Genomic DNA, 69,648 nt, shown 5'->3' on the forward strand with positions numbered 1-69,648 from the left:
TAATTTAAATAAAAAAATATTTATTATATTTTTTTGTTACCAACTAATATTTATTAAAAGTTTAATGCATATATACGAACACTTTACAGACTAACAAATTTATCATATACCGTAGATTTGTTTAGATAAAGAAAATAAAAAACAAAATAGCAAAGTGATTAGACATGGTAATGGAACGGAGGGAGGACTCCTATTGTCTCTTCAATTTCTTACTCTTGACCATGTTCATACCCGTATTCGATACCCAACAAATTAAAATTTATTATTTCATCTCGCCCATTGGGTATTCCCAACCTTATCTCATACTTGATTCAAATTAAAAAAAAATATTTTTTAAAGAAAATATTAAAAATTTGATTTTAGGAAAAATAAATTGATTGTTAAACATTTATTTTTAATTACTTATATGTCAATTTATTTTTAACTACTTATATGTCAATAAATTTATCATAATATACATGTTTACAAAAATCATTAAAAAAAGAATATTAAATTATGTAAAAATTTTAAAATAAAATTAATAAGTAATAAAAATTCTAGGTCTTTTGTGCAAAAAATTTAAGTGGCGAGATGAGTTCGAAGTTGGGTTCAGGATAAGGGCAGATGTAATAATCCCGCATATCTAACTTTTGATTATTAAAAACAAAAATCCTATCCATATCCAATTAACTCAAATATTATCTATCAAAATCAGAACGGATTCAGAATACCCACTTATATGAGTTATTTTTGTCTAAACTATGGTTCAATTGCAGGCTTGCTTGCTGCACGCTACTGAAAAAGAAAGAAAGAAAATCCGTTTGGATGAATGCGCGAGAGGAATCAACCCAATCAAGAGAAACTCTCTCTCCCTTCTACACTTTTAAGAAGAAAAAGTGTGTCTGATTTCCAATTTTGCCCTCACCTTTTCGTGATTTCTCATTTATATCCTGCTCCTTTTCGTTTCCATTTCTTTGCTGCTACTTCCAACTCCTTCCATTCTGAACTTTGAATCTCTAGGGTTTAATTCCCCACTCATCGAATGGAACCTCGGGTTGCCAACAAGTTCCGTCTTGGCCGCAAGATTGGTAGCGGATCCTTCGGCGAGATCTATCTCGGTTTGCTCTGTTTCTTCCACGCTTTTTAATTTATGCTTTTTTACTCTGAATTTCTTAATAATTCAATCTTATTTTCAGGTACGAATACCCAGACAAATGAAGAGGTTGCAATTAAGCTCGTGAGTACTATGACTTACTCTAATTCGGAATTTGTTCACCTCTACTTTTCCTGTTTGCATGAATTGGTCGAAGTTATTCTAGTTCTTTTTAGGCGCGATTTGTTGTTATATCATCTTTTGTTGGTAAATTGTAAATGAGTGCATGTATACAGTACAGTATAGGGTGTAGAGTTGTGTTGTTCAATTCTAAAGAATGTGCAAAATTGAAGCAGTGAAGGTGTGAATCATGGAATGTGTGATAGACAGTTCAGTGTAGAACACTTTTTTTTTAAAAAGAAAAAAACTTGTAGAGGAATTAATGCGGCCAGAAGTGCCAAAAGGTGTGTCTAAGGCTGATTCGTGACTAATTCGTCCCTTGTGCCTCAGTTTCACAACTCCAAAGGGTGTTTGGCAGTATCTACTGCAGCTTATCCTCTGTAATTAATGGCATTGATGATAGTTGACTTTTGAAGAACTGTGTTGACTACCGAGGCTTAGAGATATGTTTAATGAAATGTTGTTTGTTTACTATTTCTCTTTGCCTTTTGATTCAGGAAAATGTCAAAACCAAGCATCCTCAATTGTTGTACGAATCAAAGTTGTATAAAATACTGCAAGGAGGAAGTAATTTCTATCTTTCTGATCTCGTTGCTTACTATGTAGTATCTGTATTACATTACTCAGCTTAAATGTTTTTGGTTGGCTATATTTATTTGGCAGCTGGGATCCCAAATGTGAGATGGTTTGGCATTGAAGGAGATTACAATGTCCTTGTGATGGATTTACTGGGACCTAGTCTTGAGGATTTATTCAATTTCTGTACCCGGAAATTGTCTCTCAAAACTGTTCTCATGCTTGCTGATCAGATGGTGGGATGTCCTGCATTATGTAGATACTCTTCTAATTTACATTTACTGATTTTGTTTTAAATGGGGCAATCTCAAACCGTTTGCAGATAAATCGAGTTGAGTTTATTCATTCCAAATCATTTTTACATAGGGACATCAAGCCAGACAACTTCCTAATGGGTTTGGGGAGGCGTGCAAATCAAGTATTAGTTTAATGCTTGTCTTTTTAATTCTTTTTTTTTTGTCCCTTTCTGTCATCTCTTAGATCCATCCTTTTAAGTTTTACCTCTTTTGTAGGTTTATGCCATTGACTTTGGTCTTGCTAAGAAGTACAGAGACACCTCTACCCATCAACATATTCCTTACAGGTATTTTGTTTCACTTTTTATTTTCCTGATTTTATTTGTGATGGTTGCAAAGTTAACACATGTTTTAAATTTTAATAATTAAACTGAATATGGCAAATCCAATTTCTGAAGTTATATTATTGTAAAGTGTTATATAGTTGTTTAGTTATTTGTGTGACACTGACTTTTTAGTGGGAGAGTTCCCTAATAAAAGAGCTGTAGCTTTTTATTAGGCCACACACGAATTATGTGGTGGGAGAAGTAGGTGGTGCCTCTGGTTTGGTACCTTATACAGCTGTGAAGTTTATTCTATTTGTGGCAAGATATGAGACTAATTTATCTTCGCTGGAACTTTGAGTTGTAGAATATTATTGATGAATCTATTAACTACCAAATGTGGATGTGTGATATGGAATTGCTGGAAAATTTTAATGTCCCTGCTGTTCAAAGTTCTATATGATTATCTGAACAAGCTAACTGATAGGTACTGTATTGTAAGTTATATGAAAATTAATAGGTGCAAGTGAAGTGCTAATAGTATAGAGTTTACATGGACAGTCAATCCGATTTAAATTCTTTCATTTCCAATTGTTGGTTATATTTTCTATTTTTTTTTATTTGTGAGAATATGTTTTTCTAATCAGTGCATAAAATTGCTGTTGTTACTTACAAAATATCTTTAAGTAGTTTCTCTGGGATGATTTTGTATTATTCTTTGTTTTATTTTTATTTTTTATATATATGAATGACTTTAAAATACTTCCAAGTTATTAATTTAAAATAATACTTGAATATTGTGGAGTTTCTCTAAATTTCACCTGCTTGTAATTTGTTTCAGAGAGAATAAGAATTTGACTGGAACTGCTAGATATGCTAGTATGAATACTCATCTTGGAATTGGTATGCTCTCAATGTATCTCTTCATCAAATTCCCTTGTCATTGTATTTATTTTTAATTGATTCTGAAGTTTGGTATTACCTTTTTATTCTTTAATAGAGCAAAGCCGTAGGGACGACTTAGAATCACTTGGATTTGTTCTTATGTATTTTTTGAGAGGAAGGTAGTTATCCTTGCTCCTTTGTTGTTTTGTCTTTCTTTATCACCTACTTTTAATTTAATTTTTTACTTAGTATTTCTACAGTCTCCCGTGGCAGGGATTGAAAGCAGGTACTAAGAAGCAGAAGTATGAGAAAATCAGTGAGAAGAAAGTTTCTACTTCTATCGAGGTGAGAAAAACTGTGCATAAAATATTGTTTTGGACTTCTGGTACATATTATCTATTTCTCCCCCTTGGTCATGACAAAATGGCTTGCTTCTTTGTTAGTCTCTGTGCCGTGGCTACCCCTCAGAGTTCGCTTCATACTTCCATTACTGTCGGTCACTGCGATTTGATGATAAACCAGATTATGCTTATCTGAAAAGGCTTTTCCGTGACCTTTTCATTCGTGAAGGTTTGAACCATTCTGTTTTGCTAGTGATATTTCACTTTTGAATGTGATGTAGTCTTTGATAGCTAGATGGTAAAGTTTTACATTTAATGTCATTTATGTGTTTTGGTTGGTGTTCTCTTCTTGTTCCAGGATTCCAGTTTGATTATGTCTTTGATTGGACCATTTTGAAATATCAGCAATCTCAAATTGCCACACCTGTTCGTGTTATTGTAAGTGATGGTGTTCCAAACAGTGGCATTAGATTTGATGTTTGCTTGTTGATATCTGATTATCTTAAAGTAACATTTTCAGGTTCCTGCTGCTGGACAAAGTTCTGGGCTGCCACCAGCTGTTGTAAATGCTGATAGACAGACAGGTACAATTTTCTTTCCTTTTTACTTTGAATTCCCTGATCTATTATTTTATTAGTAATATGTGGTTTTTTTTACTTAGCTCAAAAATCTTAGTTGTTCTATGTAGATATTTCTATTTTTCCTTTTTATTTTGTCTACCTTGGTTTTTCCATGTTTTTATGGTTTGTTACTTTTGTGTTTTTGGCTTTTAATGCGGGAAATTTCTGTGTAGGTGGGGTGAACAGTAGGCATACTGGTTGGTCTTCATCTGATCCTGCTCGAAGAAGAAACTCTGGACCTATTGCAAATGATGGAATGTCGTCAAGACAAAAAGCCCCAGTTCCAAGTGATTCAACTGGATCTAAAGATGTTATGGTGAGTATATATATTTATTTATGGGATGGCTTATGACTGTGAGCTCAGCATATTTCTTGCAGAAAGCTGAAGGGTGATGCTGTATTTATGCATTAATATTCAATTTTCTTCCTCATTATTTTGTTTTAAAAAATAATAAATGTTCATTCAGAGTGTTTATCATTTATCTAGAATGTAAATGTAAGTACGAGGCTATGCTTGGTTGCATTGTTTCTTTTGGTTATAACTAGAATTATAAAATATTGTTCGCATTGTTTGTGTTTATGTGCTCAATCAAAATACAAGTAAGCAATTGATGTAAACATTCTGCAGAAGTCAGCTTTGTGTTAGACAAGTTATATATCATTATTTTGACGTCTCTTCTTCAGACCTGCTGCATTTAAGAGTTCTGTGCTGTGAATGTACTCTTGTGGTTTTTGTTTTCTGGCAAAAGAAAATGAATATAGGTCCTGTTTAGATAAAGTTCTCCATAAATACTTCTAAAAGAAGAAAATAAAAAGGTAAAATGAATTAAACTTTGATATGCATTTCAACTTTTATAGAAGCTTTTCTTTTTTATATCTAACTTCTCGCAAAAGTTGAAGTGTATAATTTGATTTTTACTTAGAGGAGAAGTTTAATTCATTTTACTTTCGTTTTTTATTTTATAAGTATTTATGAAAAAAAAATTTCAAACAAGGCAATAGTCTATACATTGTGTGTTCCACATATACTACGAGTGATTGTGTTACCAGGTTTGTTAGTTTGTGGCTTTTATTATATTTGAAATTGCTTGTTGGTTACAGTTACACCAATCTCATTATACCATGGTTATTTTTCATGGTATTTTTAATTTGCTTGTGATACATGCAGTTGTCTAGTTCTAATTTCCGGTCAAGTGGATCCACAAGGCGAGGTGCTGTATCGAGCAGTCGTGATGCAGCTGTTGGCAATGAGACTGAGCCCTCTCATCCTCTCACCATGGATGCTAGTCCAGGAGCACTCCGTAAAATCTCCAATGCTCAAAGAAGTTCACCTATCATGTCATTTGAGCACAACAGAACATCCTCTGGAAGAAACACATCAAACATGAAGAATTACGAGTCAACTCTCCGGGGTATTGAGACCCTAAATTTCAATGACGAGAGGTTACAGTATTAGCAGCTTCCATTCTCGACCATATCTATCTTAGTGTGTTGTGTTGTCTGTGCATTTTGTTGGAGGAAAGCTGCAACAAGATGGTAATTGTCACTATAAAGTATACAAGAAAGATATGCTCAAGTGGTCTCCTGACAAATCTGGCCTTGAAAAGGCTTTTGTTAATACAGTTGACCGTGTTGGTTCTACATCTACCATCGTTCCCTCTTTTATATTATTTAGTGAAGTCTCATGCTTTCTTGGCTCTTTCTTTTATGGATATATATATATCATATATCATGTTTGTTGAAATTTCATCAGCCACCAACTGGTAAAACGACCACTGCTACAATACTACAAATTTCAGGGGCTCTTTCACGTGCAAAGAAGGAACTACAAATTCGTAAGCAAGATGTGAACTGCGTTGGTTTTTATAAATTATAAACATTTTAAGTGTCAAGTGTCTTGTATGGCAGTGGAATTCCGAGTTTTATTTGAAAAAGAACTGGTTGTCATATCCGTTATTAACATGAAAGGATAAAAATGTCTTACAATAACACAAGTGCTCAAAAGGTGAAAATTGAAGTCCGTATGACCGTATCAATATATATGGCGTGTTTGAAGGATGGAATTGAAAAGTCAACATTAGTGAATTAAGTCATTAACACTTCAAATATAATATATATATATATATATTTGTTAAATCTCTCGAGCATCTCTCAAGTCTTTTAACAAATATTTTAACATCAATATAATGATGAATCTATCAATAATTTTAAATGGATTTTGGGTCCAATCAGACAGCACGTCCCCATAATAGTAAAGGGGGCATAAAATATTAGTCATAAAACATTTGTAATTCTTTTTAAATTAAATTATCCTGACTGAAATAACAATATATTTATCCTTAGAGCATTTACGGTATATGTTTACTTAAATGAGTTATATATACTTAAATTTATGGACTTACAATGTCACATAAATACAAGAATTTTACATAAAAATTTATTCAAATACTAAGATTGTTGTTGTTTAACTTTTTTTTTGTTTTACTACTGATTATTGACTCAGAAAATAACTTATTATAATATTGATAAAAAAATATAGTTAAACAACGATGTATAAGAAATGTCACGTCAAAAATGTTCTAACGATAATTTTAGTTAAGTGTCATATTTTAAAGTAATTTGCTCAAGCAATTGCATTATAGATGCTCTTAAATTTTAAAAAATTAATAACATTATATTATAAATTAAATATACCATAAAAGAAGTTCACTTTTAAAAGATCCTTTTGCCAAATTTCACGGAACAATCAACAATGTCTTATATATTCTCTCTCTAATAATACAGCTGATACATCATATATTATGTGGTGAAAAGCAGGGCTGTGAAGTGTGACCAAACACAATTTCCGGGACATTATACTCTTTATTATTCGTTTTATCATCATTATTTTTTTTGGCCATACCATCTTTTGTTTAAGTGTGCAGCACCGTATGATCAACCGTAAGCTATTTTATTTGTATCTTGCGCTTCCAGTGAGGGAATTTCACTTGTTTAGAATAACAAACCTGATTTAATTTGGTTAAAAAACAGAATGAGTTTTAACCTCTATCAAGAAATAAGATGTAAAATCGTTATGTTTTATTACCGAATGACTGAATTCATTTTGGAACGTTTTTTTGACATTTTCCAAACTAGAATTCAACCCACAAGGCCACTGAGGTTTGCAGGATTCTCAATGCACTTTGAAAAGTTCAGTGACATCTGAATATTTCATCACTATTAACAGTGACAAAGGAGAAGACTTCCTTTTCCGCCACCATTTTCTTCATTACCCTCTTTTGGTTGGTTTGAATCCAGCTATGATACATATATTGCTAAAAGAATGCTGAATTATTCCATAACATAAGGAACCCAAATCATTATCAATATAACTGGCTGAAACAGAACAGAAACAGGGCGATTCTCCCATCACGCATTTATTTATTTTCCTTTTGACATTTATAATTAAAATGAAAATAAACCAATCAAATTCTAATTCAAACCCAGTAATATTCATCTTAAATTTGAAGTGATAATTAAGAAACTCAGCAGTAGTAACCAAACTACACACCCATAAGCCATGGAATCTCATACAAAAAGGAATTGAACTTTTGAAAGGATGTGGGACTTTTGGTAAAAGACTCAATGGAGACAATCCTGCTCCAACCAGATAAGACTACTACGGCAGATGGAGGATTTAATTTAAACACTTACTGAGAAACAAACAAATAAGTAACTCTCATTACAGAAAAAGAAAAAAAAATATGAAGAAAAAGAGAATAAGACATGATTCACCACCATCCATAGAGAGCTTGCGTTTATGCATTCTTGATCCACCTGAAACTCTTTCTTAGAGAGCCTTTCATTTTGCCCTCAGCAGCATATATTTTATAGCCAGCAACTCTCTTCTTCCTCTGCAACTCAGGGTCACTGAAGCTCCAACTTTTTGATGGTTTAGTTACTGTGCTTTTCCCTTTCTTCTCCTTCACCTCCTTACTACCTATCTGGTTTGCATAAGCAGCATTATTAGCACTGTAACACCTCAGATCTTGCATGCTTGTTGGGGCCACCTTGCCTCCACAGTACCTTTCAATCTGCAGCCTTTCATCTCTGCATGACTTGGATCTGAATTCCATAATGAAAGAGTAGTGTGTGTGTGTCTTAAGGTTACCAAGAAGGAATAAGTTCAAAGAAAAGGGTTGATGGGTTTGCTTTTTTGTAGTTGTATGTTAACAACATTGTTTATTGCTTCTTTTACTAAATTTATAATAATGTTGGTCTTTAATTTTTTGAAAATTACACTTCACATTAACTTTTGTTTCTTTTAGAGAAAAAAAAAATGTGATACCACCTCTTGTCGTTTTTATAAAAAAAGTTATATAACTTAATTTTTTTAAAAAGGATTGGATATTATAATTTGTTTCTTATAAAAAAAACTAGAAATAATCATAAATAATTTTAAAAAAAAAAAATAGTGACATTGAGATAAATCTTCCGTTAATGTATATAATAAATATTTTTGAGTTGGAGGCAGTTGAAGATGACGATGATACGTTGTTTTCTTTGATGAAAGACAGTGGGGTAGCAACAGATGCAACTTTCTTCACACAGCAGACTTGCATGAGGCTTTTGGGTTGACTAGCTTTCACACGTGGAAGTGTTAAATAAAATTAACAGTGGAAAGGAGCAAAGAAAAGAGTAACTGTAATGGTTACCTCTTTCTATATATACATATATTTTGGTACAGTGGAAAGAGTAAAAGAGGGCAAGAAACAAAAACAAAACTAGATTAAACAGCCCTAAAGTATGAATTAGATTTCAATAAAATGAATGGCATCGAGAAGAATGATAGAGGTGCGTCCCCGCTTCTCTTGTGTTAAAATTTTTACAAAAATCTAAGACCAATCTCTCTGTTCATAAAAAGGCAAAACGTTCTGATTTTCAATTGACTATTGTGGTCCACCTCTTGAATGGTACCCCGATGGTTCCCCACATGTTAGTGATCAATTAGTTTCTGCAAGCCAGAACGTGAAAACCTTGACTCCTTTTCCCTTAAAAATACTCACAAATATGGCTAAAACAACAGTGAATATTTTCAGCTTAATGCAGGTTAAGAAAAATAATTCAACATGAAATTATTATATCTACCCAACGAAATTATTACAGACCTCCCAAATAATTCAACATGAAATTATTATATCTACCCAACGAAATTATTACAGACCTCCCAAGATGTTGTTCTCTTTCATAGCAACAAGCATTTGGAAAGTTGCTCTCAGAATTTTCTACAAACTTTGCTTTCAAGTTTTGGCCGAAAGTGCAAAGCCTAAATTCATTATTATTAGCAAGATAAGTGTTAGTACCATTAAAGTAATCCTGTTCAATCCAATTGCAACCGTCCCACCAAAAGAACTACTTGATAAGGAAGTTAGCATGTGTCTTCCACTCTCAACCTCACTTTAATGATGCATCATTGAAAATGATTTTTACACTGTTATCTTTGAATAATGCATTCTAATGTAGCAAGAGCTTAATCTTTTTACGGTGGGTACTCCAACGAAATTACGTTCATAGCACTCTATAAATGTGCTTGTGTCTCTAATTTCCCCCTAGTTTTTGTTGTGGGGGAGGGGGAACATATGATATTATACATGCAGCACTTTGCGTGTAATTTAAACTTTAAATTAACAGGCAAGTGCGATGAAAAAGTGCGGTGCCGTTTCATTTGGTTGGACTTAATAATTCTAGACAACACGTTTAACTTTAACTAATATATAAATATCACTCATGCCTTGGATGGTCAAATTAAATTGAAAAAATAAAACATATAAATATGTTAATTTCTTTTTAAAAAATTAAAAAATATAATAAAACAAAATAGAAGTATTTGTCGTAATAAAAACAATTTATTTATATCATCTTTAACATTTATAACTTGATCTTCAAACTCTGTTGTAAATAAAATTCAAGTGATTTTTTTTTCTATTGTAGATAAAATATTTATTAACAAAGTTTTATCTTATATATCAAGTGATATCAATAAAAACATAATTAGGTTAGGTAAATAAAAAAACATTTTTTATTGTATTTAAGTTAGTAGAATTTTTGCATGAAATCCTTTATAGATAATCTATGCGTCAAGATAATCTTTAAAGATATACTTAATGTTATATATAAATTTTTCTTAAAAAAACTGTTATCTATAAATTTATTATCTATCATCCATGTAACAATATATTGGTTAGGGTGAAATATAATATATTACCATTAGTAGAATTTCTTAATTCATCGAGATCCTTAATTGGGTGTGCCGGATATGACAGGCAGTCGTAGATTCAAGAGTGACTGAGGCGTTGTTCAAATATAAAATACGTGACACAAAATTACAAACAAAAAGGCTTTGAGCAACATGCTAATTAAGCAAATAAACAAATTTTATAGAATCCATTATAAATAAAGTCAGGTGTCTCAGAACTCTAATGGTAAAATTTGAAAATGAAAATAAAGAGCACAAAATAATAATTGTCAAAAAGTAATAGCCCTGATGACTTAACAAAGAATGAAAATTAACCCATCAGAGCAGATCAGCCACATTTGATGGCAACTCCTCTACAGTCACATTGTAGAACTTCTGAATATCAGACAGCATTCTTGCATCATCCAAAGTCACAAAGTTTATGGCAACACCTTTTCTTCCAAAACGCCCACTTCGTCCTATGCGATGAAGATAATTTTCAGGTTGGGTAGGAAGATCATAGTTTATAACCAAAGACACTTGCTGTACATCTATACCACGAGCCAAGAGGTCAGTGGTAATTAGAACTCGAGAAGAGCCAGAGCGAAATTCACGCATGATGATATCGCGAGTGTTTTGGTCCATGTCTCCATGGGTGGCTGAGACTGTATGGTCATTGCTTCGCATCTTGTCAGTGAGCCAGTCCACCTTGCGCCTGGTGTTCACAAAGATGACACTCTGAGTGATAGCCAAAGTCTCATAAAGGTCGCATAATGTCTCCAGTTTCCAATCTTCCTTATCAACATTCACATAAAACTGCTTGATACCCTCAAGCGTCAATTCATCACGCTTTACCAGGATTCTCACTGGCTTATTCATGAACTTCCTTGTAATCTCCAGGGCCTCAGGTGGCATTGTAGCAGAGAACACTCCAACCTGAATTTGACCTGGCAGTAGCTGGAAGATGTCATAGATCTGCATTTCATGCACGAAAAATATAAACTGTTAGCTATCTATCTAACACAAGATGACTTCATCTAGCACACAGGTTTTAAATAAAGAATTATTTCAACATGCATGAAAGAATGTTTAGATGACACTCAAGGAAAAGAAAAACAATTCAAAGTTTTAGACAAAACATGGAAAACCATCAAACCTGGTCCTTGAAACCACGTGAAAGCATTTCATCAGCCTCATCCAAAACAAACATTTTTATGTGATCTGGGCGAAGAGATTGTCTTCGTAGCATGTCAAACACACGTCCAGGAGTGCCAACAACAGTATGGACACCAGCTTGGAGAATGCGCTGATCCTCACGAACACTGGTCCCACCAACACAAGCATGAACCTTGACACCAAGGTAATCACCTAGAGCTCGCATAACCTTCTCAATCTGTTGTGCAAGCTCCCTTGTTGGTGCCAAAACCAAAGCCTGACACTGTACCAATCCATAGTCAAGCTGTTGCAAAATCCCCGAACAGAATGTTGCTGTCTTTCCAGTTCCAGACTGAGCCTGCTGAATCACATCCAGACCCTTGCAGAAAGGAACAATTCCCCTTTGCTGTATTGCAGAAGGCCTCTCAAAACCTATAGAACAAGAATAAAAAAATCACACATTGTCTTGTGGTAGAGTTAACTTTATATAACATTTGTTTTCTTCTTCTAAAATCTGAAGCTCCTCATCAAAGATAGATTCAAAATAATAAAAACAGTTAGAAACCATATTGGTTGTTACCCCACGGATCCACTATGTAATCTTCTAGAAATTAATTTGAAATGGAAATCAATGTAAATTCAGAAAACAATAATTCCAGACATATGTGATTAAAAGAAAGAAAGAAAAAAAATGTGATTAAAAGAAAGAAAGAAAAAAAAGTCAATGCCCTTTTAATAGTACATTACTTGATGATATAAATTTTCCACCATCAAGGGGTCCATGCAGCTAGTAGGCAGTCTTACTTTGCAAAAGTCATTTTCATAACTTGGTCTATGACTCCAGGTTAATGGTGACAACCCCAATTGTTGCACCAAGGCTTCCCTTTTTAAAATAATTCTTAATGATTTTTAAACTTCAAAGAAAAACTTCAGTACATTCAGTTATCCCAGCATTAAATAATAATTTAAAATTGCTGGAACTATCATTAAAATTGCAAAAAGAGCCTGATATGGTGATTGCACAGATAAAAAATGGAATAATATAACTCCAACAGGGTAAACATTAAAAGGAAAATGTCTAAATGCATTAATCAAATTTTCAAAGCAGGGAGTCCACAAAATTACTGAATAATTGACACTGCCACACTGACATAAGTATGAAGAGAATGCTGGGAACACATTCTTTTAAACATACACTTTATTGTTGTTTATTCTCTAAAAGGTCAATTCAGTTGCCTTGAAACTTGAAAGCAAATGCCTTTTAAGAATGTGTCGATCTTTAGATGGTGAACCCGTTGTCAAGAGTGTGTTTAAAAGAGCATATTCCTAGTATTCCTCAATAATTAAATAAGCAACTGAAGAAACAAAGGAAACATCACTTGTCATACCATAAGCATATATGCCTCTGAGAAGATTTTCTTGAAGGCCCATTGCATCAAAACTATCATAGACTTCATCATATGAAGTGAAAAATTCTTGTCCATCAGCGGAAAGCCTGTTTTTCAATTTCAAGGCATTATAATAACAAAAAAAAATATAATATAGAATTCAAGCATCACACAAAGTGGATAATGCGTAGTATAAGAATAAGAGCTTACAATTCATTCATCTTAGAGTCATATTGCCGAGCATCAAACTGCGATCCTTCTGGAGCCAAACCTGCCATCACTGCAGAACAAAACTTCGTTAAAATTAAACAGACAAGTGTACTTCGAAAAGCCTAACAAAAGAAAGTCCAAAAAATATCGGGAGACATCGCAAGTAAAAGAAGGAAAAGGGGCTCTTGCTTTCATAAGTCCTTTTCCTTTTCACAATATGTCAGAAAAGAAAAATAAAGCTTAAGAACAATCCAGGAACACCAACAAATCAAAACAAAAAAAATAAAAAAATCGAACTGATCGAAATTCGGAACATCACTCTAATCTGTGTCAAATACAAAAAATAAAAAAAGAACACCAAATATTTAAAAAAAAAAAAAAATTCCTCCACGGGACCTATGCAACAGGATAGCAAAAAATTCAGTGCGCTGAGTGAATAAATGGCTTCCAAAAGGCGTAAAATTCGAGGGGTAACGAAACAAAAAATGATTCATAATCTGAAAAAAAAAACAGAACACCAAATATCCAATGAAAAGCTTTGCGAAAAAAAGCCATTAGATCAAGCGCATAATCAAAAACATAGAGGCATCGATATACAATTAAAACAGAATGAAAAACGGCGGATTTATTATTATACAATATAAGTAAATTATGAAGTTGGGGAGTAACGAGCGAACAGAGAGAAAGAGAGAGGGGGGGGGGGGTTACCTGGTGTTAGGGTAATAGAGATAGAAGCAAAGAGGAATGAATTAGGGTTTCCCAAACTCCTCGGATCTGCGCCGTGGAGTCGAAGGGAAGGGAGGCGGAAGAGAATCGTAGGAGTGAATGAGTGAATTTAGGTTTTTGTTATGTTTGTTTTATGTTGTTGTCGTATTGTATTGCAGTTCGTTACGCACCCAAAACAAGAATAAATGCAATAAACTAGTAGATTAGATTAGATTAGATTACATCTGAAAAGTATATTATTTTTATCATTAAGTAATCTTTTTTTAAACAGGATAAAAAGTATATAATTTTTTGAGAGGGATAAAATTATATATAATTTGCATTTAAATTAATTGATTGTTTAGAATTAAATGAAGAACACAAATTTAGTGAAAAGCAAAATAAGTTGTTAATTTTTAATTATAATCTTTAAAATTTGATTTATTGTACATATCCTATTGCTTTTATTAAGATTAAGATTACAAAGATGATTTGGTTGTCTTAATAAAATAAGATAAGATATGGCATGATATGATATAACGGTTGAATAAATATAAGATGAGATAAAATTATAATAAAACCTTATTTAATTCAAGGTTTAATATGCACTAAATTATATTTTAAATAATATATAAGTCGTCCTATTTTCTGGCTTGCAAGTTATGGCCGTGATTTGCCCATAGGTGCATTTGATTCAATAACCTTTTAACTAATATAACACGCTTAACGCTCAGTGCATACTTGAATTAAGTTTGACTAAAATTTACAAAATTTAACTTGTTAAATACTCTAAGCCTTACATATTTAAAATTGAGTTTTTAATTAAATTTTGCTCTCAAACATACCGATAACCAAACATATCATAAATTAACTTTACTATCTAACATACTACTAATCCATTGGAGCACTCCCATCAAAAATTCAAATATAATATTTAGTGTGATTTCATGGGAAATTGCTTTCTCTCGTTCTTTTGGTCTCTTAAATAATTTTATTTATAGCATGTTACTCCAAAAATAATATTTTTTATAGTTGTTTTAGATGAATACGTTATGAAAATTTACTTAAAGGAACATTTTATAATTTGTAATAAACAAAGGGACCATCTTATAACTTTAAAAAAATGAAAAACTAAATTGTAATTTAAAATTAAGATAAAGAAGTATGTGAACAATTTAGCAAATATATTAACATATATCAGTTTATCAATTTAATTCTTCCCAGATTTGGATCTCATGCAATTAGAAAAAAGTTATTGGGAGTGCAGTTTAACATGACACCACAATTTTTTTTATTTTTTTTATTAATATTTTATTTAATTAATAATGAAAATTATGTGATGAAATTTTAAATTGCAATTTTTTTCAACTCCAGGGAATCCAAGTCCGGTTATGCCCCAACAATTTATATGTATTCGGGTGCTAAATTTTTTAGGGTCTTGTTATTGTCCCTACAATAATTGTAAAATTACCTTCCTACCCTTCTCACTTTCCAACACCCACAACCCCTCCCCTTTCTCTCTCAAGATACCGTGAACCCACAACGAAATTATGATATTATATAAGTGACGTAACGAAATCATAATTTCCCCATGTCAATGACACAATAAAATCATATTTCATTTTTTTTGGGGTTTTTTTTGTAAACAACAATAAATTTTTAATTAATTATTATTTGATTTGCAGCATATAAATAAATCATGATTATGTTATTATTTGGATTTTGATACATAATGAAATCATATTTTCATTATTATATTTGATAAAAAAATCATTATTTTGGCATGAGACTTGGAAAGTTCAAAGTTAATTTTTTTAGAAGAAAAGGTTTTTTGACAAAAATGTTGGAGCAAGTTATCACACATTCCTCTCAAAAAATTATATGAAATTGACATATTATATGTGACCGAAATCAGATATATAAGTCAAAAGTTGTCATTTTAAAGTGGTAGGATTCAAAACTTTAAAATTCAACACAAATATTCAATAAAATCATATTTTCATTATATTATTTTTTTTCGCTTCATTTATTGCAACAGAAATATGATTTCGTTGTATATTATTCAATGAACTCATACTTTTGTGGGAAAGAATATTTTTAAAAAATCTAAAAATTTTACACATGTTGTAGGGACTAATAACAATAGTGTAGGGGTCAATAACAATGCTAAAATTTATATGAATGTTGTTTTGTCAACCCCCAACTCTATAAAGTAATTGATCCAAACTAGGAATGAAAATGGATAGAGACTACTCGCTATCCGCCTATTGGATAAAACACGTGGTCATTGCCCGTTGATTACCCGTTTAAAAAATATTTGCAAGTATTCATGGATACTAATCCATGCATGCATATTCAGGGATACTTCAAATTTTTTTAAAAATGAATATTTTTTAAAAGGTAATTTTTAACATTGAGTAAATTATAAATCAAAAGTAAAAAAGAAACAATACAATAGAATTAAACATAAAATAAGTATCTTATTTAAGGATAAACATAAATCTAAAATACAAATAAAATTACAATATATCAAAAGCATAAGTTGAAAGAAAAACATAAGTTCAAATAAATTAAAAATGTATAATTCAATAAATTCACAAGTTTAAATTGTGGAAGTCTTTAATTGTTAATGGTTCTCTCATCAATAACTTTCACTATTGCCACTTGTTTCCTAAAATAATGACTCTCACCTTAATAATACACATATATATGAGGGTATTTTTGTAACTTTAGACATAGCGAGTATATGCAGGTATGAATATTATAATACATGCATAGGCGGTTTCAAGGCCCGGCTACCCTGGGCAATTGCCCAGGCTCTGGCCCAAATTCATTTGGTAAAAAAAAAAAAAAGGTAAAAATTAAAAGAAAAATATTAAAGAAAGGGCAAGAAATTGAAAGGGCAAAACAATTGTAAGAGTTAAAAATTAAAAGGGCAAAAATATAGGTAACAGAAACAAAAGAAGTAAAGCTTGGTCACCGCAGCAACACTGTAGAAACCTTAAAGCTTCCGCCATCGACACCTACTGGTTCTTTTCCGACTACCGCCTTCCCCTTTTTTTTCGGTTAGTAATTGTTTAATTTCAACTGATTGTGGTTTTAAATTGAAACAATTAACACAAAGGTAGCAGAGAAGAAGAAGAAAAATTTGGGTTTATTTGCACCGCCTAGTAGTAGCAGACACAGAGAAGAAGAAAAATTTGGGTTTGTCTTTGAAAGGTTAAATATTTTATGTTATATAGAAGTACTAACATTGTGAAAATGGGTCCCATATTTTTCAAGTTTATCTAATATCTCATATGGTGAAATTATAATATTGTATCATACTGATAACTTCAATAAATTTCATTATAAAAAATATTTACTTTATAATATATTTTGTCATTTTGTGTGCTGCTAAGTGTCAGATTAAGCTACTACACAGCAAGATTCATTGGTTATAAAAGTTTTATTGATAAGTCAAACTAAAGTGTGTATCTAGTAATATTATAAGCATATAGTATTATTTATAATAGCAGTAAAAAGATCTTTTACAGTGGAATCATACCACTTGTAAATTTGTTTATTGATAGATAAATTATCTACAATAAAGGTTTCTTTTGGTTATCTAATTTTATTAGTTTCTATAATGGTGTTTAATTGAATATAATATAATGTTTGTTCCTACTCTTTATAAATCATAAGAGATTACTTTTATTTTGAAAAACTATTCTTATTTAAATTTTGATTCTTATGATTTTAATTGTTAATTGAGTATTAACTTAAGATCATTTAATTTCAGAGATGAGGAGATTTTTGGTTGATAGAGCAAGTATTGAGAATGTGAATGTTGTACAACAAGAAGCCGAATTAGAACCGCCACCTAATGTGGTTAATGAGTTTAACCCAAATGAGATTGTGCGTGATCCAGGTCATAGGAAACAAATTAATGAGTATGCTCCGGATATTCAAGATCAAGTGAGGAGGGCATATATATTGAAGGGTCCAATGCAACCACATTTGCCAAGCTTTCCTCGTACTCCATTTGGAAGTGTTTCTAGAGCATTTAGTAAATCATGGTATAAGAATTACACATGGTTAGAATACAGTGAGATCAAGGATGCAGCTTATTGTTTTTATTGCTTTCTCTTTAAGCAACCCGGGAGGGCCGAACACTTTGGTTTTGAAGTCTTCACTAAAAGCGGATATAGAGATTGGAAGCATGCATCTCAAGGCTTGAAAGATCATGTTGGTAGTCATAATAGTTTGCACAACTCATGTGTCAAGCACTACGATGATTATAATAATCAAAGACAAAGTGTGACAAGTAAGTTTGCTAAAGCAACCAAGGAATCAGAAGAATTGTATAAGATTCGTTTGACTTGTTCTTTAGATTGTTCAAGATATCTCATAGCACAAGGCATGGCTTTCCGTGGCCATGATGAATCCTCTACTTCGCTAAATAAGGGCAATTTTAGAGAGATGGTAGATTGGGTAAAATCTCAGAATGAACAAGTGAGGGATGCTTTTGACCGTGGTGGAAAAAATTGCACAATGACTTGCGGTGACATTCAAAAGGAGCTTGCAACGTGTTGTGCACATGAAGTTACCAAGGTGATTATGGAAGAGCTTGGTGATAGACAATTCTCCGTGCTTATTGACGAGTCACGTGATATATCCGTCAAAGAGCAAATGGCGGTGATGTTGAGGTTAGTAGTTGTATTTTCCAATTTCCAATTTTCATTACCTATTATTCTCTATGCCGCCAAGTAAACTGGTTGAATTTGTTTTAGGTTTTTGAATGACAAAGGGAATGTTGTGGAACGATTTATTGCTCTACATCATGTCACAGATACTTCATCTAAGTCATTAAAGGATGCTCTTTATGGTATTCTTGATAAGTACACATTATCTATTTCAAGGATACGAGGGCAAGGATATGATGGAGCTTCAAATATGAGAGGTGAATTTAATGGTTTGCAAAGAAAAATTCTAGATGAAAATCCTTATGCTTTCTATGTCCATTGTTATGCTCACCGTTTGCAATTGGTTGTTGTGTCTGTTACTAGTAGTTGCTCATCTATTCATGATTTCTTTGAGTACATCACCTTGATTGTGAATACAACAAGTGCATCTTGTAAGAGGAGGGATGCTTTGACAGAGGCACAACACAAAGATATTTTAAATAAACTTGAGAGTGGTGAGATATCTAGAGGAAGGGGCTTACACCAATCATCTAGTCTCACTAGACCCGGGGATACTAGATGGGGTTCACATCATACTACATTGCTTCGTTTGGATCAAATGTGGTCCTCCGTGTTAAAGGTGCTTAGTATGGTTGATGAAGATGGACGTGGACCATCTCAAGCAGCAGGTTTGATAGAAAAAATGGAGAGCTTTAAATTTGCTTTTATTTTGAGGTTAATGTTAAAGTTGTTTGGTATCACAAACGAGCTTTCAAATATATTGCAAAGAAAAGATCTTAATATTGTGAATGCCATGGAATTAGTTGATGTTGTCAAAGCTCGGTTGGGCACAATGAGAGAGAGTGGCTGGAATAATTTTTTTGCCGATGTCCAAGGATTTTGTGTTGCTAAAAGTATTCTGGTACCAAATATGGATGACGAAATACCAGTTCGGGGTCGTTCAAGAGCAGAAGGGAGGACTATCACTAATCTTCATCATTACCGTGCAGAGATTTTTTATGTTGCTATTGATAAAATATGTGTGGAGATGGATCACCGCTTTAGTGAAGGAAGTAACATTATACTTGATTGCTTCTCATGTCTTGACCCCAAGAACTTTTTCTCCAAGTTTGATGTTGATAAGCTTGCTCGTCTTGCTGATATTTATCATGCAGACTTTTCTGATGATGACCGAGGAACAATTAGGGATCAACTTGAAACTTATGTGCTTCAAGTGAGAAGAAATGCTTCTTTTTCCACTTGTGAAGATGTTCAAAGTTTGGCTATGAAGATGGTTCAAACTGAGAAACATTTGGTATTTCCATTGGTTTATAAACTTATTGAGCTAGCTTTGATATTGCCGGTGTCGACAGCATCCGTTGAAAGAGCTTTTTCAGCAATGAAGATTATCAAGTCTAAATTGCGCAATAAGATCAACGATGTGTGGTTCAATGACTTGATGGTATGTTACACCGAGCGGGAGATATTCAAGTCACTTGATGATGTTGATATTATTCGAACATTTACCGCAAAGAAGTCTCGGAAAGGACACTTGCCTCGTAATTTTATTTAACCCGCTATTGTAAGATTATGTTTATCTCTTTTATTTTAAACTATATTTTTGTTGACAAAATGACGAGTCTCTTTTATTTTGATTGATTACTATTTACATATTATATACAATGTGAATTTGCTATCTTTAAATTTTTGCCCAGGCTTTATAATTTTTCTGGCTCCGCCACTGAATACATGTATCCTATTTATTTAGGAGCGGGTAAAAAATTACTTGCAATCGTAGATAAGAAATATTTATTTAAAGTATTCATTATCTATCTAGATGAATTTTATCTAGGAAAATATCTATGGATACAATTTATTTTTTTCATCCCTAACTCAAACCAGGGAAAAAGTAGGGTGGTTCCTTTTGCGTTTTTTTCCTTCTTGCATCCTCTGATCTTTTTTTCCTTTGCAAAGTATTATTCTAAAACATTCTTCATTCCATCCATCTCCCACCAAAAGTTCTCAGTCATCGCATTCCCTTTCTATCTCTATCTGCATCCTCTCACTCTCAGTCATCGCACTTCCTTTCTAGTTTTGCAGGTTTGTTGAGAACTAGTTTTTGAAGTACACCTTTACAGAAATTATATATTTAAAAAAAAACAATTTTCAGAATATATAACAACACTCCAATGTATTCCTAAAAGTTTTAACACATAATACATCAATCTAACTTTCTTTTTCTTGCACACATAAAAACTGAACAACAAAATAAAAAGATTTAATTAGTTTAACATTTAAAATAACAATGAAATAAATAAATAATGGATGATAGACTTGGAGGGATGTCCCGTACAGTCCAGACTCTAGAGAGAGTGAACATCTCCGATACGTTAAAATAAGTAACATGTTTAGTTTCGATTTTTCCTATATCTTAATTCTTACATGCGTCCACTCAGAAGCAGCAGGAAATCAGGATTTTGATTCTTATGCACGCACCTCAAACGTGAGCCAAAAAGAAACTATTAATTTCTTTTGGTATATTTTTAACGTCAAAATTTGATAAAACATAGATCACCAATAAGAATCCAGACTCACTAGCTTCTGAGTATTTATTTCAAAGTGACTAAACTTTTATATTAATTTTTTTTATCACCATCATATTAGTGTAAAATATCTATTAATTTCATTGATGATTAAATTTTGCAGAAGAACTCGATCGATCACCTTTATTTGAGTCTTCTCTTCTTTTAATTATATTTTTTCATCCACAACTAACATTACTCAAACTCAAACTTATTGATTTTTACATTATAAGTATGTGTTGGACATGTGTCCAAATATGCAATAACCAGTAATTATGAATTGTTGTAATAGTGAGAAACAGTACAGAAAAGAAGAAATTAAAAAAAACGTTGATAATTTCCAGAATATTTTTAATATAATTCAAAAACTAAATTTTAAATTTTTTATAAATATTAAAATATGTTTAAAAAATTAGTTAATGAAAATAGGTACGAAAAGGAAAAAAAAGGGATTGCAAAAATTCTCCCTATAAAATAAAATTGGTTCAGTAGTCCGTGTAGGTCCAACTAGTTAGTAGTATTTAGGCCTAGCATGGACTTATTCATATTTTTTACAATTAGACAAAAAAAAGAAAGAAGCGAGGGGAAGTGTTAAAAAAATGAGCCTTGTAACGACAAAAAATATAAAGAAAAAGCTAGATGTAAAAGAATATCATAAAATTAGAATAATTCAATATTAAATACATATTATTTTATTTTCCAGACAAGCTAATCCCCCAAAAAAAGTTAAAAACCGACCCCGTTCAACTATTATTCAAAGCCAATATCTAAAGTGATACTATAAGTACTCTTGGTAAAAAAAGATACTCTTGGTCAACACCAGTCACAGGACGTGCAGATAGAAAACACCCATCTTAACCCGCTAAACATGATAGTAATGGTATTGAAAAAATAATAAATAAATGGAGTATATCCGACGCATTAATTTAACATTTAATTATACTATCAAATTTCACAGTTACTAACAGTACTTCATTTTTTTTATACAATTTGTCATTAAGAAAGAGGTCTTGAATTGAGTTCCTTTCTCATAAGATAATAGGTATATATTGTCACGATGTGAAATTAATGTATATGTCGGTATGCATGCAGTGTTAGTATATGGCACTTTGCACATGGCATGGTGTCTTTGTTGCATGGAGTGCGTTAGACACCTCACCCACCCTCACTCAGATTGATAGAGATAAATTTATTTATTTTATTGGGAATGTTATACACTCGTTCTCCACGCAGATGGATGGATATTTACATATTCTTCGATAATGTCACTTTAGTATATATAGCTAGGCAGCTCGATCTCATGGATCATCATTCTTTTTTTTTTAATTAAAGATATTTGGGATTTTTTTATTTTACATTCAATTAATTATTTTTTAATCATTATAAGATAATTGATTAAGTATCAAATAAGAGATCCCAAATATCTACAATAAAATCAAACAAAAAATGATTATCCACGAGATCGACCTAGCTATACTAAAGTGGACAACCTTTCTTAATTAAACTATTGAAATACCAACAGTCTATGAGAAAATGTTATGATTTGTTAAGTCAATTAATAATTAATTTGCATGCATAAACTATAATGTTTTTGTTTTCGGCAATGTGTGTGATGAGTGACGACTCCACCGCGCTTTGAATCATAAGGTGGCGCCCGCCATATGTACTTTCAGGAATCTTAAAAGAAATTGGCAGAAAGTTTGTCCCTAGCTGGAAGATAATCAAACTATTGTACAATCACAGGCTCATGCCCTCAATTTTTAATTTTAATTTGTCCTATATGCATACATGTGCTTAGAGATCCTTCGTATGGGTAGCAGATCAATTTTTTTAAATAATTCATGGTAATATAGTATTTTTGAGCCCATCCCGCTTATTTCGTGTGAGTTTTGCCCGCGAGGTCCGTGGATTGTCCATAAGTCCACTTAATTCATGGTTTGAGAAACCCACTAACTATAGCACCTTAAGAATTCCACTTAATCCAAATCTTTCATTATTGACATGTGATATTTTGAGCATCTAAATTACAACTATGATTTTCAAATCAACATTTAGTATTGGTTCACTGGTGCTTAAAAATATCGAACTAGGTTGGCTTCTTGGTGACAATGTGCAAGCCTTGATATGCACTAAAAATTGGTTACTAGGATTTGATGAATAAGGTAAATAATGTGTAATAATTGTTGTCTTTTAATCACTTAACTTTAGTTGATTCTACTATTTATTATCGTTTTGAGTTTTAGGAAAAAAATATGAAGATGTGGAGATAGAGAAGGCTCAAACTACTTCAAATATGGAATCATTTGTTGTTGGAGATATTTAAGTTTCATATTTTAAAATTATTACTTGAATTTTCTTTTGTTAAGACATTATTTATTTTATTGATATAATTGACTAATTATTAATATTTTATTTATATTTGTGTTGAATTTAATTTGATTGTGTTTCATTGTTATTGAAATTGAAATTATTTTAAAACTAGGTCCGCAGATCAGTCCGTTTGACCCGCGAGGTCCGCGGGACAGGATCAAACCAATTCATTAGATCCGTGTAAGAATGCGGAATGAGTTGGTCCGGTCTGCTGCCAATGTAAACTTATGCAGACAGACCTTATATGGGATAGACTGACCCACTTATCCACTCCTACATGTGTTGTAGATATTTGGATAAGGCTATTTTAAATGAGATTTTCTAAAGAGTATAGTAAGTAGTAATTAGTATGTGAATTATATACGATAAATGTTTATTTTTATATAATTAACATTCCTATAATTAATAATTGTTTTTAATATATAAATTATATTATAATTAAAATTTATAATGAATAATTTTTTATATATTAAAATTTTAACAATCTATTTAAATTGTGATACTTAAAAAATAAATTATTGAAATTCAATTTATAGACAGTGATAAAAGAATATATTAGAATGATCCGTTAATAGAATATCAATTATATATATAAAATATAAAAATTGAAATAATTGAAATATATTTTTGATTTATTGTGAAAATAACGTGCAAAATATGAGTCCACCTTTAGATAAGAGAGCTGAAATATTGCAATGTATAACTATAATCGAGATAGTGAGAAACGATAGGAGTCTTATTCTCTAAATTATAATAATTATGTATTTTATGAGAAGATAAATAAAAATATGTTTATGTTAAATTTTAATGAATTAAAATTACAATTGTTTGAAATTAAATAAAAATTTACCCATGCTTATCAGTTATCATTGACTCAAAAATAGAGTTTTAATAAATAAGTATCAATTTAATTTGAAAAATATCAGGCTAATTATATATTTTTATTTGAAAAATACATGAAAATAAATGTTTCATTATTTTCTATATATTCTTAAAAGCATGTCCAAAATAAAAGTTATAATTATTTATGAAGGTACGGATGCATGGACACTCCATTTGGACACCTTGAAATAGAAAAGAAAAAATATAGATATAATAGTTAATATGAATTTTATAGGATAAGAGAAATAAAAAAATAAGTATTTAAAATATGATATGATTGTATGAGTGTCTATATATATAATTACTAATTGATATGCAAGAGAAATAAAGTAGTGTTTGAGATGTTGGTCTTGAGTCTTGACGTGACATGTGTTGAGTGCTTTGGCCAAGTGGCTCTAAATGAGTATCCGCCTATCCAGACGTGTCATCAGAAAACTCGTCTAGAATGCATGCACCTTAAACCTTAAACTTGTTTCACATTCCATCATAATTATATTTACTTCTTTCCTTATTCGGTTATACTTTAAAAGCCATTATGATAAATTCAATTTTTATATATTTTTAATTTGTGAATAATATAAAAAGCTTACGCTATCAAACATTTGTAGTGTTTGGTAGGGGTGGAATTTTTTATATTTTGAAATCATATTTGAATGCTTTCGTAATAAAAATTAACTTAGAGTAAAATGCATTACACAATTACACAATTTTACATCAGGCAAAAATTATTTAAAATTACTTCAATTTATAATTATTTATGGACTCAAAATCTAGGTATGATTGTATGAATTCATTTCTAATGTAAAATTAAATATCTAAAAATATATCTAAAATCAATTATGAATTGAGAATTAACTTTTTAACGTTAAACCAAACATGCACTCAAAGTTATTTCAACTTATAATTCATTTTAAAATTTTCTATAAGATAAAATCAAACATGTAAGAATATATTTAAAATAGATCCAAAATCAATTTTTTAACATCAAAGCAAACAGACACTTATCCAAATATTTATTACTCAGATTATCAATACAAAGTTCCAATTTTGATCGGAAAAAAAAAACCAAAAGTACCTATGTATGAAACAACTTATAAGTTTTATTTATTTTCAATTAGTTTTATAAGAAATTAATTAGTGAATAAAAATATTTATTACATTAAAAAGTAAACAAATTACTGTATTTTTAGTCGTAAAAAAGCTCAATAAAACTTATAAAAATAATGTTGTATCTTCCTATAAATCCTCTTCTCGCTTTTAAAAAAAGTACTATTAAATAAAAAAAAAATATTAATGTCTTCAGTATATGAATCATGTTAAAATATTTATTATAAAAAGAGAGTAAGAAAATGTTGTGGGGAAGATTTAAAATTATCCAATTCACAAATGTACTCAATAGTAACTACTAACTAGTAAGAAGGAAATGTTGAATATAATAATTATTGATTTTTATCTGGTTTGGTTCTTTGCATGCACGTATATGACAGTTTGGTTTGCACATTGGAGTCTGAGTCCGCTACAAGACATTTATGTATCATCATCTTCGTTTCTTAGTCTTCCTCCTTAATTATAAATACCACCAGGGGCTGTGCTTGGCATCCTCACCCAAAAAAAAAGATCATACATAGTAGTGTTGGTGGGTTGCAAAGATGCTTGGGGGTCTTCTCCATAGGGGTCATAAGATAAAAGGGACAGTGGTGTTGATGCGCAAGAATGTGTTGGACGTGAATAGCGTAACCAGCGTTGGGGGAATTATTGGTCAAGGTCTCGACTTAGTTGGCTCAACACTCGATACTCTTACTGCCTTCTTGGGCCGATCCGTGTCTCTCCAGCTTATTAGTGCTACCAAAGCTGATGGTTCCTTTTCTTCTTTCTTATTTTTCCTAATTACTTCATCCATGCATGCATGCCTTCAATTCTCACCTATGTTGCTCATCAACTGATGCCAACATCTATTAGTGTTTTCGTTTAACGGTGTTTCATTTCAATCTATCCTCTCACATACTTCTCCGTTCAACGGAGTTTGAATTCGTGTAAAACATAAACCATACACACGCTAGATGTTTATAATCATGACGCGTGTCCTCCTTGTGTGTCTTCATTATTTGTTATATGAGATTTGAATATGTTATTAATTATTAGTATAGCATGTGCAGCATTCTCACTCTCTTACCAAGCTAGCTACGTTTGCACGCACGTCTATAAATGTTTAATTTTTTGTTTATGTGAAATGTGAAACTAAGTCATGGTAGAACGGCTTCATATTGGTTTTTACTTTTGTTTTCACTCTTTCTTTTCTTTGGGTAGCCAACGGAAAAGGGAAACTTGGAAAGGCTACCTTTTTGGAAGGTATCATTACTTCATTGCCAACTTTGGGAGCAGGCCAATCTGCATTCAAAATTAATTTTGAATGGGATGATGGGAGTGGAATTCCTGGAGCATTTTATATCAAGAATTTTATGCAAACTGAGTTTTTCCTTGTGAGTTTGACTCTTGAAGACATTCCAAACCATGGAAGCATCCACTTTGTTTGCAATTCGTGGATTTACAATGCCAAACTCTTCAAAAGTGACCGCATTTTCTTTGCCAACCAGGTCAAGTATAATTAATGAAACTTAAATATAACTTTTAAATCTTCAATAACTTTGTTTGTTTTCTCTAGTTATTTCATTTTTCCAAAAAAAAGTTTTTGTCAATACCCGAGTGTCAATTAATGTGGTTTATTTTGAAGTTGTTGAACTTTAAGGCATCAATGAAAAAATAAAGTTAACAAAACATATTGCAGACATATCTTCCAAGTGAGACACCAGCTCCACTAGTCAAATATAGAGAAGAAGAGTTGCATAATTTAAGAGGAGATGGAACTGGAGAACGCAAAGAGTGGGAAAGGATCTATGATTATGATGTCTACAATGATTTAGGTGATCCGGATAAAGGTGAAAATCATGCCCGTCCTGTTCTTGGAGGAAATGACACCTTTCCTTATCCTCGTAGGGGGAGAACTGGTAGAAAACCAACAAGGAAAGGTTAGGCTTCTATTTCTATTTTTAAATTACTCTATCACAGACTCAAATCTGTTCTTCAATTCTATAATATTTATGAGGTCTTAGCATAAATGTACTTTTAATATGTCAAGAGTCATATAACTTTGAATTGGTATATTGTTTTAGCTAGAAGAGTTCTACATGTACATGTTAACATAAAGGTTGACTGTTTCTAATCAAGTAATCCTAAATTATCAAGGAGTACTTAGAAACAACCATTTCATTAAACTTTAACTGTTTTTCAATTATGAGTTTGAAAATTTCTGTTTTTGTTGCTAATAAGTTCTGCTATTTTCATTAAACAGATCCTAATAGTGAGAGTAGGAGCAATGATGTTTATCTTCCAAGAGATGAGGCTTTTGGACACTTGAAGTCATCTGACTTTCTTACTTATGGACTAAAATCCGTATCTCAAAATGTTCTTCCATTATTGCAATCTGCTTTTGATTTGAATTTCACACCCCGTGAGTTTGATAGCTTTGATGAAGTTCATGGACTCTATTCAGGCGGAATTAAGCTGCCAACAGATATAATCAGCAAGATTAGTCCACTACCCGTGCTTAAGGAAATCTTCCGAACTGATGGTGAACAGGCCCTTAAGTTTCCTCCTCCTAAAGTAATTCAAGGTATCTCATAATATTAAGTACCTGTATCTAAAATGGCGTTACAATTAACAACATTGGAGTGCTAATAATGGATATCTGAATTAATCCTATTTCACTAAGGATATTTGTTATTATTTGAGCAGTGAGTAAGTCTGCATGGATGACTGATGAAGAATTTGCAAGAGAAATGCTTGCTGGTGTAAATCCAAACTTGATTCGTTGTCTTAAGGTTGAGTTTTCTTTGCATGTCAAGTTTGTGATTGATATCCTTGATTGGCAGGATGACCCAATGGAGGAGGATCATATATATTTCCTTATAATTTATTATTGCAGGATTTCCCTCCACGAAGCAAGCTAGATAGCCAAGTCTATGGTGATCATACTAGTCAAATAACCAAAGAACACCTAGAGCCCAACTTAGAAGGGCTCACTGTAGATGAGGTATATAATATGATAAACTTGTGTTTCGAAATAAAATTTTATTTGATGAATTCTGTTATTTTATGTGTCTAGTTTTTATTTTAGATGATGTTTCTATGAATAATAAGAGTAAATTGTATTTGGTTGGAAAGGCAATTCAAAACAAGAGATTGTTCCTACTAGATCATCATGACCCAATCATGCCATATTTGAGGCGAATAAATGCAACCTCCACAAAGGCTTATGCTACCAGAACCATCCTTTTCCTGAAAAATGACGGAACTTTAAGGCCACTTGCCATAGAGTTGAGTTTGCCACATCCTCAGGGAGATCAATCTGGTGCTTTTAGTCAAGTTTTTCTGCCTGCAGATGAAGGTGTTGAAAGTTCTATTTGGCTGCTAGCAAAGGCTTATGTAGTTGTGAATGACTCGTGCTATCATCAACTTGTCAGCCATTGGTATACATTTTCTCAACGAAATAATATAAAAATAAATAAACTTATATATATATATCTATAAAATGATTATTAATATCTTTTGATGGATAATAGGTTAAACACTCATGCAGTTGTTGAGCCATTCATCATAGCAACAAACAGGCATCTCAGTGTTGTTCACCCTATTTATAAACTCCTTCACCCTCACTATCGTGACACCATGAACATAAATGGCCTTGCTCGGTTATCACTGGTCAACGACGGTGGCGTTATAGAACAAACATTTTTGTGGGGAAGGTATTCTGTGGAAATGTCTGCTGTAGTTTACAAGGATTGGGTTTTTACAGATCAAGCATTGCCTGCTGATCTTATAAAAAGGTAAATCATATATCTTACAATAGGAAACATGAAACTCAATTTAATTTATAGTTAACAAAAAATTGAAGACACTTTTGATGTTATATAATTAATGTCATGTGATATAGAGGAATGGCAATTGAGGATCCATCGTGCCCTCATGGCATTCGCCTTGTGATAGAGGACTACCCTTATGCTGTTGATGGACTTGAGATATGGGATGCTATCAAGACATGGGTCCATGAATACGTTTTCTTGTACTACAAATCAGATGACACACTTAGAGAAGATCCTGAACTCCAAGCCTGCTGGAAAGAACTCGTAGAGGTGGGTCATGGAGACAAGAAAAATGAGCCATGGTGGCCTAAGATGCAAACTCGTGAAGAGCTAGTTGAAGCTTGCGCTATCATCATATGGACTGCTTCAGCACTTCATGCAGCTGTTAATTTTGGACAGTATCCCTATGGAGGTTTAATCTTAAACCGTCCAACTCTTAGTAGGCGATTCATGCCTGAGAAAGGTTCTGCTGAGTATGAGGAGCTGAGGAAGAATCCCCAGAAGGCTTACTTGAAGACTATTACACCAAAGTTTCAGACCCTTATTGACCTTTCTGTTATAGAAATCTTGTCAAGGCATGCATCTGATGAGGTGTACCTTGGGGAGAGGGACAATCCAAATTGGACATCTGATACAAGAGCATTAGAGGCTTTTAAAAGGTTTGGAAATAAACTGGCACAAATTGAGAATAAACTCTCAGAGAGAAACAACGATGAGAAACTGAGAAACCGTTGTGGACCAGTTCAAATGCCTTATACTCTGCTTTTGCCTTCTAGTAAGGAAGGATTAACTTTCAGAGGAATTCCCAACAGTATCTCTATCTGAAGAGGTTTGTGGTTCCTTAAGTTTTGTGGCTTTGAATAAAAGATAGAAGAGAAGGAATCTGAATTTCTTCATCCAACCTGCACATGGTAATCTAGTGTGTTTGAGTGCTTTCATGTTTGGCTTTAATAAAATAAAAGCAGTTGTTTTGTAAAATGTTCAGAATCAATAAAAGCATTTACTGCTTTGCTTTGTGCGCTAACGTTAGTCATCTAACTTGAATAGAAATAAATAATGAGTTGGACAAAAGCTACAACGGCTTGATAACCCATTGTTCAAATATAATCCGTAATCTTTGTTTTATTTTTTGTTACAAGAGATATAAGAAACAAAATATATAATGCAAACTTTATTATTAAAATTATATTGGGTAAGAGGTTGGTGTCTGACCACGAATTTGATGGTCAACCTATATTGATAACATCACAGGACGCAACTAACTACCCAAATATCGTTATTATAACATATAAATGAAAGTTTACAAATTGAAGAGAACCTTGTGCACGAGGATAACTTTTTTATCATTCCATTCAGTCTATTAACAATGTACATGACATAAAATTAGTAAATATAAAAAAGAATAATCCTTGAAGGCGTTAAACTCGAACAAACCTGGTCAATTAGAAGATTTTGAAGTTTGGGACAATGCTTGAATTTGCAATACATCTTGAATAGTCGAATTCAATGCTGGTTAAATTGGGAAATTCGGGAATCAAGCCATCAATGATTTCCACTTCGTCATATTCCATACCTAAGAGGTACATCCCAACAACAAAATATCATAGATTCCCATCTTCCTTACAAATAGAAAGAAATGACAAACAAATAAAGTATTCATGCGCAGGAACTCAACGTTATAAACAACTTTCAATGGAATTATATGTTTACAAATAAGAGCTCTGACTAATTTCGGCAATTTTTTAAATTTTGCTTCAATTTCATAGCTATCAAATCTTAAATTTTGCTTTAATTTCATGACTATTTAATTACAAAAATTTTATTATTTTTTAAAATTTTATTTATTTTTAAATAAAATCTTTTTAATTTATTTTACGAAAAATAAAATATTACATGAGACATTTGATCCTTACATTTTAAAAAAATTCAAAATTTTAGTTTTTTTATTTTAAAATACAAACATTTAATTTTTATATTTTAGAAATTTCCTAATACTTGTTCCCGTATTTTAAATAATCCATAATTTTGGTTTAATATTTAATTTTTTATTTTATAATTAATTAAATCATTTCTTCATGACATCTTAAATAAATATGTTAATTAAATAAATATGTTAATTTAAAATTCAACTAACCAAAAGAAAAAAAAATCATAACTAAAATTGAGAATTTAATCGGTATTACAATTTTTTAAAAATAGGAGGATTAAATATTTTTATTTTAAAATAAAAGGACTATAATTATGAATTTTTTAAAATAAGAAGACTAAAAATATCTTAATCTTAAGATGGAAGAACCAAAATTAGAGATCAAATAAAATTGGGGATCATAATTACATTAAAAAAAGGGCTTGACATATTTTCGAAATTTACTCCTTGGCTCGTAAGTTTCTCGTCACAAAAGAAAAAAATTATATTGTCCAGCTTCAACACCAAAAATAAGTTCAGGTATATAATATATAATTGTGATTAAAGTGGAATGAAATATGATAAAGAAAATTAGAATGCTATTATTTAAATATCCTAAATGGAATGGGAAAAAAAGTAGTCTCACCCTAAATCAAGGCAAAAACTATTATGAGTGAAATTCTTAGAAGACAGAAACGTGAATTAAAACCCACACTAAATGCAAAAATAGGAAGGAATTAGCTAAATCAAGAACATGAAACACAAATAAGAGCATTGCTTATATGATAACTTATTATTAAATGATAATATAAAATTTGAATTGAAAATGGATGAAGTTCAAACTGATAAATTATAACCAATAATAACGAGAGCTAAGTAATATCATCTGATACATCTAAAATAGATGAAGTTTGCAGTGGATTTCATGCATCTAAAATAGCCAACTTTGTGATGACTTACGGAGTATATGGAGGTGGAGAAATGAGAAGCTATGGAAAGGAAAGGGTGTTCTGGTTTCAAATGTGCTCGAAAGATCTCAAGGTCTTTTCTGCACATTAGTGCTCCAAAGATCTCAATTCTAACCTAACAGTTGCGGTGTATGACACAGAAAATAGCTCTTGCAGGTCTTTTCTGCAGGACTTATAACTTGCAACATTGATGCAACTTTTTTCAAGAATAATAATCAGTAAGCAAACAGGATTTAGAATGTGCATCCGAGATGATAAGGGGAACACTTCTGTTGGCTGAAACTGGATGGATAAATTCGGTGCTGCAAGTCAATGAAGGCGAGGCACTTGGTTTACTGCAATTCATGCACAGGATCTAGGAAATGGGACTGCAGAATGTGATTTTTGAAATGGGCAAATTGGTTGTAGATGAAATTCTGCATCCTAAGGATGATGTATCTGAATTTGGGGCTATCATTGAGGATTCTAAGCAGTTGTTCTTAATAGTATCTTAAAATGAATATGTTAGTCCTAGGTACCTTATAATGTAAAGTACTGTTGTTTCCAAATGGACCAAATCTGTTTCCCTTTTACCATCATTTCTTTAAGAAAATAGATACTAAGGTGAGGAAGTGGTAACTTTGAGGCAATGCAAAAATATGAATACACGGGCAATGAAATTTTAAGGACAACCCTTGCTGTAATGGAAATCGTTTACATAAGATGATGATTTATTCTAGTTTGCACTTTGCCATGCCAGCTATCATTGTTGAAACATGCGCGAGAACACTTAACAGCAATTTATACAAACAGAATTTCTTCATTAACACTTAACAGCAAACACGAGAACATTCAATCACCCCAAATACATAACTTAACCATACATAGGTAGATGAAGGAATCATATTCCTTCTATTCACTTTTATTGAAAACCAGGGAAAGTACTGCAACAACCATAGAGCCCCTAGATGGAGATACTGTTGGGAATTCCTCTGAAAGTCAATCCCTCCTCACTAGAAGGATAGAGCAAAGTGTAAGGCATTTTAGCCGGCCCACTGCGGTTTCTCAACGTCTCGTCCTTGTTCTTCTGTATAAGCTTTTGTTCAATCTCTTGAAGCTTCTTTCCAAACCTCTTGAAGGCCTCTAGTGGACCAGCATCAGAAGTCCAATAGTCACCACCATCTCTCTCCCCAAGGTAGAACTCATCAGATGTGTGCCTTGACAAGATTTCTATAATTGTAAGGTCAATGAGGGTCTCCTTCTTGCCAGTAATAGTCTTCAAAAACTCCTTCTCAGGGTTCTTAGCCAAAGCTGCATACTCAGCAGACCCTTTCTCAGGCATGAATCTCCTGCTAATGGTTGGCCTGTTTAGGATTAAACCTCCATATGGATACTGTCCAAAGTTAACAGCTGCATGAAGGGCTGAAGCGATCCATACGAGGGTAGCCGAGGCTTCAATCAACTCTTCACGAGTTTGCATCTTTTGCCACCATGGCTTATCTTTCAAATCACCATGACCCACTTGGACAAGTTCTTTCCACCAAGCTTGGAGCTCGGGATCTTGTTGAATTGCTGCATCTGACTTGTAGTAGAATGAGACATATTCATGCACCCAGGACTTGATGGCATCCCATATCTCTAGCCCATCAGAAGCATAAGGATAGTCCTCAATCAAAAGCCGAACTCCATGGGGAGCAGATGGATCCTTAACCGCAACTCCTCTGAATTAAAAGCACCCAAATAACATTGATTAGCACAAGAGTTATATCAAGCCTGAGGCCTTTTTTTCTTCTTATGTCATTGATGACTTAAATAGATTTAGATTCTTTATTTTTTCAGCAATATATATTTCTAATTTGTTAATAAACTTTACAAGATTACATACCTCTTGACAAGATCATTAGGCAATGCTTGATCAGTGAAAACCCAGTCCTTGTAAATAACAGCAGACATTTCCAAAGAGTACCTACCCCACAAGAATGTTTTCTCTATAATACCGTCTGCATTGACCAAGGATTTGCGGGCAAGTGAATTAATGTTCATGGTGTCACGATAGTGAGGAAACAAAAGTTTGTAAATAGGGTGAACCACGCTCAGATGCCTGTTTGTTGCTATGACGAATGGCTCAACAACCGCATGAGTGTTTAGCCTGCCATCCACGTTAATATGTTAATCATCTATTTATAAATATATTGGCAAATTTAATTGTATGCATCTCATTGCCAATTGACAATATCATACCAGTGGCTGACGAGTTGATGGTAGCACGAATCATTCACAACAACATAAGCCTTTGCCAGTAACCAAATGTAAGCTTCAACTCCCTCGCTCGAAGGCACGTAGACTTCGCTAACAGGACCATATCCTTCACCCTGAGGATGCGGCTTACTTAACTCAATGGCCAATGGCGTCAAGGTTCCATCACTTTTCAAGAAAAATATGGTTCTTGTAGCGTAAGTCTTTGTGGTAGTTGCATTTATTTTCCTCAAATATGGAATGAGATAGTCATGGTGATCTAAGATGAACAACTTCTTGCTCTGGATAGCCTGTTCAACCAAGTATAATTAATTAATTAATTAATTGGTTGATTGTTGTTCATTGGAATCACAATAAAAAAATAAAAAAACAAAAATAGTTACAAAGCAGTAGCAGAAACATTATAGTGAAATAACTTTAATGTGAAACTAAATACTAATATCATTACCTGCTCAACGGTGAGCCCACCCAAGTTAGGCTCCAAGTGTTGTTTTGTTATTATAGAGGTATGATCACCGTAGGCTTGAGAATCTAGCTTGCTACGTGGTGGGAACTCCTGGAATATATTTAGCACACAATGACATCAGGTTAGCAATCTCAAATTTGACAACCAAAGTGCATCCAAGCTTTTGGTTGCATGTAGTTTGTTACCTCAAGAATCTTAATGACATTTGGATTAACACCAGCAATCGTTTCTCTAGCAAATTCTTCATCAGTCATCCATGCAGACTTATCCACTTCACCAAATAATAACAGTTCAAAAATTCATCCATGTGATTAAATATGTTGAATAAAAACAGGAGTATATTGATAATATTCTACATATTCAAAATATGTAGCATACCCTGCATCACTTTAGGTGGTGGATACTTGAGGAACTGTTCGCCATCAGTTCGAAAAATTTCCTTGACCACTGGTATAGGGGCGATCTTGCTAAGAAAGTTTGTAGGTAGTGTAACTCCACCTTCATAGAGTTTGCGCACTTCAGCAAAGTTATCAAACTCAAGGCTCAAAAGATTGCCATCAAACGCATCAGTCAACACGGGCAAGACGTCTTGAGCCACTGATTTGATTCCATAAACGAGAAAATCTGATGACTTCAAGTGACCAAATGCTTCATCTCTCGGAAGGTAAACAAAATCACTGGGCTTCTCACTGTTGGGATCTGTTAAGATAAAGACGACAACTCAAAGACCTTATACTTAGTACTTTTCTAACTTCTAAGGAACACAACACACTTTACTAATTCAGTTATGCTAAAACAAAAAAACATCAAAAGTATACATTTCATCAGAAAAGATGCCTAAAAACAAACATTAAAAAGTAATAAATTAGTGACTAGTGAGAAACCTTTTCTAGTTTTTCCTCTTCCGGTTCTTCCTCTGCGAGGGTAAGGTAAGGCAGAACCTCCAAGAACGGGGCGTGCATACTTTTCACCCTTATCTGGATCGCCCAAGTCATTGTAGACATCATAATCATAGATCCTATCCCATTCCTTGCGCTCACCAGTTCCATCCCCTCTTACATTCTTCAATTCTTCTTCTCTGTACTTGACAAGTGGAGCCGGTGTCTCGCTTGGAAGATATGTCTGCATTATAATTTATGTGTATAACAACTTTTGCATCCATGCCATGTGGTAAAGTTCAACAACAACAATAAACGGTACACATCATGCAAGACTCTAACAAGATGTTAGACAATGTATAACAGTATTTAAGTAGCTTACATTGTTGGCAAAGAAAATGCGATCAGAATGGTAGGATTTTGAGTTGTAAACCCAGGAGTTGCATACGAAGTGAATGGTTCCGTGGTTTGGAATGTCTTCGAGAGTTAGAGACTTGAGATAGAACTCAACTTGCATGAAGTTCTTAATGTAAAATGCACCGGGAATTCCGAAGTCACTGTCCCATTCAAAATGAACATCGTATGCATCTTCGCCAGCTCCCAAGGTTGGTAACGACACTTGTCCTCTTAAATTTGTAGCCTTTCCAACTTTTCCTTTCCCATGTCCTATCAAACAAAATTTCACACATTTTAATCTCATACGAAACTTATCCCTTAAAATATATATATATAGTTTATTTCCTAACAGCAAAGCAAATGTATCTAGGAGAAGGTAATTATACCATCAGCCTTGGTGGCACTAATGAGCTGGATGGAGATGTGGGACGCCAAAGCAGTAACGGTGTCGACGACTCCTCCAATGATGTTAATGCCGGTTCCGATGACACCCTTAACACTGGTAATGCTGTTGATATCCAACACATTCTTTCGCATAATCACCAAGTTCCCCTTTATCTTGTGACCCTTGTTTCCTCCGATGATTCCAAACATCTTTGCTACTTGTTAATTTCAAATAAACAAAACTCACTCTTAGATTGTTGTGGAGAACACAAGCATAGGAAGCTCCCTTTTATAGAGACTAGAAAAACTAGCATGAACGTATAAGATATTCAAAAATCTAACGGATAAGCTTCTGTTTTATTTTATTATTATTATTATTATTATCTGTTGAGGTACTTACACGCGCGTGGCACAGTCCAAGATGGGAAATGAAAGACAAAGACATTCCTCTCTGGAACATGACATTGAATGGATTAAAGACAAAATAGTGATCGAGTTTCCACTTCCATTATTGATTTTTTGTCGTTGTTTCATTCTTCATTTAACTGTCAATCACCACCGCTAAATTCCTCTTACGCGATTACATATAACTGCAGTATTGGATATTTAATTTAATAGTTTAACAAGTATATTTATATTCTTAATATAATGTTTTTTTAATTTATTTTTCTTAACCCAACACCTTTTCACATACTAGTTAATACTCACTCCTCAGTTAAGTAAAGAAAAAAATACAGTGTAAACAAATTTTATTTTCATGCTATTTAATGATATTATCATAAAAATATTCATAAATCAATCGAGATTTTATTTCTAATATTTTTTTCTTAGGTTCGCCAAAGTTAGTTACAAAGTGGATCAAAATAAAAAAAATTAGCTTATTAAATTATAAATAAGCAATAAAATTATCATTTATTTAAAAAGAATAATCAGAAAATTAAATAAATATACTAAGAATAAAAATATAAAAAAATATAAAAAAAATAAAAGTTAGAAATTAACCTAAAAAAATACTTCAAGTAGGTTTAAACAAAAACTAGAAACTAATAAAAAAAATTATTTATTAAGATTTAAATAAATCTTTCAACTAATAAAAAAATTAAAAATAAACTAAAATACTTTTTTGAACATAACTTTAATATTAAGTTTAGAAAGAGTACTTTAAAGAAAAAAAATTAAATAATATTAACTAATTTTCTTAATTTTTACATAAATTAATAAATTTTATTTATATTTAATTGCGGAATGAACATAAGAACATGTGCTTTGTCCTGTTTTCATATTTGCCTTTAGCCCTTTACACACTACACAACGACATGCGTGAGTAAAGTGGTTCTCACAATTTCCTTACACACTACTGGCTGGACGACAAATGTGAAGTAATACATTTTTTTTGCTTTCATAAAAGATAAATAGTCCTTTAAAAAGAATAAGATAAATAGTAGAAAATGGCAAACACGAATAAGGACAAATTCGAGTGATATTTAATTGGAAACAATTTTTTTTACCACATTTCCTGCTTATCCAATCATAATGTCACATGTTTTTCGTACCACTTTTTTCCTACTAAACAACATCTCTCTCTTATATAATTGGTTGAAAGTTCTAAAATCATGAGAGATATTTGTTAACGAATAAGTAGGATTCGTAATTTTTTTAATTTTTAAACTAATAATAATAAATTTTATTTATTTTCTCATTAATTTTGAATACAAACCCGAATAAAGGTGATTCAGCGTAAAATTAAAAGATTTTTTCAAGGTAAAAAAATTAGAAGAATTTTTTTACAACTTATTTAGATCTATCTTATAATATAAGCATTGTTAGTGAATAAAGTGAAGAAGTACTTGCAAGTTTTCACACTCTTGCAAGGGTGGCATACTAGTGCTTTTCTTTATCATATGATATCATATAAGTTGGTTTCTGGAAAGAAAGAAAAAAAATACTAGCAAGTTTCGATATAATATTAAGTAAAATTTATAAATATAATTTAAAATATATAAAAATCATTATCAAATAATAATGAAATAATTGTCTTTAAAAATAAAAGAGAAAACAGGATGTGTTATCATTATAAAATCAATCTTTCTACATTAACATTCAATAAAACTTAACTATTCAACCAAATCAAATTAATCGTTAAGAAATTATTTTAAATTAATAAAGTTTTAAAAAAGCAGTATAGTATATATTGTTCGTCAAGACAAAGCATTATGTTTTATTATATAAGAACAAAATAAAAAAAACCAAACTTTTTAAAAGTATCACATAAAAATAAATTGAAAAGATGATATCATTAAATTTGATAAATGAATTGCGTGGATTAATTATTAATTTGGTTTTGATTATTAAATTTTAAATTGTGAAATTAAAATTTAATGGTATGAAATGTTTCAGTATCATAACCAAATATTTTGGAATTGGTCAAATTTTAATAATAACCAGTATTTTAATTTGTGCATAAATAAATATTGATTTCGCATAACTATAATGTTATAGTAATTAATTTTTTAGAATAGATATATTACATGGTTAATTAGGATTTTAGTTCTAGATTCTAATTTTTACTTTTCCAATTTTTTTTAACAATTCTTAATCTTTCATTAATTTTTGTCAGTATTTTTAGTCTCTTTAAAATTATCCGTTTTTTATTTTTCATTTATTTTTATTACTCAAAAACCTAAAATATAAATAGCGATGAAAATTCTATTTCACCCTGTATATATGATCGAATGCATAAGTAGTTTATGGATTCTTAGAATATAATATTTCTGGTACAAAAATTATATAAGAATTTGTTTGTGCAAGCCAACTGCTTCTGATTTATATAATTGATAGAAATATTAACAACACACTTTTTAATATTTTATTATTATCATATTCTCTCTAATTTGTTAAAAAATTGAAAATTTAAATTGTATAATTTTTAACAAACTAGAAAAAATATATTTAAAAAAGATGTGTTAGAGAATATAGTTGTGATTATCTGGATAATTGAATATAATATAATAACGTGTTTGTTTCTATAAAATAAAATAATAAATAAAGGAGGGAACGTGCAGCACGAGGTAGAATTTAATAATATAAATATGCTTGGTAGACGCAGTGCAAGAGACACGAATCTCACGAGTCTGGGCAGCAATATGAAAATAATATAATGTGACATGATGGGTCCTTTTCGGAACAGAAAATGGCGCCCATTCATAACCCGACACGCTTTAAGTTTATTATTATTAGTTGCTGACCAATCAAACCAATTCAATATTCACTATGATTTTTATTCTTCCTACCTTCATAGCTTGGACTCACTCATTCATTAACGTATAAAGATTCTGAATTATTAATGTATGGATAGGGTAGCTGTATGGTCATTAGTTAATTCTTTTCATGTCCAAAGAAATCACGCCTCGTAATATCGTATGGACGGACGACTGTGCCAGTTACTCATTGGTTTTCATTTTTTGCTTTTACGTGACTCTCATGATAAATCTAATCAATTGACATGAACTATTTCAATTTAATGTCTTAGATTCGAATTTGGATTTTTTTTATAAAAAAATAACTCCAACTACAACTGTAAGACTGGTATCTACTTAAAATTGGATAATATGTAGTAGCCATGATTTTCATGCACGCGAAACTAAATGATCCTTGGACGTAGACTTGTGAGCGAGAATATAGGTTAGGATTGGGACATATGGCCACCCATTTCTCACTATTGCGTGGCGTCAATGATGGGCAGAAGAAATAAGATTATTAAAGGATGAGTTTGTATTCACCTTTAATTTGTTTGCTTAGTTGAAGCTTTTAAGTGAATTCTTTATAAGTGTAGAATATATATATATATATATCAAAGTACTCCTTCAAAAAGTTGGTTCTAATTTTATAAAAAATAAACTTTATTGTTTTTCAAATTCAAGTTTCCAACTTTAAAGACCACGTGTATTTTTTATGTGTAAACAATATTATTACAATATAATATATGTTTTTTTTTTTTATATTTACTCAAGTGTCGTAGGTACCTCTTTTTTCTACGGCTCTTACTAACAACAACTATCCCAATAACAATAATTGGCTGATCTACAAGATTGTTCATGTCCAGTTTATTGCTGCCCATTATAATATAAGATAATAGAAATCCTTTAAAAAAAATATAATAGAAATATTTTAGTACACTATTTAATATATGTTTCTCAATTTAAAAAGAAATAGATAAATTGTGTACCACACCCACCAACAAAAGAATCTACTCTCTCCATTCTAAAATAACTTTTGTACATCAAGAAAAAATAATAAATAGATGAAAAAAATAACAATTTTATATCAACATTATTTTATTTCTAAATACTATAGTTTATTATTAATATACAAAAAATATAAATAAAAAGAATAATTAATGTTATATTAAAAAATTAAAATAATAATTATTTTAATTTAGACATTTTTTACACGACAATTATAGGAGGATATAATGGTTTTTTAGTAGATGTCTAAATTAAAGTTAGGAGAAATTAAAAGTATTTTTACTTTAAAAAGTAATACATTTTTCTTTGTTTATTTGATGCATTGAAATTCACAAAAACATTTTCAAATTCTAATCCAAATATAATCTTATTCTCTATTTTTATTTATCTTGACCTGCAGAATGGTTTCACCTTATTTTCTGAAATAAACTACCAGTTGTTGTTTAGAAAGCATAAAAATAGTTTTTAAAATAAAATGTGAACACCATGTGATCAGATATTTAGAATAATAATAATAATAATAAATGAAACCTCGTTATAAATACTAATTATTTTATTAAAACAAGTAAAATTATTATAGTGCACAGCTCTTCCAACTCCATGAGAATCCAATAGTCAAAGAAGGACAGTGTTTAAAGTAGAGTAGATAATTTTATATCCTCTTCTCTTATGGTGTATTTGGTATGAAAGAGAAGAATAATGAAAATAGAAATGAAAAAAATGAAAAATTTGAAAAATAAAATGATAAATTAAGTTATTTGATTGAAAAAAAATAAAAAAATATACTATTTCCAAACTTATTTTTATTTTATTTATTTTACCGTACACTCAAATATTATATTCATCTATCAAGCCAAGCCTTATTTTTTGTGAGCCCCCAATCAATAATAATATACTTTTGCAGGTACAGGCATTCAGTGACGGTGAGCCACGTAAAATTAATGTGACGCGATACCCAAACCCTGTCCTGGGCCTTTGTTGAGGTGGGTCCATGCTCACATTATGTGCCGGAAAAGACAAAGTGCTAAAGCCCACGTTTCAGCCTCGGTTCCATAATGGCATCAAAAACTAAAAAAGTTACTTAAGTTTAATCAAGGCTTAATTATTCATTTTATCATCATTTTATTTTAAATAATTTAGTTTTTCTCTATACTTTTAAAAAATTTAATTTAATTCTTATGTTCTTAAAAATAAATTAATTTGATCTTTATTTTTTTTAAAAAAATTAATTTGATTTTCAAATTCTTAAAATAAATTATTTTAATTCTTAAATTTTTAAGAAATTGAGGAGTAAATTGGTTCATTTCTAAAAATTTGAGAATCTGAACATTTTAAATTTGAGATCAAATGAATTCAAGAACTTTATGATTAAATTGAATATTTTAAAAATTAAGGAATTAAATCATTTAAAATAATTGGGGGATTCAATTCATAATTAAGGCTTGAATCTAATGTAAAGATAGTACTACTATGTAATATTAATTCAAATCAAATTAATTTTTTTTCTTTTAATTTAGTTGGAACTAGCTATTTATATTTTAATTTGTTTTCTTATGATTTTAAAATTACTTTTCATTTAATAATTAAAAAAAATAGCACAAAATAAAATTTAATAATCACTTGAGTTCTAATCAAATCTTAAACAAAATATCTTTTAAAACATAAGTAGTAAAATAATAAAAATATCACTAAATAATATTGATATATATATATATATATATATATATATATATATATAATAAATATTTTTGCTCAAACAGTTTGGTTATAAACAAAAAAAGTTTCTCTACGTGGATATAACAGAAATGTTCAATTGTGGTTTGATTAATTTTTAACTATGTAATAAGATTTAAATATATTTTTAATTTCATAAATATAATTTTTTTCACTTTTAGTTCTTAAGAAATTTTTTTTCCTTTAATCTCGCAAGTATAAAAATAGACAGCAAAGTGAATATTATCTTATTTACAAATATTAAAAACAAATTTTTTCTTTTAATAAAATATATAATCTTAAAAAAATGTAAGAGTTCAAAGTAAAATAAAAATAAAAAATTGTGTCCACAAAATGAATGTGTGTGTCTCTTTGTTTTGATTTATACAATTTACTAACCAAATCAATCACTGATTATTTTTTTTTGGTTTTGAAATCCACTAATTATTTTATTAAAAACTTTTAATTCTGTAAATTATTTTTAAAATATTTTTTCAATTAATTTGTTAGTTATATTATTCAAATGTAACATAATGAATGAAAAATAATAAGATTAAATTGTAATTTTAGTCTTCAATTTTTTTTTACAATTTTGATATAATTCTTAATTTTACATATAAATTATTTTTAGTTGATAAATATTAATTTCTATCTTATCTTAAAAAAAAAATTCTATCTCTTTACAATACTGACACATTATTGGTCAATTATTAACTTAAATGATCAGTGTATGAAAAATTGAAGATAAAATTAAAACCGTTATTTTTAAAATATCCGAGGACTAAAAAATCATAAAAAATAAGAAAATAAAAATTATACATCATAAATTAAAAGGGATAAAAGAATTATAAATCAAATCCTTTTCATACCTGATAAAATTTCGTTAGCTCCTCAAAACTACCTACTGTCTTCTTCCCAGGCCAAATGTCTACCATATATGATGCATGCCATATGGCATATGGTCGTTCTTATCTTATTTTTTGCCTCCTTCCCTTATCAACATAGCCATGCAACCACGCACAAGGGTATGTCTAATTTCCGGTAAAAGTATTTCAAAAATATATTCGAGAATAAAATTAATAATTTAAGGTCATATTTGATTGTCTTTTAAATTAAAAGTATATCTAAAAGTAAAATTTTGCCTGAAAACATAATTTTGGAAATATAAGACTTAAAAGTACTTTTATAAATTCAGTTTGTATAATAAAATTTGCAAATTTTATTTTAAATATGCAATAAACTTGCGGGTGTCGCCTAGTCAAAGACTCAACCCGAGATTGACATTTGTTTTTCTCTTGTCATTTTTAGTGAAAAAAAAAATGTAAAAGTCATGTTTAGCATAATTACTTAATTAATGAATAAGGATCACAACTAGTCGAAACGGTAATTATCCGCTTTTTTTAATAAAAAATTCATCTATACGTGTGTTATTATTTGTTAGGTATCCGTTTATAAAACTACTTGCGATTAATAAAAAACTTGTGGGTATTCCCCGATTCTCCTAAAAATCTTTGAAATTAGAAGGCCTTCGGATTGTTATACGAAGTAAATTTTGATGAAAAGAAAAATTGACATTTGAATAATATTAATGTTCACGTGAAAATTACACGAGATATGAGTTTGGGTGACGTTTCACTTGAAGAAAATATTTTAAAATTATCAAAAGATGAGTAATAATACTCCACTCGAGAATATTAATATTGTTGAATTTGTTTCTTCCTCCTTGTTTGGTACCCCTAACTAGGACCGCGAAGGCTTAAGGGTTGTTTTAATGCTGAAGAGAATAAAAATTAATAAGCATTTTTATTTTTTAACCACCGGGGGATTACATAATGCATGCAAGTTGGAAAATTAAACCCTAGCTAAGCACATAAGCAAAAAAAAAGAAGAAAAGTGATCCGTTGGAAAATAGAATATTTGATAGTTGGATTTTGTTATCTATAAATAGGGGGCATGTGATGTTTGTGTTACTCAGAATCTGAGAGTAGTGTGTGGTTGAAAGTTAAGAAGTAGCAAAGATGTTTCCATTCGGGCACAAGGGTCAAAAGATAAAGGGGACTATGGTGGTTATGCAGAAGAATGTGTTGGATATCAACAGCATCACCAGTGTTGACGGGATCGTCGGCACCGGCTTAGACTTCTTAGGCAGTGCACTCGATACAGTTACTTTTTTAGCCTCCTCCATCTCCATCCAACTTATTAGTGCTACCAAGGCTGATGGTAATTATTCACTTCACTTCTTTCTCCACCTACTCATGCATACTATCTCCATCTTCTCTTCTTCACTTCTATTTCTTTTTCTAAAGTCAAGCACACATGGCGGGATAAAACTTTTATACTGTTTTTCAATCAGAATTAAAGTTTTATCTTCATTTTTCATAAAAGGACTTCACTGATTACTTAAATGAAATTTTAGTTTTGATTGAAAAATAGCAAAAACAGCATCTAAGATACTGTACATAGGTTTTTTTGACAGAAGAAAATTAGTCATATATTAACGAAAGCAAAACTGGTGTTAAAATTAATGTTTGAATTAAATCGCCAAGCCCACAGATCAATGGTCATGGAAATATTTCAGTTTAATAATTAGTTTGAAGATCAGTTAGACTCTTGAATATATTTCAGTTACCTTAAATGTTTGAGAAGAAAACTTTATATACAGCTTATAATATTAACAATTCGTTTTAAATCATATTGTTTCTCATAAAAAAAAAATATGTGCCCAAGTAAAAAGTATGTAAAATATCAATCTAATTTAAATTAGACTGAATTGGATCAATTTTTTATTTCAATCTTCATTTTGTTTTTCCTTAAAGTGTTAAATAAATTATAAGATATACAATAAACATAAGAAGAAATAATTTAAAATATTAAATATCTCAATAGTACTATAAATATAAAATTATATATCATTAAAACTAAATTATATATCATTAAAATTATATTTAGGGTCTTGATAACCTTTGCTAAATGAATTAATAATTAGGAAATTTTTATTGACATAATATACGGCTACATTTTTCAATAAAAATATTTTATTTTTCATTCTTTAACCAGTGTCTTTTGTTGGTTAGCATTTTCTTTAAATTTATGTATCTTTATTCAAATAATAACTAAAAATTTAATTAATTAATTATATTTTTATAAATAAGTAAAAATATGTGATAATTTTATATAAAAAAATAAGAAATATAAATATAAGCATGAATGATATATATAATTTAATGATAAAAAATTGTATATAATTTAATGATAAAAAATTGTATATATAAGTTTTGTTTTGATTGAATTGATCGGTCATCAGTTTTTAAAATGGTATTCGAAATATGATTCAATCCAATACAAATATTTGTTTGAGTTTCAGTTTATTCAATTTTGTTTTGGACTTTTATTGCCTTGATGGTTTATGAACACCCTAGGGTAAGTTTCGTTTGTTTGTTATTCCAAAAAAATAAAGGTAAATTTCGTTTGAGATTTGATTCAATTTTGTGTGAAATTTGATAGGTGGGAAAGGAAAAGTTGGAAAGGCTACAAATTTGAGAGGAAAGATAACATTACCAACCATAGGAGCTAAGGAAGAAGCATACGATGCTCAATTTGATTGGGACAGTGACTTCGGAATTCCCGGTGCATTTTATATTAAGAACTTCATGCAAAACGAGTTCTACCTCAAGTCTTTAATTCTCGAAGACATTCCAAACCATGGAACCATTCACTTCATATGTAACTCCTGGGTTTACAATTCAAAACACTACAAGACTGATCGCATTTTCTTTGCCAACAATGTAAGCTACTTAGTGCCTACCATGAGAACCAAATAAGACACCACTTGTATCAAAAATTGAAGTTATTAATTATGTAATGCAGACATATCTTCCAAGCGAGACACCGGCTCCACTTGTCAAGTACAGAGAAGAAGAATTGAAGAATGTAAGAGGGGATGGAACTGGTGAGCGCAAGGAATGGGATAGGATCTATGATTATGATGTCTACAATGACTTGGGCGATCCAGATAAGGGTGAAAAGTATGCACGCCCCGTTCTTGGAGGTTCTGCCTTACCTTACCCTCGCAGAGGAAGAACCGGAAGAGGAAAAACTAGAAAAGGTTTCTCACTAGTCACTAATTTATTACTTTTTAATGTTTGTTTTTAGGCATCTTTTCTGATGAAATGTATACTTTTGATGTTTTTTTGTTTTAGCATAACTGAATTAGTAAAGTGTGTTGTGTTCCTTAGAAGTTAGAAAAGTACTAAGTATAAGGTCTTTGAGTTGTCGTCTTTATCTTAACAGATCCCAACAGTGAGAAGCCCAGTGATTTTGTTTACCTTCCGAGAGATGAAGCATTTGGTCACTTGAAGTCATCAGATTTTCTAGCTTATGGAATCAAATCTGTGGCCCAAGATGTCTTGCCTGTGTTGACTGATGCATTCGATGGAAATCTTTTGAGCCTTGAGTTCGATAATTTTGCTGAAGTGCGCAAACTCTATGAAGGTGGAGTTACATTGCCTACAAACTTTCTTAGCAAGATCACTCCTATACCAATAATTAAGGAACTTTTTCGAACTGATGGCGAACAGTTCCTCAAGTATCCACCACCTAAAGTGATGCAGGGTATGCTACGTATTTTGATTATTTAGAAAAGTTAACATCTATTAGCATTGTACTCCTGTTTTTTACTCAACATTCAATCACGTGGTTGGATTTTCGAACTTTTCTTATTTGCTGCAGTCGACAAGTCTGCATGGATGACTGATGAAGAATTTGCAAGAGAAACAATTGCTGGTTTGAATCCAAATGTCATCAAGATTATTGAGGTAAGCTTAATATAAAAGTTCATTGGTAACAAACTACAAGCAACCAAAAGCTTGGTCGCACTTTGCTTGTCAAATTTGGGATTGCTATACTCATTCATTGCGTGATAAATTTATTCCAGGAGTTCCCACTAAGTAGCAAGCTAGATACTCAAGCCTATGGTGATCATACCTGTATAATAACAAAAGAGCATTTGGAGCCTAACTTAGGTGGTCTCACTGTTGAGCAGGTAACGATATGAGTATTTAGTTTCACATTAAAATTGTTTCCCTGTAATGTTTCTGCTATTGCTTTGTAACTATTTGTTTTTTTTTTCTTTAATGTGATTCCAATGAATATCAATTAATTAATTATACTTGGTTGAACAGGCTATCCAAAACAAGAAGTTGTTCATCTTAGATCACCATGACTATCTCATTCCATATTTGAGGAAAATAAATGCAAATACCACAAAGACTTATGCTACAAGAACCATATTTTTCTTGAAAAATGATGGAACTTTGACGCCATTGGCCATTGAGTTAAGTAAGCCACATCCTCAGGGTGAAGCATATGGTCCTGTTAGTGAAGTCTACGTGCCTTCGAGTGAAGGAGTTGAAGCTTACATTTGGTTACTGGCAAAGGCTTACGTTGTTGTGAATGATGCTTGCTACCATCAAATCATTAGCCATTGGTATGATATTGTCATTTGGCAATGAGATCCAGCAACTAAATTTGATAATGTATTTATGAATAAATGATTAACGTATTAACATGGATGGATGGCAGGCTAAACACTCATGCGGTTGTGGAGCCATTCGTCATAGCGACAAACAGGCATCTGAGCGTGGTTCACCCTATTTACAAACTTCTGTTTCCTCACTATCGTGACACCATGAACATTAATTCACTTGCCCGCAAATCCTTGGTCAATGCCGACGGTATTATAGAGAAAACATTCTTGTGGGGTAGGTACTCTTTGGAAATGTCTGCTGTTATTTACAAGGATTGGGTTTTCACCGATCAAGCATTGCCTAATGATCTTGTCAAGAGGTAAGTAATCTTGTAAAGTTTATTAACAAATTAGAAATATATATTGCTTAAAAAATAAAGAATCTAAATCTATTTAAGTCATCAATGACATAAGAAGAAAAAAGGCTTCAGGCTTGATATAACTCTTGTGCTAATCAATGTTATTTGGGTGCTTTTAATTCAGAGGAGTTGCTGTTAAGGATCCATCTGCTCCCCATGGAGTTCGACTTTTGATCGAGGACTATCCTTATGCTTCTGATGGGCTAGAGATATGGGATGCTATCAAGTCTTGGGTGGAAGAATATGTCTCATTCTACTACAAGTCAGATGAGGAACTTCAAAAAGACCCCGAGCTCCAAGCTTGGTGGAAAGAACTTGTAGAGGTGGGTCATGGGGATTTGAAGGATAAGCCATGGTGGCAAAAGATGCAAACTCGTGAAGAGTTGGTTGAAGCTTCCGCTACCCTCATATGGATTGCTTCAGCTCTTCATGCTGCTGTTAACTTTGGACAGTATCCATATGGAGGTTTAATCCTGAATAGGCCAACTATTAGCAGGAGATTCATGCCTGAGAAAGGGTCTCCTGAATATGATGCGTTAGCTAAGAACCCTGAGAAGGAGTTTTTGAAGACTATTACTGGCAAGAAAGAGACCCTCATTGACCTTACAATTATAGAAATTTTATCAAGGCACGCATCTGATGAGTTCTACCTTGGGCAGAGAGATGGCGGTGACTACTGGACTTCTGATGCCGGGCCATTAGAGGCCTTTAAGAGGTTTGGAAAGAATCTTGAAGAGATTGAAAAGAAGCTTATAGAGAAGAACAATAATGAGACATTGAGAAACCGCTATGGGCCGGCTAAAATGCCTTACACTTTGCTCTATCCTTCTAGTGAGGAGGGATTGACTTTCAGAGGAATTCCCAACAGTATCTCTATCTAAGGGCTCTATGGTTGCTGAAGTACTGTCCCTGGCTTTAAATAAATGTGAAATAGAAGGAATCTGATTCCTTCATCAGTTGTGTATGTTTAAGTTATGTATTTGGAGTGGCTGAATGTACTTGTATTTGTCATTAATAAACCATGTTTGTGTAATGGAAACCAAAATAATAAATGCAATCATGCAGGTTTGAACTTTTTAACAATGCTGCTGTGAAGTGCAAACTAGAAGAAAACATCATCTTATTTGAGTCACGATTTCAATTGCAGCAAGCGTTAGTTGTTGAAATTGATTTGTCCATGTATTCAAGATATCATTTTTCCTGCCAAGTCAGGGCAGTGTAGGACATTTATATAACCACAACATATGTCACTTTTTCTAGTCGTTGGTAGTTTAGCTCTGAGCCTTGTAGGACTTTACTTATTGGATACATTAGTCATATTCTTTATTGGTGTGCTCATATTTTTATTGATAGATTTTTACCGTGTGTTAATTTTGCAGCGCCATGTGAATTGAGTTGTGACTTATACGTAATTTGCAAAGCAGATTAGATTAGACAGTGATGATGAAAAAAATGGAGAAACAAATATAACAAGATGCAACAACTAATGAGAACTACAAAGAATTAATACAATTTTTTTTATTAATACTAATAATTTTTATTTCTTATATACTTATAATTCAAAATATCCGTGTAATACATTTTTTCTTTACTAAAAACATAATTTTGTGTGTTACGTAATCTGCGGGATGTATATTTCTAAACTATATCATGACAAGTGCTAAACACAAACTAATAGTGCTCACTCCTCCTATTATTTGCAAACCACACAACCAAATTGTGGGCTCAATTACAATATTAAAACACACAAGATGATTGAAACATTAGATAAGATGCAAGATTTATTGGATCTCTAGCCTTGCGTCTTTTTTATTGGAAGGTACGTACGTACTATATAGTAATTAAAGTAAACCACCTGTGATGGTTAATTTGACGCATATTCTTGGACCCATGTCTTAATTGCAGCCCATATCTCTAGCTAGCCCATCAACAGCATAAGGGTAGTCCTCTATCAGAAGACGAAGTCCATGTGGGGCAGATTGATCCTTAATTGCGACTCCTCTTAATCAAACAAAAAATATAGATATATCTCATCATTAACAAAGAATAATGAATGTGCATGTGATGGTTAATTTGACGCTGATAACTACTAAATAATTGTACTCTGATAATAGAAAATGAAGTAAAATTATTTTAAAAATAATTATTTAACAGTTATTTGTGCTTAAATATTAAAAAATTGATGTTTCGTTGAATTTTGGCTGCAAATATAAAAACTGGAGGTGTTATAAGCAAACAATGAAAAATAACAAAGAAGAAATCAGAAATGGTCCAATCCAACATCTCGCTTAGCGTGCAATTTGCGTTAAGCAAGACAGGAGACACAGGCGCTAAGCGAGGCGTTAAACACAAGAGTCAGAACTCGCGCTTAGCGCGTAACACACGCTAAGCGTGCGCAACAAAAACAGAACCCGCTATGCGCACAGCATGCGCTAAGCGCGCGATCCAACAGAACAGAGTACACTAAGCGAGAGGAGCTCGCTAAGCGCACGATCTAAATGCGCTAAGCGAGGAGAATCACGCTAAGCGAGTCTACGAAGGCCCAAAGCCCACTTCAGCAGCTATAAATAACGAGTCTGGCCAAGGGAAAACGACACATCGAGTTTCAGAGCACTCTTACTACCACCTAAAGCCTAAGAACTCCTACTCTCTTCTCTCTTTTGTATCCATTCTTTTTTTCATCTCTCTCATTGTAAAGCCCTCATGGCCATGAGTGGCTAATCCCTTAGTTAGGGCTTGACAGGCCTAGAAAACCAAGCGATGTATGATGTACTTCAGATTTATCAATGAAAAAGGATTCCTTCTCAGGTTTTTCTATTCTATGATCTTTTCTATTTTATCTTGCATTTTCATCTTTACATTCTTTTGGGGGTTAGATGCTCGAGAGAGGGTAACTTCTAATAAGATTTAAAGAAAAGATGCAGACATTAGTTTTAGAAGTTAGATGCTCGGGAGATGGTAATTTCTAATAGAACAATAAAGAAAAGATATCATAAGGAAATCATTGCTAGGCATAGAATGGTAACTTTATGCCCATGCATTTAGCAAACATCTAGAATTTATTCTTTGTACATTTTATTTATCGAGTCTTTTCAAAAGAATTTGAGAGATAGGTAAATAAAATATGCTTGTCATCGTAAGACATCAAGGACAAGTAAATGAATAGATGTGGGTAGAATAGATCCAATTAAATTGATAAAGAAAAACCATAAATTCATACATCATAGGCAAACAAGGCATGCTAGGTCTTAATATTCACATTTCATTGAATTTCCTTCTCTAATTATTCTGCTTTAATTCTCTTGCTTTTTATTACTCCCTTTAATCGTTTCCTATTCTTTCTTCTATCCCTTTCTCTATTAATTTTTCACTTATAAATTGAAAAGTATCTAAGATAAATACAACATAAAATTCTTGTAGAATTCAACACTCGGACTTCCAAGATTTTATTACTTGGACATTTGGTACACATTTGATACACTTGCTAAACACATAACAGACGCCAAGTGCAACTGTCATTAGGATCGCATGCAAAGATTAGGATCGCATGCAAAGATGACACATCCCATATCAAGGCAATATAATAAGATTATTATTATTTTGTTTAGTTTGATATTTAATATAAAAAACGACGTATAAATATGTTTACTTTATTATTTATCTTTTACAATGTTCTCGTCTTTACATAACTTGCTAGTTTTTTTATTCTTGTAAGAGTATTGATAAATTGATTACTATATACAGTTAATTGTAAATTCCTAAACATAATTTTAGACACATGATTAAATTAATCTCAATTGTTAATTTTTATTAAATGTTTGTCACGGTAAATTAATCTCAATACTTTCTTTTATTGAAAGATTAATTTAATATCAAAAGGTTCACATATATGTTTGTGTACAAGGAAGCAAATCATAAAAATAGGAAGGAACGTTAGCAAAAAAAAAAAAAAATAGGAAGGAAAAAATATGCTTGTGTACAATTTCAAGAACTTAGGCAACTCTTTCTTTTAATATAATTTGCACAAATATTAAGATAAGCTTAATGCCATTCTAGAAGAATATATACCACTATTTATGAATCTCTTTACTCTTTTTTATTAAATGCACAAATAAGAGAATGTTCATTCAAACTTCTTTTTAATCTCTATGATTTAAAAAAAACTCTACCCGAACCCCATCAGAATAAATATTTTGAAAAAGAAAAAAATACACATTGTTAGTATGTATAATGATAAAAATACAAAATTAAAGTGAATTGTCATGTTAGCACCTTGTAATATTTATTAGTCACGTAAGCATAATCTCTATCGGCGTATGAATATAAAGAGCAAAATAATTTTTTTCCAAATTATAGGACTAAAAAACTAATTTTAAATTTAATAGATTAAAAATATATTCAAATTTTAAAAAATCAACATTTAATTAAAATAATGAAAAGTATATTAGATTCAACTATAAAAAAGATTCAACCATAAAAGTATGTTTAACAGTCATGACCAAATTCAAAAGAGTATTTGATTACACGTTGTTGGAAAAGGTGGGACACATAACAAAAGTAAGAAAAAAATATTATATGAATAAATTAATCTTTTTTTCTTTTGAAAGTATTTATGAGTAACATAATAAACAATTACAATAAAACATTTAAGTAATCCAAATTTTTTTAAAAAAGTAACTGTTTAAAAGATACTAAATTTTTTTATTACAATAAATTTTGTCTATAGACACAACAATAACGTGTTTCTATCAAGAGTATTTTGAGGGGGGAAAAAAAGTTGAGAGGTGAACCTAACAATATATTATTAATAATAACAGTCCCTGAATTCAGAAGTGATTTTGAAAGTCCTAAATCCATGGTGTGGTAGTGATATGATCGCCTCCATGAGACCATGACAATTCTTTTCCAGTGATATTAAGGCGAGGGATGAGAATCGTTGACGTGCGTATATCTTATATGAGTTGATTGTAACTCTAGCCAATTATTTTATTTCTCTATCCTCTGAAGGCAAAATTTGTATTGCATTTTTCAATAAGCAGTGGTGATTTGAGGAATTTAATACACTGAAGTGTGCTTCTTACAAGTTACAGGAACGACAATATCGTGCGTATTTTAAATTTTCTTGGGAGATGTGACTGACTGAAAGCAATTTTATTTATTTATTTATTTATTCTTGCGTATTCTCGCATCTCGTATGTAATCTATGTTAAGGTTTAGAGTTCTTCCAGGAAGATCGGTAAATTTTGACAATATATTGCTCTGTTATCAACATATTAAGTATGGATCAATATAAACAAAATAAACACTGGAGCTTTTCACCATAAATTAAGAAAGTAAAACTACAGTAACGAACGTGGTTTATAGCTTTAGTATAAATAAATACTATGTGATAGGACCAACACTAACAGTTATCAAAGACGGGCTTATCTTTCGGTATATAAAAAGTATAAGCCAAGATTGTAATTGCTTTAATTCTGATTTAAAATGTGGAACTTGCGTTTAAGAAAAAACTTGGTAACAGGGAGAGAAGAACGCCAAGATCGAGAGCAAATTGAGTGAGCCGACTTGATTGCAAGTCTTCACTGTTACGGGTGCTTGTCCAACAAAAAATATTCAATGAAATTTGAGATCTTACATTAAGACAATCCACACACGTTTAACTATCGTAGGTGGTGGCCGATTCAGTTTAGTTCCATGGACAATAATATCAAGCAAATATAGTTCAAAATGAAATCTTGTCAACATCACATCAGTGGCTGAGTTGCATTTAATTTTCTACTTTTTCTCTGTTTTTCACACCGGTTTCCAACAGTCCCACTAGAAATCGAGGCATCCTTTTTTCTAAGAAAGGGTTGACATTAAAATATTTTGAATGCATCTATAGACAACAGAAACAAAACTACATCCCCGTTATGAGCACTAGAGCAGGACGTCACTATTAGCAAAATGCAAGCTATAAACAACCATCAAAGCCTTTTCCCACTGAGTAGGACTCGCTACACCTATTAAACTGTAAAAATCAACCACAGATGAGCTAAATATATAAACAAAACGGAACAAGACCTATAACCACCCTCCACATTGTTTTTTCATTCACTGAGAAGAACAAGTCCAATCCCAAAGGTATCCCCCAAGTTAACAGGAAGTTGCTATACAAAAGTAGTAAAATTAACTTCAGTATCAAATCGAAGTTCAGAATAAATCCAAGTGAATAACAATACAGACTTTCCTTTACTATATTTTTGGGAGCTCAAATCATTACAGTCAATGTTTTCTGGTGTATAAATAGCAAAAATAGGGTTTAAACTTATTTTTTTGGGTGAACCTAGAATAACCCTCAGCCAGGAGCCAAGGACAAATCCCTTGAGACCCTTAAGGAGCTAACTTTTTCAACAAATATTTTTTCATATGCACAGATATGGAATTGAACACCTATCAATTTGCTTAAGGAACAAGATTATTTGTCAACCATGTTGGTGGTTTGAACTTAGAACACACAATCCCAAGCTAACTACCTACCCCCCCCCCCCCCCCCCCCCCCCAAAAAAAAAAAAATAAAAAATAAAAATAAAACTAGTCCAACCCTAGTAGGTTTCCATGTCAACTTTTATTACGTTGTAGAAACCAAATATCATAATCTAGCAGAAGGATACACAGGCAAAATGAGTTGCATAGATGAGACGAAAGAACATAAAAGAAAAACAAGAAGACAAAAAGTCCCTCAGTGCTAAATGGGCAATATATAACATAGATACTGCAGATATCCATCCCTTATATAGAATACCAACCAACACAATCAATGACTCAGAATTCTTTCTTCAGTCAACAATGGCCCTAGACAACACCTAGCAAGACAAGCAAGAAGCCATAATCGGTAATTGTACACAGAAAAGCTCAATGAATACTTCTTTTGCTTTGGTTTGAGCAAAAGAATCTACAATAATAGCATCAGTTGGAGCGCATGAGTTTAATCCACATTACCAGAAGTCCATACATGACAAGATTAGAAATTCACAATAGTTATCTATGAAAGCTAAACTACAAGGATCAAGGATGGAAAGTGCAAATCTATAATGGTAACTAAGTTTAAGAATGATATGTCAACTGAATTCTGTCAAAACACTTATTACTTGTGCAAACATTCTTTTATCAGGAAAACTGCTCCTTGCAGTAAGTTAAGGTTTTATCAATGAAGCAAAATATATCAGTCGATAGCCTCATAAGATAATCTGTAGTCAAACCAGAGAAATACAACATACATTTTGCTATCTCATTCATATAGAGAACAAACTACTTCTTTCAACTAGATAAAAATTAGCAGAGCAAATGACATACCAGTCATTGTCATTACACTATAAGCTATCACAAAATCATTTAAATAAAGATTTAACACAACATTCTCGCTGCTCCACCCAAGATATAAAGGTATAAATAAGGGCACAAAAACATGGTTGAATGATGCAAAGCTCATTCACAACACAAGCATATCCAATGTTGCAAAATAAAAACTCTCCAAAGATATTCTACCAGAAATCACCAAATGATACGTACTTTATACAGAACCTTGGAACCCAGTGCATTGGTCTAATATCAGAGATCCTATTAGGGGTCTAAAATGCAAATCCCTTGAATTCATTAATCATAGGAACACAAGCATAATACGGGCTTCTTTCATCACAAAAACTAATCCTAACAACTCTACTTCTATCAAATCATGTACCACAACATCTGTTGTGACACCGTTTACACAATCTTCCATTTGCATCCACCGAAAGAGGAACAATATTCTTGATACTATATATCCAGCATTAAAGCCGTCCCGATTATTGATGCAAGATGTTTCGACAAATTACATTAGAAAAGGTTAGCCATTATCAAGCTGAAAAAAAATATGCATAATAATAAAACCAATTGTTTGCAACAGCAACACTGCCACATTCTGGTATAATAATGCTTATACCCCAACAATCGCTCAAAATTGATAGTAACCCCAAAAAAAAGGAAGAAAAAAATTAAGTGCTCACACAAAGTGTCGTTCTCATATAGGCACGTAGCGTTTCAAAGCCTGCTTCGCCGTGACAGCGACTCCAACCACGACGCCGCCGACGGCTCCCGCCACCGCCGCCGAACGCACCCCTCTCGCGGCGCGATACAGCGCGCCAGTGCCGAGTCCGGCCGCGACGCTGTTCCAGACGTCGTCGGTGTCCCTCGCCGCCACGATCCCGCTCTCGATGCCGGCGTAGAGGAGGCCGATGACGCCGAGGCGGTTGCCCCAGGCGCGGCCGGCGTGGCCGGAGGAGTTGAGGACGCGGTTGACTCGGAGCTTGGCGGTGTCGCCGGACTCGAAGGATTTAACACCGTCGATGAGACCAGAGGCGGCGCCCCCGACAGCGCCGGCAAGGTAGCCGCAGCCGGTGTAGAAGGTGAGGTTCTCGCCCCAGGATCGGCGCTTGCGGCGGGCCTCCTCAACGAATAGGTACTCGGGAGTGGTTGGGAGCTGGTAGAGGTTGCGAATGGGGACTTCGAGGTCCTTGTATGGGTTGTAGAGGCGAGTTGGGGTCTTCGGATCGGAGCTTGAATCTTGATCGGGTGTCTGGTACGCCATTGGAGAGGCTTCCAGACTCGGGGGTTAGGGTTAGGGTTTTGAGAGAGAAAGGAACGAATCAGAGAATTACAGAAGAACGTTGCTGTGTGGAAAGTTATGATTTGGAGTATGGCGGCGCGTTAAGGGTCCGGTCGGTTAGATTTTTTATTTCCGGTTCGAACCGGAACGAGAAACTCCTTGCTCGCCAAGCCAAGTCTTTTCTCTTTTCTTGATGTCGTGTTTGGGGGGAACTTTTTATGCTTTTCTATTCGTTGATGAAAAATAAGATAGAAATTAAATTTAAATTTGAAAAAAGTGAAAGTAGGATATTCTCAAGTTTTCTTTCTATATTTTTTTTCTTTTTCTTTAACCAAATAGAAAAGAAAATATTATTTGTGTTTTTCTTTATATTCAACTAAATATATATAATTTGAAATAATTATTATAAAAGTTAATGATGATTTTTCATTTCATGACAAATTATAATTGAAATGCACCCCCCTCAATTCCTTTGAGTTTCATTCTTGCGAACGTACTTCCCAGGTGGAATACTTAACGCGTTAGCTACAGCATTGCACGGGTCGATACGCACCGCGCCTAGTATTCATCGTTTACGGCTAGGACTACTTGGGTATGTAATCCCATTCGCTCCCCTAGCTTTCGTCTTTCAGTGTCAGTATCGGCCCAGCATAGTGCTTTCGTCGTTGGTGTTCTTTTCAATCTCTATACATTTCACCGCTCCACCGGAAATTCCCTCTGCCCCTACCGTACTCCAGCTTGGTAGTTTCCACCGCCTGTCCAGGGTTGAGCCTTGGGATTTGACGGCGAACTTAAAAAGTCACTTACAGACCTTTACGCCCAATCATTCCGGATAATGCTTGCATCCTTTGTCTTACCGCGCTTGCTGGCACAGAGTTAACCGATGCTTATTCCCCAGATACCGTCATTGCTTCTTCTTCGGGAACTTCATATGAGTTCGAGTATTCAAAATTGGAATTAAGCACACTATTTGGAATCTTTGAACAAAACATACACGCGCCATCTATGAGAGAGATGAGAAAGGTCATACATAGTTTGAAACAAAGAATGAGAGTAAGATTTAAAAATAATGAAGTTAAAATCACGGAGAGAAAACATTACCTTGTGAAGGAATAAATAAGATGCATGTATATAGAATACAAGTCCTGAGACTAGGGTATGGAAAATTTACACGCTAACGTTAAAGAACATCTAGAAAATGAAGATAGAAGTCATATTTATATAAGAGGAAGTTGAATTTCACCGAAGATATATCAATTTTGAAATATTTTCCTCTAGACATCTTGGACTCATCAAACTAGAGAATCAAAGTTTAAAAGTTGCAGTAAGAACGAAAATGGGAGCACGTTATTGAAATCAGAAAACTTATATAAAATTTTCTACATTGACTATATTAAGAAATCGATGTACAAAATTATCTTTCTTTCTAAATTAATTCTTAGTATAACTAATTACACTAATTAAGAAACCAATGTAGAAAGTTTTATCAAAATTTTTAAAAAGTCACAGCATAAAAAGTAGAGAAAATTACACTAATTACCATGAGGTTTTGATAACGAATATGTATTTTGATCCTCAGTGAGATATATTATTAACAATTTTAATATCATATAGATTATTTAAAGTGATAAATTATTCCTGTGACACATACGACTTTGATGCAAAATTTAAAAAGACACCAGGGTACAGAGTGGAGCGTTGAGCACGGCACTCTTGAACAGCGGGCTGAGCTGCGGAGCGTGCTTTGAGATCAAATGCGCAAACGACAAGCAGTGGTGTGGTGTCACTCCGGCAAGCCTTCCATCTTCATCACCGCCAACAACTTCGGTCCCCCTAACTACGCTCTTCCAAACGACAATGGCGGCTGGTGCAACCCTCCTCGCCCTCACTTCGACCTCGCCATGCCCATGTTCCTTAAAATCGCCGAATACCGCGCCGGCATCGTACCTGTCGGCTTCCGCGGGGTGACATGTAGGAAGCATGGTGGGATCAGGTTCACAATAAACGGTTTCCGTTACTTTAACCTGGTTTTGATCAGCAACGTAGCGGGTGCAGGGGATATCGTGCACGCTTCAGAGTGATGGCAATGAGCAGAACTGGCAGTCAAACGCCGTTTTGGTGGGTCAGGCTTTGTCCTTCAGAGTCACCGCCAGTGACCTCTTGGAACATTGTTCCATCAAATTGGCAATTTGGTCAAACTTTCCCTAGAAAGAACTTCCGTGTCTGAACACTCGCTTCACCCCCTTTACTTTCTTTTATTTTCTTTTTGTTTGGGTTCCCACCATTTATCTATTTCCTTTTTGGCTTCCTTAGATCCTGATCTTTTTTACTGCAGAGGAAGAAAAAAAAAAAATAGTCAGTGACAAGTTTTTTGACTTTTGTTTCTCATTGGTGGGTTTCATATTTTTTTTAATTAATGTATAATTGATGGTTCGCACGGGAAGTTTTACGGTCCAACTAGTGTAGGAAATGCTGAAGCGGCTAAGCAAAAAGGGTAGCCCAGGCCTAAAATTTTCAATTCAGGCTAAAGACTTGTCATCTACCTTTGCTTAGTGGATAAATACATGTTACATAGATATATTACTAATAATAAAAATTAGATTTAAACAGTAGAAAATTATTTGTACAAGTAAAATAAAGACTATTTTTTACCTTTTAAACATAGAGACTAATTTATAAAAAGAGTCAAAAATTAAGAATCAAAATGTCTATTTACTCTTACAATAACCTCCATTTAGGAAAATTCAGTATAATATTTTTTAAACAACTAAAAAAGATCAGCATAATATATAAACGGATGTGAATGTATATTTTTCAAAAATTAAGAGAATTAGTATCGGAATAAAAAAAACAAAATGTGCTTATGTAATTTCACAAAATCTTAAGTGTAGTTAGTGTAACTTTGAAAAGTATTTTCTACATTATTTCTTTGTGCAATGAAATAAAATCTTTAAAAATTGTGATTTTTTTAATATTAAAATAAATATTTTAAAATGATTATTCTAGAATTGGTATAAAAGTAGTTTTTTAGATGGTCTGCGCAACAATCTAAAAAATTAGTCTTAAAAGTCTTACACAACTTTCAAAAATCTTAATAAGACTTTTGCATTGAGAGTAATTTTTGTGATTATTGCATTGTACAAATAATCTAAAAAAATATTCTCGAAAGCAATCATAGTAGAATTTTTATTTCAATATTAAAAAATTGTTACTTTCTCATACACTATATTGATTTTTCAAAAATTGATGTAAAATTCTTATGTTAAAAACATTTTTTTCTCCTATTCACTAATTTGTCTTATCAAACATATTCTAATTTGTAAGTTAGTTTCATTAAGCATTCTAACTTTATTAATAACTTGTTTATCAACTTTTTAACTAACTTGTCTATTGACCTTGTAAAACACAATTTATTAAATTAAAACTTTTAAGTTAGTAATTTTTTCTTCAAAATAATTCCTTAACTAAGCATGTCTAAACTTCTTACTAATACAAATATTACGAATATAATTAATAAATGTGGTCAATTGATCTTAATTCATATTTATACAAATATATAATGACAAAATGTTATAGGCGCATACCACTATGGAATTGAAGATTATAAGTAGATGTACTGTACAAAGTGAACAAGGGAAAGAGAGTGCTAGGTGATAACAATTCTCCTTGTCTCTTACTTCGATTAATTAGAACTCCCCATGTAAGAAAAAAATTAACAGGAAAATGGGTCATCTATTGATGTTCCTTGCTACAATTTCCACTAATAAGAAAGAAGACATTAATTATAGGAACTCATGACTTCTGATAAAGATGTTTAAAATGGCAGTAAGACTTTGTTGGGACAACGCCATCTGCAAATGACCAGCAGCTTTGATAAGCATCATTCATGTTCATTTTCCCTACATGTTTTCCAATTGATGGTAAGAGGCCTGGTTTCCACGAATGACGTACCATGTTCCACATGTTGGCTTTGGACTTGGGGAGTTTATACCTTCTTACATGGATCTTCGTTGAATTTTCTATTTCCATATTAGGATTGTTATTCATTTTGTTCCTGGTTGTACATGATAGAAAATTATAATTTGAAGGAACTTCTAGGAAATTTACATGTTATGATAAGCTTTATGTCATAGTTTTATCTAGCTTAATCTTTGGCAAATGCCACAAATTTTGAGAAAGGGACTTCTAGAAATGGCTTGTACTATATATTGTGCATCTTGTTAAAAAAAAATTGTTTTCTATACTTATGATGTTGAAGTTTTGCAAACTAACTAGTTTTTATCAACTTGGGTTTTGATCAAAGCATAAGTAGGTGTAAATAAATTCAACAAGTTAGTCACTAACCTGTTTGGCGGGTACAATATCAGTGTAAATGGCTACTTCTCCGAGATTTCGGAGTCGATTCAGCTCTGGCAAAATGACAGAACTAAGGTCTGGTCTATCCCGTTTTCTCATCTCACAACACTTTAAAGCCAACCTAGCATATGATAAAGTCTCTTCAAGTGGCCAATCTTTGACATTTGGATCAAGCACCTCTAGGAGTTTACCCTTGTCTATAGCCTCCTCAACAAGGTGTGCGACACCCATGGGAGGTTTTCCGGTGATAATTTGTAGCAGCATTACACCTAATGAATATATGTCTGATTTTACACCCAATAGTCCAGTTTGTTGATATTCTGGGTCAATGTAGCAAAATGTACCGGCTGCAGTTGTCTTGTGGTATTGAGTGGTTTTGTTGGCTACACTAGGGGGAACTAGCCTTGCCAAACCCACATCAGTGATCTTGCTCACATAGTTGCGGTCCAACAAAATGTTTGCTGGCTTGAGATCACGATGCACAACCGGCTCAGGCTTTGTCTGGTGAAGGAAAAGAAGGCCAGTGGCAATTTCTGATGCTATTTTGAATCGAACTTTCCATGGAATTGTTGGAGTGTTATCTTTTTGGAAGAGGCGATCTTCTAAGCTACCATTTTCAATGTACTCATATACAAGGCATCCGTACTCTGGACAGGCACCTAGAAGTTGAACCATGTTTGGATGTTTTATAGTGCTCAAAACATTAACCTGTCATGTACCAATTTGAAAAATAATAAATGAAAATGCTAACCTATTCCAAATAAAAAAATTTATAAAGTGACTAGTATGGTTACCTCTTGTTGAAACTGCCTTTCCCCTTGGGATATGTCTGGTTTGAGGGCCTTGATTGCAACATCAGTGTGATCAAGCACTCCTTTAAAAACAGGCCCATAACCACCTTCACCGATTTTGAGGGCATTGTCAAAGTAATTAGTTGCAACTTCAATTTCTTTAATGTTGTATCTTTTAAATAAAATTTTGTTATGTGCACTTGCATTTAATGCTTTATTTCTGTCTTCTTCCTCATGCATGGCTCTTATTTCAGTTTGTTTTCCTTTATGGCTCTTCATTTCTGCTAGGCATTTTGACATTTCAGCTGACTCCATTGCTGCCTTGGTTTTCTTCCTTTTTACCTCTGCCAAACTCAATGTAGCCTCTTCAGCAAGCCAAGCTTTAACTACATCTTCTTGCGTAAACTTTTCATGCTTCATTGCCTAAATGACAATACCAATCTTTTTTAAATTCTCCATTTTGGTGTATTACTCTGAAAGCCATAGGGTGAAGTTAAATTTATTACATAATACTACCTTCTGTGTTGTTGTTGCAGTCTCCCTATGGTTCGAATTACACTTCTTTGTCTTTCTCTCCTGTTCTAGTTTTAGGTTCCTTTTTTCTATTTCCAAGCTCTGCTGTAAGATAACCAAGCTTTAATAATCCACTTATGAATGAAAAATGTGCAAAAAATCCCAAGGCCAATGCAACATTTAATATTGGAACTAAAAGCAAAACAAAACAACCAAACTGTTCAATGCAATTTTCAAAGTAGGTGTTAGAGGAAAGCTAAAAATGTCATATTAAACCACTCAGTTGACTAGAGAGCAATTTGTTGTGTGATTAATCACTTTTAGGTTTCAACAATTGCAGTCTAGTGAGTTCAGCCAATAAATTGAAAGAAATGAGTATGCATAACAAGGCCAATTACTTTATGCTTATCTGTATATTTTATGATAGCCAAATAGGAGGTATGTATCTAACCCTCATGCCCCATTCTATTTTTAATATGCAGGACAAGATTACAAAATATATATGCCAAATTATTGTTTTGTAAGGTGTAAAATTATGCTAAAAGTAAGTGGCCTTGTCATATAAAAGTTGTATAAAATGCAATATTACTTGGGATATTTTACAAGATTTGCTCCTATAAGTGTAACTGCCTGAATTTTCGACTACATCTTGGTTTTCATGTGACGTCTCAATCAATTGATAACCAAGCAGCTTTGAAGTGTCACCCGTGACGGAACTTCGGTTGGATGAATTTTGTGAGGAGCAACTTTCATTTGATAGTTTTGGAGAGGTAGTCTCTCCATTGGTCATACGTGATGTCACCGAAGATACCCCATCATTGTTTGAGCCTTGCCTATGTCCATACTTGACCGATTTTCTGTACACATAATAGTATCAAAAATGCAACAGCATCTTGTAAGAACCAAAGCAGGATCAGCAAAGCAAAAAATTTATGAAAATGGGAAACCTATTAACTCTCACTCGTCAGTATTCTCCTTTGTCTCTATTAATCTGATAATAGTAATCGATTCACTTGCGTAGAATCTAAGAGTTTAACTATCAATAATGTGTAATAAAAATATAGTAAACTTATTTTCAATTTATAGAGATATTTCAAAATAATTACAGTTTTATAAGTTATAAATAAGAAACATTTTTAAGAAAAATAGTGAAATTTATATAATAAATTCTACCAAAACACAAGTAGATAATTTATATTTGACTTTTAATAATTCAATATATTTATGTTAAGCTAATGGAATTGTAGTAAACAATTAAGGCTTGCAGATAAGTTGGAAAAGTATTGTTACGAATTTTAATGCACAAGTCCAGGATAACAACTAGATAATTCATCAACATTTTCTTTTCCAGCATCAAATTGTAAAATATTTTGAACACAATAGCTGAAAGGAATGTGGAAGTTCTAAGTGTAAAACTTGTGCACGCACCTGTTTAAATCTTCATCAGACCGAAAACTTCCCCTGATACCTTTCAAAGATTTTGATAGTGCGTTACTAATATTTTGAGAATGATCTGCACGTCGAATATTCTGAACTTTTCCTTTTGATATAACATGCACTGTGCAAGACTCTGGCACAGACCTGACTAAGCTTGTTGGCACATCTACGTCTTTAAATTTCCTGCAGTCGACATTTAGAAAGACTATTTGTTCAGAGACAGAAAAAGTCTTTTCCTCCAAGCTTATAAAAATAATAACCCAATTTTTCCAGAAGCAGGAAAAATAGGATAAAATTTGATAGTTGTTTATTAAATTACAGGTGCAATATTCTATTAAGAAGTGATGAAAATAAGAAGCAAGATAATTGTTTCTTGCAATTTTTGAATCAAGCAAAGGGTGTTATATGAGTGTCTTTCTTGTTAACTATGGGCTATGGCAAAGGAAAAGACATGTAATTGTAAATGGTCAAAGGCTTCACTTTATATAATCTTGCCAAAATATGGAAATGACATTTTGTATACAGAGCATATATAGTGTCTTGGGTATATTTTTGGAAGTTTATTAAAAAAAGTCATTGTTATTGCTAAATGTTTTGTGCAATCCATATAAACACTTATGACACATCTGATCAAGTCTTATAATCATACTAGTGTGACCTTATAAATTCCACTATAAATATTCATGGAGGTTTGGTAGTCTTCCCGATCTTATAAGGGAGGGTGTCTTTTCTTATCTAAACTTTACTTATATATATATATATATATATATATAAATCTTTTGTGCAATCCTTAATGATTTCTAGTGAAGTTTTTAATTTGTATCGCTTTAGCACTACTGAGAAGAATGTGTGTCCAAATTGCATGTGGTAGTATATATATTGAGAGAAAAAGAAGGACCTTATAAAAGCATTCCAGCGGGAAGCGCCAACAACGAGATTGTTGATAGAGTTGTCAATGATGTAATCAGTTAGCGCATTTGAAACGTCAATGCCATGCAGGACTAACTCCTTAGCTACGATCTGAAATATTCAAAGTTCATAATCATCAACTATGATAATTACATAGGTCCTTTTTAATTAAAAGTGACGATTCAGGAGTTTGAACTTGTGAAGTTCAGCAATAAAACTAAATTAATTTTAGCACATAGAGGAGACTTCAAAGGTGCTTAATTTATAGTTAAGCAATTATATCATGGCTATTACGCACCCCTTTTCGTGCACAAAATCCTCGAAAGGGAAGAAAAAAATGGTGCAATTCTTCTTCTGTCGGCGGACGACCTTGTTTAGGGATAACCTCAAAATCATCTGCATAAATATAATAAAAAAAGAATTGATCCATACATCCTAAAAAATGAAGCTAATTAATTGTCCATATAGAAATTAAGCTCATGTATGCAAAAGTTTAAATTGTGACCGCGATTTCAACTTTCTTGTAATTCTTAATATTGTATAAAACTGTTAACAAATACGACCAATTCAGTTACATTACACTTTCAAAGCAATCCTAAAGATTCAAAAAAATGAGGTTGCAGTCACAATTGAAGTTGTAGTTCGTCTTCTAAAACCTTGCCTAAATATAATCTATTATCTATATGAATGATTATGGAAGCAATTAATTAAAAACATAATGTACGTATTACGTTTTATTCACAGGGTAAATATATTGTTACAAGTTTGAGGCAAATATAATAAGAGGTGAGGAGAAGAATAGCTACGTGAATACAAGGTCTTGGTTCTAACGTGAATTAGGGTGCAAGAAGCGTTCTTCTTCAAAAGATGTTCCACAGCCCACTTGACGGCGTGTGGGCTGTTCCGGTCGCTATCAATGGCGATCACGGTAGATTCTTCTCCTGCATTTGAACCCATAATTAAGAGAGTTGGTTGTTTGAGAAAAAAATCTATGAACAATAACCAATATGGTTATCTTACCATTAATTCACGTGTATGGAGTTTTCAACCCTTTTACTATTTTTGGCGGGAATACATCTGAAGACAGTTGTATATTAACTTGTTTGAAACATGTTCTCCTTGCCCAAACAATTCAATAGTTGGCCTCTTCTCTACATGTATATCTTAGTTGGATCTAACGGCAAACCCAACTTTAGCGTATTGAAACTGCAGTCATATAACCCATAAATGGAATTGGGACTTGGAGTGATGTTTGGAATGACAACAATGAGGTTAACGTTAACAAGACAAATAGGGGGGACTCACGATATTACAGTGTGCCTCACAGTTGATGATTTCAAAATAGACGTAATTAGCAGAACCTACTTATATATGTTAACCTCAGGGGAACATAACAAGATGCATGCCTTACAGTTGGTATAAGTACGAATGTCTATAATCACTTTTTAACCCTCCAAAAATATGTTGTTAATTCAAATTATCTAGTGAACAAAAAAAATACAATTTTTATTGGAACTTCTGATTGCATTAATATAGGATAGAGAATCCCTCAAACAAAATACGAAATAATATTTTTTTTATTTGAGAAATACTAACTAAAGCCCATAAAATAATAGAGCTCACAATTGTTCAAACAAAACAAATAATTTTGCTATTCCTTAGAATAATTAACGAAAACTATTTTAAAGTTATAGTAAAGACAAGATTTTGAATTTTTTTTAACAAGAATAATTTTCAAGTGAAGATTGAAAACACACAAAATCATAATTTGATTGATCTTTTGAATTTGTCTTGTTAGTTATTGACATCCTTTGATATAAAAATAACTAATTTTTTTTTACCAATTTAATTAGCCAAAAATTAAAATGAGGAAAAAGGTTATGGACTTATGGTTCATTGGATCTAAATAATAATTTGATTAATTTCTAAATTCTAATACTAATCGATGGATGTAATAAAATTCAAGTATATATACACAACTATGTCTATGGCATGTTCTTATATCACACAAATTAATCGAAGAAGATTTAGAATGTGTATAGTATACCTTGGAAGAACTATCCATGTTCACAATCTTAATGTAAGCATTAGAGAGAATCTTGATTAGTTATTGTCTCAATCCAAAACTCTAAGCAAATAAATGAATAAAAAAGATCTTCTCGATTTATATCTAGCAGCTCGAGTTTGTTTATATCTCACGATTGTCTAATATTAAAGCAAAATAGAAATTCAAGTGTGGAGTCTACATAGATTTATTTATACTTAGATTGATTTATCCCATATTTTCAAGTAACTAATTAAAGAAAAGAGATGGAAAATTAAAAGCAAAATAAAATTATTGAAAACAGGAAAAAATTGCAAATAAGAGAGACAGAAAACAAACACTTTTAATGCTAAGGTTAATTCAGACTACAAATATGTTGGACCTAGCATATCAAACTACTTGCAATGAAATTGTTAATAATTTTTCTCTATGTAATATTATTTCAGTTTTTACTCACACATACTTTAATACTCTAAGTTTGATTCCTCAAGTAAAAAAATTTAATTTATCTATTTTCTCTCTTAAATTTTTTTGCAAAGATAAAATATTAAATTACATTAAGAATAGAGAGACATGAATAGGTTAAACAAAATCATTCGATTCCTAGACATTCATTTAGATGCCCTTTTCAAGTTCTTTAGAAAATAAACACTTTCCAATGCCTAAATTCTAATCAGATACATGAGTATGGATGATTAGACCACAATTAATATCAATAGTCATGACAATAATCATACGCTTAGCGAGATATTTAAAGTACCTCCAAAGTACTTATAATTTCTCTTCTTTTGAATCCGGCTGATCAAGAAGTGAAATTATGTTAAAATCCTCATTATTCTCCTAATAATAAACACTAAAATAAAAAAAATTAATCATTCTTATTTGATTTGACTATAAATTTAACCTAAATTTCACAGTACCAACAACGAATAAGTTTATATCATGGTGGAAGTAAAGACCTTTCAACTAATCATATACTTTTACACCAAAAAAACTCATCATATACTTCATTTACATCACAAGTCCAAATAACTAATATTTATCAATCAAAATACCACATTTTTTATATTTGATCGTAACAAGAATCCAATAATTATTAATCCACCAAAATTACAAAATTGTGAATTATATACCATATTTATCCAATATGATTTTAATTTTATAATTCTACAATTTTAATCCACAAAATTATAATATTTTATACATAGACAATCACATGTAGACATGACAACGGGGGGAGGCAAGGATGGGTATTGACTCCCCAATCCCGAATCTCGAATTCCCAACATATACCCATATTCGTATCCTATACTTGACAAGTTAAAATTTGTTACCCCATCTTCGTACCCGCCAGATATTCGGTATCCCCGTCCCCGGTTCAAATTTGTAAAAAAGTTTTTTTTAAATTTATATTGAAAATATTATTTAAAAAAATTTGATTGTTACACATTTATTTTTAACTACTTGTATTTGCAGCGCATTTGTTTACAAAAATCATCAAGAAAAAAAAAATTAAAATTATATAAAAATTATAAAAAAAATTAACAAGTAATTAATAAAATTTTAATAATTTTATCATCTAGCAGGTATGAGACGAGTAGTGACATTCCCTCCCCGACCCCGATTAAAAAAGTCAAATAATTTCTTAACCCAAATTCATATCCGGTCAATTCAAATATTTCTCATCAAAATCAAAACGGATTTAGTCAGATACCCATAAATACAAGTTTCATTGCCATACCTAATCAAATACACTTTATTACAATTGTAATTATTAGTTTTCTAATCAATGATTTATTATATTTTATCCTCTAAAATATACTAAACAGACAACTACTTCTTCATAAAGTGTTAGTTCTATATTCGAAGTCAATTTTAACTTTCTATTTCAATGATTCCTTCTTATATGCAGATTTCCTTTTTCTTGGGAAAGAAGTTTAACCTGTCTTTGTATCGGGAAAAGAAAAAAAAAAGTTTTAACCTGTCCAGATTTCATTCCTCACGACACTATAGGCTTCACTTTAATAATTTTGAATATTGATATTCACTATTGATTTTGATATTCAAAATAAGAAAAATAAAATTGGTGAATATTTACTTACAATTAATCCATTGCCTCAACATTGAGTGCAGTCGACTCAAGAATTTGAGAAATCTAAAATAAATTTAAAAATAAAATATTTTATTTACTCATAAAATAATTTATTAAAATTATCATTGTTTTATTTAAAATTTATTTTTAAATATAATTTTATAATAATTTTTTTAAGTATATTAATAATAATAATAAATTATATTCTTTTCTTTTTGAGCCTAAAGTTCTTATTTGTACTGTCTGAATCTTAAGTCGATCCTGTACTATAAAATAAATAAAAAATTAGGAAGAGGTATATTGTTGAGATTCAAATTAGCCATGCATGCTGTCTCTTTTAATTCAAAGTTCAAACCCAGTGAAATACACAAACGTGACTTAATGCATAAAATTTCATTATACTACTCAATTTTTAAATATAAAGGAAAATTCCAATGAGTGTTCCTTGTATATAGGGTCATAGCTAGCACGGCCAACCGGTTAAACAA

General features: G+C 31.9%; 9 protein-coding genes and 1 pseudogene across 16 annotated transcripts; 5 read left to right on the forward strand and 5 right to left on the reverse strand.

The window, feature by feature from the left end:
* Window positions 1-672: 672 nt before the first annotated feature.
* Window positions 673-5,989, forward strand: LOC100795570 (casein kinase I). 3 transcript variants are annotated; one of them, XM_006596974.3, is made up of 15 exons: window positions 673-875; window positions 1,000-1,097; window positions 1,176-1,216; window positions 1,750-1,819; window positions 1,916-2,064; window positions 2,151-2,246; window positions 2,341-2,411; window positions 3,229-3,290; window positions 3,388-3,451; window positions 3,533-3,617; window positions 3,716-3,842; window positions 3,972-4,051; window positions 4,134-4,197; window positions 4,407-4,549; window positions 5,402-5,977. In XM_006596974.3, the coding sequence occupies exons 2-15, from the start codon at window positions 1,022-1,024 to the stop codon at window positions 5,687-5,689; spliced, it is 1,416 nt and encodes a 471-aa protein (XP_006597037.1). In that variant the 5' UTR covers window positions 673-875; window positions 1,000-1,021; the 3' UTR covers window positions 5,690-5,977.
* A 1,591-nt stretch (window positions 5,990-7,580) lies between these two features.
* On the reverse strand, window positions 7,581-8,539 carry LOC100799273 (uncharacterized). The gene has a single exon (NM_001252916.2). The coding sequence runs from the start codon at window positions 8,346-8,348 to the stop codon at window positions 8,031-8,033; it is 318 nt and encodes a 105-aa protein (NP_001239845.1). The 5' UTR covers window positions 8,349-8,539; the 3' UTR covers window positions 7,581-8,030.
* Window positions 8,540-10,628: 2,089 nt separating this feature from the next.
* On the reverse strand, window positions 10,629-14,161 carry LOC100809395 (eukaryotic initiation factor 4A-10). The gene is made up of 5 exons (XM_003546705.5): window positions 13,909-14,161; window positions 13,201-13,270; window positions 12,991-13,097; window positions 11,604-12,034; window positions 10,629-11,422 (listed from the first exon to the last, which is right to left on the reverse strand). Exons 2-5 carry the CDS (start codon window positions 13,266-13,268, stop codon window positions 10,787-10,789), a joined length of 1,242 nt encoding a protein of 413 aa, XP_003546753.1. The 5' UTR covers window positions 13,269-13,270; window positions 13,909-14,161; the 3' UTR covers window positions 10,629-10,786.
* A 3,452-nt stretch (window positions 14,162-17,613) lies between these two features.
* LOC100801224 (zinc finger MYM-type protein 1) lies at window positions 17,614-20,254 on the forward strand. Its single transcript, XM_003546926.5, has 2 exons — window positions 17,614-18,593; window positions 18,678-20,254. The coding sequence occupies exons 1-2, from the start codon at window positions 17,689-17,691 to the stop codon at window positions 20,140-20,142; spliced, it is 2,370 nt and encodes a 789-aa protein (XP_003546974.2). The 5' UTR covers window positions 17,614-17,688; the 3' UTR covers window positions 20,143-20,254.
* Window positions 20,255-26,000: 5,746 nt separating this feature from the next.
* On the forward strand, window positions 26,001-30,346 carry LOX3 (lipoxygenase-3). The gene is made up of 9 exons (NM_001248454.2): window positions 26,001-26,260; window positions 26,711-26,997; window positions 27,189-27,429; window positions 27,753-28,073; window positions 28,196-28,281; window positions 28,386-28,493; window positions 28,625-28,929; window positions 29,023-29,286; window positions 29,394-30,346. Exons 1-9 carry the CDS (start codon window positions 26,053-26,055, stop codon window positions 30,145-30,147), a joined length of 2,574 nt encoding a protein of 857 aa, NP_001235383.2. The 5' UTR covers window positions 26,001-26,052; the 3' UTR covers window positions 30,148-30,346.
* Window positions 30,347-32,850: 2,504 nt separating this feature from the next.
* On the reverse strand, window positions 32,851-36,843 carry LOC100803358 (linoleate 9S-lipoxygenase). Its single transcript, XM_003546693.5, has 9 exons — window positions 36,558-36,843; window positions 36,158-36,441; window positions 35,782-36,019; window positions 35,276-35,596; window positions 35,083-35,168; window positions 34,880-34,987; window positions 34,417-34,721; window positions 34,061-34,324; window positions 32,851-33,896 (listed from the first exon to the last, which is right to left on the reverse strand). Exons 1-9 carry the CDS (start codon window positions 36,763-36,765, stop codon window positions 33,140-33,142), a joined length of 2,571 nt encoding a protein of 856 aa, XP_003546741.1. The 5' UTR covers window positions 36,766-36,843; the 3' UTR covers window positions 32,851-33,139.
* Window positions 36,844-44,370: 7,527 nt separating this feature from the next.
* VLXB (lipoxygenase L-5) lies at window positions 44,371-49,478 on the forward strand. The gene is made up of 9 exons (NM_001251274.3): window positions 44,371-44,732; window positions 46,017-46,297; window positions 46,380-46,617; window positions 46,803-47,123; window positions 47,241-47,326; window positions 47,446-47,553; window positions 47,693-47,997; window positions 48,093-48,356; window positions 48,520-49,478. The coding sequence occupies exons 1-9, from the start codon at window positions 44,531-44,533 to the stop codon at window positions 49,274-49,276; spliced, it is 2,562 nt and encodes an 853-aa protein (NP_001238203.3). The 5' UTR covers window positions 44,371-44,530; the 3' UTR covers window positions 49,277-49,478.
* A 4,652-nt stretch (window positions 49,479-54,130) lies between these two features.
* Window positions 54,131-57,187, reverse strand: LOC100813158 (mitochondrial import inner membrane translocase subunit TIM23-2). 6 transcript variants are annotated; one of them, XR_005888728.1, is made up of 3 exons: window positions 56,420-57,187; window positions 55,184-55,240; window positions 54,131-54,405 (listed from the first exon to the last, which is right to left on the reverse strand). XR_005888728.1 is itself a non-coding variant. In XM_041009818.1 (2 exons), exon 1 carries the CDS (start codon window positions 56,998-57,000, stop codon window positions 56,434-56,436), a length of 567 nt encoding a protein of 188 aa, XP_040865752.1. In that variant the 5' UTR covers window positions 57,001-57,187; the 3' UTR covers window positions 54,131-54,397; window positions 56,420-56,433. The 6 variants fall into 6 exon arrangements, 5 of the variants coding, with proteins under 5 accessions (XP_040865752.1, XP_040865751.1, XP_040865753.1 ...); XM_041009818.1 differs by lacking the exon at window positions 55,184-55,240 and having other exon boundaries at window positions 54,131-54,397; XM_041009817.1 differs by lacking the exon at window positions 55,184-55,240.
* Window positions 57,188-58,527: 1,340 nt separating this feature from the next.
* LOC100801769 (expansin-A6-like) lies at window positions 58,528-59,451 on the forward strand (annotated as a pseudogene).
* Window positions 59,452-61,350: 1,899 nt separating this feature from the next.
* Window positions 61,351-65,981, reverse strand: LOC100802306 (U-box domain-containing protein 35). The gene is made up of 7 exons (XM_014767551.1): window positions 65,831-65,981; window positions 65,323-65,420; window positions 65,014-65,135; window positions 64,107-64,298; window positions 63,490-63,535; window positions 62,169-62,588; window positions 61,351-62,082 (listed from the first exon to the last, which is right to left on the reverse strand). Exons 1-7 carry the CDS (start codon window positions 65,979-65,981, stop codon window positions 61,351-61,353), a joined length of 1,761 nt encoding a protein of 586 aa, XP_014623037.1.
* Between the last annotated feature and the right edge of the window lie 3,667 nt (window positions 65,982-69,648).

Source organism: Glycine max, chromosome 15, assembly GCF_000004515.6.
Source record: "Glycine max cultivar Williams 82 chromosome 15, Glycine_max_v4.0, whole genome shotgun sequence".
In the NCBI taxonomy this organism is placed as follows: Eukaryota; Viridiplantae; Streptophyta; class Magnoliopsida; order Fabales; family Fabaceae; genus Glycine; species Glycine max.

What these genes read in the sequence shown, in the direction of transcription:
- LOC100802306 (XM_014767551.1), bottom strand. Translation starts at nt 65,981, where the DNA reads ATGGGTTCAAATGCAGGAGAAGAATCTACCGTGATCGCCATTGATAGC. An exon ending in GATTTTGTGCACGAAAAGGG is followed by an intron (nt 65,136 to 65,322) that starts GTGCGTAATAGC and finishes TGAATATTTCAG; the next exon opens with ATCGTAGCTAAGGAGTTAGT. An exon ending in TCTGATGAAGATTTAAACAG is followed by an intron (nt 63,536 to 64,106) that starts GTGCGTGCACAA and finishes TTATGTGTACAG; the next exon opens with AAAATCGGTCAAGTATGGAC.
- LOC100799273 (NM_001252916.2), bottom strand. Translation starts at nt 8,348, where the DNA reads ATGGAATTCAGATCCAAGTCATGCAGAGATGAAAGGCTGCAGATTGAA.
- LOC100795570 (XM_006596974.3), top strand. Translation starts at nt 1,022, where the DNA reads ATGGAACCTCGGGTTGCCAACAAGTTCCGTCTTGGCCGCAAGATTGGT. An exon ending in AAGTTTCTACTTCTATCGAG is followed by an intron (nt 3,618 to 3,715) that starts GTGAGAAAAACT and finishes CTTCTTTGTTAG; the next exon opens with TCTCTGTGCCGTGGCTACCC. An exon ending in TGACCTTTTCATTCGTGAAG is followed by an intron (nt 3,843 to 3,971) that starts GTTTGAACCATT and finishes TTCTTGTTCCAG; the next exon opens with GATTCCAGTTTGATTATGTC.
- LOC100809395 (XM_003546705.5), bottom strand. Translation starts at nt 13,268, where the DNA reads ATGGCAGGTTTGGCTCCAGAAGGATCGCAGTTTGATGCTCGGCAATAT. An exon ending in GACTCTAAGATGAATGAATT is followed by an intron (nt 13,098 to 13,200) that starts GTAAGCTCTTAT and finishes ATTGAAAAACAG; the next exon opens with GCTTTCCGCTGATGGACAAG. An exon ending in CAGAGGCATATATGCTTATG is followed by an intron (nt 12,035 to 12,990) that starts GTATGACAAGTG and finishes CTTGTTCTATAG; the next exon opens with GTTTTGAGAGGCCTTCTGCA.
- LOC100801224 (XM_003546926.5), top strand. Translation starts at nt 17,689, where the DNA reads ATGAGGAGATTTTTGGTTGATAGAGCAAGTATTGAGAATGTGAATGTT. An exon ending in CAAATGGCGGTGATGTTGAG is followed by an intron (nt 18,594 to 18,677) that starts GTTAGTAGTTGT and finishes AATTTGTTTTAG; the next exon opens with GTTTTTGAATGACAAAGGGA.
- LOX3 (NM_001248454.2), top strand. Translation starts at nt 26,053, where the DNA reads ATGCTTGGGGGTCTTCTCCATAGGGGTCATAAGATAAAAGGGACAGTG. An exon ending in TAGTGCTACCAAAGCTGATG is followed by an intron (nt 26,261 to 26,710) that starts GTTCCTTTTCTT and finishes TTCTTTGGGTAG; the next exon opens with CCAACGGAAAAGGGAAACTT. An exon ending in AAGGGCTCACTGTAGATGAG is followed by an intron (nt 28,494 to 28,624) that starts GTATATAATATG and finishes TTGGTTGGAAAG; the next exon opens with GCAATTCAAAACAAGAGATT.
- LOC100803358 (XM_003546693.5), bottom strand. Translation starts at nt 36,765, where the DNA reads ATGTTTGGAATCATCGGAGGAAACAAGGGTCACAAGATAAAGGGGAAC. An exon ending in GCATTTTCTTTGCCAACAAT is followed by an intron (nt 36,020 to 36,157) that starts GTAAGCTACTTA and finishes ATTATAATGCAG; the next exon opens with ACATATCTTCCAAGCGAGAC. An exon ending in CCTAATGATCTTGTCAAGAG is followed by an intron (nt 33,897 to 34,060) that starts GTATGTAATCTT and finishes CTTTTAATTCAG; the next exon opens with AGGAGTTGCGGTTAAGGATC.
- VLXB (NM_001251274.3), top strand. Translation starts at nt 44,531, where the DNA reads ATGTTTCCATTCGGGCACAAGGGTCAAAAGATAAAGGGGACTATGGTG. An exon ending in GCATTTTCTTTGCCAACAAT is followed by an intron (nt 46,298 to 46,379) that starts GTAAGCTACTTA and finishes TATGTAATGCAG; the next exon opens with ACATATCTTCCAAGCGAGAC. An exon ending in CATCAAATCATTAGCCATTG is followed by an intron (nt 47,998 to 48,092) that starts GTATGATATTGT and finishes GATGGATGGCAG; the next exon opens with GCTAAACACTCATGCGGTTG.
- LOC100813158 (XM_041009818.1), bottom strand. Translation starts at nt 57,000, where the DNA reads ATGGCGTACCAGACACCCGATCAAGATTCAAGCTCCGATCCGAAGACC.